The 72089-nt window shown below is 30.7% G+C and overlaps 4 protein-coding genes and 2 long non-coding RNA genes across 8 annotated transcripts; 2 read left to right on the forward strand and 4 right to left on the reverse strand.

The window, feature by feature from the left end:
• Nucleotides 1–4314: 4314 nt before the first annotated feature.
• LOC130804001 (probable aquaporin PIP1-4) lies at nt 4315–8255 on the reverse strand. Its single transcript, XM_057668273.1, has 4 exons — nt 7818–8255; nt 6733–7028; nt 6440–6583; nt 4315–4682 (listed from the first exon to the last, which is right to left on the reverse strand). The coding sequence occupies exons 1-4, from the start codon at nt 8140–8142 to the stop codon at nt 4590–4592; spliced, it is 858 nt and encodes a 285-aa protein (XP_057524256.1). The 5' UTR covers nt 8143–8255; the 3' UTR covers nt 4315–4589.
• A 17163-nt stretch (nt 8256–25418) lies between these two features.
• LOC130804880 (uncharacterized) lies at nt 25419–32742 on the forward strand. Of its 2 annotated transcripts, none has more exons than XR_009040071.1 (5): nt 25419–25754; nt 28478–28776; nt 29479–29549; nt 30372–30960; nt 31112–32742. It is a non-coding gene; the product is annotated as an uncharacterized LOC130804880 (long non-coding RNA). The 2 variants fall into 2 exon arrangements; XR_009040070.1 differs by having other exon boundaries at nt 30372–30716; nt 30810–32742.
• On the reverse strand, nt 30831–35865 carry LOC130804879 (uncharacterized). Of its 2 annotated transcripts, none has more exons than XM_057669517.1 (3): nt 34437–35865; nt 33250–33523; nt 30831–30968 (listed from the first exon to the last, which is right to left on the reverse strand). In XM_057669517.1, exons 1-2 carry the CDS (start codon nt 35684–35686, stop codon nt 33280–33282), a joined length of 1494 nt encoding a protein of 497 aa, XP_057525500.1. In that variant the 5' UTR covers nt 35687–35865; the 3' UTR covers nt 30831–30968; nt 33250–33279. The 2 variants fall into 2 exon arrangements, with proteins under 2 accessions (XP_057525500.1, XP_057525499.1); XM_057669516.1 differs by lacking the exon at nt 30831–30968 and adding an exon at nt 32967–33113.
• Nucleotides 35866–44110: 8245 nt separating this feature from the next.
• Nucleotides 44111–46093, reverse strand: LOC130804881 (nematode resistance protein-like HSPRO2). Its single transcript, XM_057669518.1, has one exon. The coding sequence runs from the start codon at nt 45870–45872 to the stop codon at nt 44439–44441; it is 1434 nt and encodes a 477-aa protein (XP_057525501.1). The 5' UTR covers nt 45873–46093; the 3' UTR covers nt 44111–44438.
• Nucleotides 46094–64213: 18120 nt separating this feature from the next.
• Nucleotides 64214–66845, reverse strand: LOC130804133 (60S acidic ribosomal protein P0-like). The gene is made up of 5 exons (XM_057668470.1): nt 66287–66845; nt 66128–66196; nt 65125–65223; nt 64640–65032; nt 64214–64542 (listed from the first exon to the last, which is right to left on the reverse strand). Exons 1-5 carry the CDS (start codon nt 66542–66544, stop codon nt 64393–64395), a joined length of 969 nt encoding a protein of 322 aa, XP_057524453.1. The 5' UTR covers nt 66545–66845; the 3' UTR covers nt 64214–64392.
• A 7-nt stretch (nt 66846–66852) lies between these two features.
• LOC130804134 (uncharacterized) lies at nt 66853–69748 on the forward strand. Its single transcript, XR_009039985.1, has 2 exons — nt 66853–67259; nt 68656–69748. It is a non-coding gene; the product is annotated as an uncharacterized LOC130804134 (long non-coding RNA).
• The last annotated feature ends 2341 nt before the right edge of the window (nt 69749–72089 follow it).

Genomic DNA, 72089 nt, shown 5'->3' on the forward strand with positions numbered 1-72089 from the left:
ATTTGTTGTTATTGTTAAATAATAATAGTAATTATTATTATTATTTAATAATAATGACAAATATTTAATTTTTTTATGACCTGTAATTTATGTTAGTGACAAAAAATGCGACATAGTTTTAGTTTTGTCGCTAAGCTGGCGACAAATCACTAGCGACAAATCAGGTGACAAGTTCTTTTTTTGGCGATAAAGTTTTTACCGACAAAGCGTTTTGTCGTCTATTTTGTCACCAAATGTGTTTTGTTAAGCGACAAAAACCCTTTGTCGCCATATTGCTTTATATTTGCTGTGAAGTGAATACTTGTACTTGCTAGTTGCTATGAGTAATTAGCCTAACGGTTTTGAATCAGTTAGCTTTGATCACTTTTCGAGCCCAACATAGATTGAGCTTAAATCAACCCTATTAGCGTAAGTGCCAATTTTCTTTTGTGTGGTTCATGATTTTGATCATCTCATAGTCCATTCCACAACTTAAACATTAGTCCATTCCACGTCTTGCACATTAGAAGTGGATGATGATGGATGCGTAAGGAAGAAAAGAAAAGAGAATTTGAGGTTTGGACACTACATGAAATGATCAAAGAGATGCATGAAGGGTATTTTAAACAAGACAAGAAGGTGCATAAAAAGGGTAATTGGTATTCCTAGAACGAGGCATGAAGAGTTGGAAAGGGTTTTGAACTGATTGTTCGAGCATGTATGGTGCTCATTCAAGCTAGTCATGTGCAGGGCCATTTAAACTATTTTGTTCTGCTCGATATTCAAGGGGTAAGTCTAGCTTTTAAACTAGGATTATTTATCTGTTTTCCTTTGATTTTTATTTTTTGTTCTTCATTGTGAGGATCTTAAGCCTTTCATTTCAAACCCAATTTGATGGAACATAAATTGAGCTTAAATCAATCCATTTTAATTTAGTGATTAATTATATTCAAATATTGATTTGAGTCAATATTTATTCGTTATAACTTTAAAATTGATGTATTGGTCTTTTATTTTGTTTCGTTTTCCGCCTTGTAGATTGTCCCAATTTTGTAAATTTGATATGATTTCTTAGTAATAAATTTTCATTTACAAATAAGATTTTATTGATTTTTATATGAAAATTTTCTGTATAAACAAAAAATTATTATATATAATTTTTGGAAAAAAATATGATAAGAAAAAGTTTTTAGTCTACTGACAGTGTGACACATTGAGTCCTACTCCAATTTAACATATCCCACCCAAAACCCACTCATCTCAAAAATTATGCAACTCAAAATTCACCACACTCAAAATTAATTTATAAAAAATTTGTCTAACTTGTCTAGAAACCAACTCAACGAAAAACTTAAACTGATAATTGAAATTTCAAAATATTGTTATATACTCCAACTTAATCGATGATTTTGAAATGTCTACTAAAAGTACTAATTAAGGCAATTTGCCATCAAATAACATTTGTCTTCTTGGAAAAAAGGTAAATCTTATAGTGTTTGGGAATAAGTATTTTATTTCAAATTATGGATTTAAATTATGAAATTATAAAGAAAGAATTTAAAAATGACAAAATTTGAATAGTCATTCTCAAATTTTCAACTTTAACTACTTTAAAAATAATAGTGAAATTTTATCCAAATTTAAATTTAAAATTTGTTAATTTATCAAATACTACATTTAAGTCAATTTTAAATTTCCAAATAAAATATCGGTCCTAAATATAACATAAGAATTCTAAAATGCATGCACATGCTAGACTACCCCAGCCTTCCTCATCAGGCCCCCACACATTGTGGCCTGTGGTACTCCAGTACTTTGCTGAGCTCGTGAAAATACTTGAAGCGAAGCATCTAGAAATCAAGATTGTAGCTTGTAGCAATTATGCAACTTAACTTCCTTTTGACAATGGATTTCATTCAATTCAAAGCAATATTTATTGCTTTCTTTTTTGTAGTTGCACACGCTTTTTTTATTTTTTTTTTATTGCAAGTTAATGCGTTTGTCATATCTGAATTGAAAAAGAAGATAAAAAGAAAAAAATTATCGTGAATAATATAATTTATTGTTAATTTTTTTATTATAATACTAACTTTTAATTAACTATGAATAACACCAATTTAGGGGTTTTTCCTAAAATAATATCAATTTTAGTTTATTGACTAATTTATCATATATTTTTTATCATATAATCTTCTATAGTTTGATTTTTAGCATGTTTGGAATATTCAGATAAACATTCCTTAAGTTGGTATTATTCATAGTTAATCAAAAGTTGATATTATTGTAAGGAAATAAGTAAAAAAATTATATTATTTTTGATAGTTTTTCCAAATTAGAATGGTAGGCGAGGGAGAAAAAATTAGGATTTAGAAAAAAAAAAATATGCATCTGATACCATAATGGAATAATTTGGTTTGACATATTATTCAGAATAGAGTATATATATATATATATATATATATATATATATATATATATATATATATATATATATATATATATATATATATATATATATATATATATATATGTGTATATATATATATATGTATATATATATATTATATGTATATATATATATATATATATGTATATATATATATATATATATATATATATATATATATACATATATATATATATATATATATATATATATATATATATATATATATATATATATATATATATATATATATATATATATATATATATATATATATACTATTACAAAGAGTAACCTAATTCTAGGTACAGTAACACAATTAGTAACTACACAAATGAAAATAATATTTACAAATTTATGTGTTCTCTATTACTCCTAATATACAACTAAAAATTCTAAAACAATTAATATCATAATATATATTAAATCTAACGTGAATATGTTATGTAGGTGCATCTAATGAGTAATTAGGCTCCCAAACTTTCTGCCTCCATCACTTTCTTTTGCTTGGAGAAGCAACACAACTCGTTTGACCCCCTCATTAACTCTAAATATTTCCTTTTAAATTATTTTACAAAATAAAAAAAATCGTCATTTAAATATGTAATACTCTCTCCCTCTGTTTTTATTAGGGATGGTCATAGGGCGGGTCTGGCCAGACCTGGACCTGGACCCTTTTATTTTTTGGATCCAGACTCGGATCCGGACCCTAAGGGTCTAAAATTTTCAAACCAGGACCCGAACCCTACGGATCTGAAGGGTCTAGGATCCTTAATGAGTCTTATACAAAGCCTCTTTAATTTGTTAAATTGAACCTTTTTCGAGTCTTTTTGTATTTTTGTATCACAATCAAAAAAATACTTAGAATTCAGAACAATTATCAAGTAAATAAAAAAACAAATAATCAATGAAGCTTACTTACTTTAGTGATAGAAGAAGTATTATTTATTCATACTAATATTTTGTTCCAAGAAAAAAAAGGTGGGGTTTGACCAAAAAACAGAACAAAACCTTCTCAATGTTCAGTAGGAGACTGAATGAGCAAATTCAAAGACCGACATCATCGAAATCAAATCTGGGTTTTTCGTAGTTTGTTCTACATTTCGAAATCTGATAAAATTCTGAAAAAAAATACCTTGTTCCAATTGAGAGCGAAAATCAAATTTGGATTTTCGTAGACACAAAATCAGCTCGCATTCAAACCTTGAAGCTTTCTAAATGAAAGAACACAAAAATTAAACAGAAAGGTGGTTTTTACCTCAACTTTTCTTCTTGCAGAGGCCAGAGTTTATGGCGATTCTGAGATAGAACACAAAGCAAAGCAAAATTCCATTAGATCTCAAGTAAAATTTAGGCATCAATTCAAAGCAATAAATTTAAAAGACCTAATTCAAAATATAAAATTTAAAAGTTTAGGGTCCGGGTCTTCACCTTAGGACCCGGACCCGTCAGATTTTTTTGGATCTAGACCCGGATCCAGATCCGATGGGTCTCAAAAATTAAGATCCAGACCCTTAAAAAAGGGGCGAGTCTGAGGCGAGTCCAACAGGGTCCGGAACCCATGACCATCCCTAGTTTTTATATGTTCTCTCAAATAAAATTTATGAATTTCAGTGTCAAACTTTAACTAGATTTCTCATCAATCTATGAGAGAAAAAACATATTCATGTGAAATCTTGTTAGTTTCATCTCAATATATACTTTCTAAATATCAATTTTTTAAAATTTTAAAAACTTACAATTAAAAATATTTAATTTTAAAATTTGCATTAGAATCTGCAAAAAAATAAATAAATAAAAACATTTAAAAATAAAAAGAGTAATCCACACTCGTAAAAAGCATAAAAACAAAAAAGTAGTACATAAATAAGATAAGATAAAAATAAGAGTAGATAATAAGCCGGAATGGGAACATTACATTACATGAAAGCCAGTAAGAATTTACATTTTACAACCCCACTCCAATTGCAAGCCCATCACAAGCAAAAGTACTTACTTAATTTAATAACTTACATAATACAAAAAGATACAAACAAAGATTAAAAAAAAAAAAATAGGGTTGAAAATAGAGACACATATAAAAGTTGAAAAACAAATACTGAAAACGGGTGGATAATCCAATCAAATATTATTATTGTATCACCCATGGCCATCATTAATTTCTTCACTTGGACTTGAAGGGAATTGCCCTAATGATCACTTGGTGGTATAGTGCTGCTAGTGCTGCTCCAATGAAGGGTCCCACCCAGAATACCCACTGTGAAAATTAACATTTTTTTAATTAGTTATCTATAAATTGCACAAAATATATGTTTACGCAAAATTAAAACGAGAGTACAATATGACACATTTAAAGGTATGAAAGAAGTACATCTCATCTTTTAAATTTGCTACATCATAGTTTAGAGAACTTTTAAACGCAAAATAGCAATATAGCAAATTAGAAGACTAATAAATTATAAGGCTATATTTAACCACAAGATGGTCACAAGTGTCAAAATAAATAATAATAAGATTGCGCATATTTAACTCTATCAAAACTCAGCTGCTCATGTAAGGCTACTTGATAATATTATTATATTAACTTAATGTAAATTAAATTTCATAATCATGTTTAATTAATTAAAAGTGGGTAAACAGTTACATCAAGCAACATCACCTAACTAAAATTCCTACTTATTCCCTTTTATTTTAGTTTTGACAACTAACCCACATGGGTTATCATATTCATAGTAGTAGGAATATTGAGTAGGACAAATTTATGTCATGTTATCAATAGGGATTAGGTTGCCAACCTGTAAGTGGACCCCATTATATCTTTATAATTATGGAGTATCAACATAGTTAATTTTTTTATTTTGGATTAAAATTACAATTCAATTTAGCTCTTTTAATCAATTAAAATGTCAAAAATTAAAAATCAATCTAAAAATTATTTATCAAACATATTTTATAGTCTCAATAAACTTTGATGAGTATCACCACCTTATCTCTTTAGCTTAGAAAATCTTGAAGATTCCATATTCCTACCCTAGTTTTCCTATGATGTTCCAACACATGTCGGGTAAGGTTTACACATTTTTAAATAAAAAATGGCTTAAATCATATTCTTCCATCAATGCTTTGAAATTGAAATAATTAGGATTAGGTGGGGTCTTTAATATTAAAATAAAATATGTGGATGAAATTTTAAATTAGTAATCAAGTACTTCCTCTGTTCCATAATATCCGCTATATTTTTTATTTTTGGCAATTTCATATTACTTGCTACATTTTCGTTTTTAGTAATAAAACAATCATTTAAAGTTCTACCTACCCCTATTTTTATTCTACTCTATACTCTATAATAAAATAATATACTATACTCTATAAAGTAACCTAACAACCTATTTTTTCTTTTTCTTTTTCAATTAACAATAATAAAATATTATACTCTATAAAGTAAACAATCAACTACAGTATAGGTCAGTCACTTTTCTTAATTCTCGTACCCATACAAATGTAGCGACTAAAATAGAACCGAAGAAGTATGTTACTAAATTTAAAAGTATGATAATTTTAAAGGGACCAAAGGAAGTATAGTTTGTCACGAAACAAATTTGTACCACAGCTTTTGATAAAGGTCCGCAACTCAAAAAAGAAAAAAGTTTAATAATTTGCTTTTGCCTAATTAGCGATTATACCAAGTACAAATGGACAAACAAATTAAATTGAGCCATTAAAGCTACATTTTAGAAAAGGTTTTTTGTTATGAAATTAAAAGGTGCCAAACATCTAGATTTTAGAGTCTAACAATGGATTTGAACTTTGAAGGGAAGCCTTTAATTAGTCAAGCTCAAATTCTATTCATCTCATTCATTCCCCAGGAATTTTTTACAGAGTATACAATATATTGTAAAGCTTCAACTATTATACTACGTTTTTTGGTTCATTAACATAATATCATAAGCTAATAAAACGGTTCAATTGATCAGAGTTTATAAAATATCAACGATACTAAAGAAAGAAACTTACGTGGTCATCCCAAGAGTGAAGGCGCCTGTTGTAGATAATGGCAGTTCCAAGTGACCTAGCAGGGTTGATACCAGTGCCGGTAACAGGGATGGTGGCCAAGTGAACCAAGAAAACGGCGAACCCAATTGGCAATGGAGCCAAGATCTGTTACATTTTACCAACATTTAAACATATCATAAACACATTCACCAGGTCTAGAACCAACTCAATCAAAAGCTTAAGTTGAAGGTTAAAGTTTCGGGACATTTTCTAAAGGAACATCAAATAGGATTTTTTAAATCGCAATCACTTACAGGAACGTGAGAGTCCCTAGCGCTTCGCTTGGCGTCAGTGGCAGAGAAGACGGTGTAAACAAGGACGAAAGTGCCAACAATCTCGGCTCCAAGACCATCACCCTTGGTGTAACCGGCGTGAATGTAGTTGGCCCCGCCGCCACCAGCCTGGAAAGGTGTGGGTTGGAAGCCCTTGACTACACCAGCACCACAAATAGCACCCAAACATTGCATAATCATGTAGAAAAGTGCCCTTGTCAAGGACAATTTCCTTGCCAAGAACAATCCTAATGTCACTGCTGGGTTAATGTGTCCACCTGTTTTACATCACCATCAAAATTTATTCGATTATTATCAATATTTAGATCCATAATCAATAATGAATATCCTAGTAGTTATTATGGTTCAACTATAGCTAGTTAAGGTAAATTTAACAATTCAACAAACACAATTTTTATGGAATTGTAACTTCTAAGCTTAACTACTAGTACTAATAGTAGGTGAATTTTTTTCATTTAATTCAAGTGAAATTACTTGGTAAATATTTTTTTAAAAAGAATTTTGGGGACATTTGGCAAAATAATTTACAAATAATTTTAGCTTATTTTGAAACAAATGTATAATTAGTTGGTTTTTGATAAGTATATTATCAGTCTTATAATACAACTACTACTACGAAAAAATATGCTTAATCATTTGCTTCAAACAATTTCATTCAGACAATATTTCAAAAAAATTAATTATCAACCTTCTAATTAACTTCTACTAATTACTCTCCCAACATAATCAATCATCTAATCAATAATAACTAATCTCCCACAAACAAAAAGCTCAAAACAAACAAATCCAACAATTTGCACAACAAATTTCAACATTTCCCAAGATTTCATCTCTATTACCACCATCATTATCCAATTTATCAAGATTTAAGCAACTTCCCATCAACTTTTAAACAAACAAATCTGACAATTTCCACAACAAATTTTAACCAAATCCCAAAATTTTCACCTCAAATAGCACCATAATAATCCATCAAATCAACATTTAAGAAATTTCCCACAAACAAAAAGCTTAAAAAGATTGAAAAAAAGGGAAAAAGAAAGTACCAGAAATTCCAGCGGTACAGTAAACAAGGGCAAAGATCATTCCACCAAAAGCCCAAGCAATACCCTGAACACCAACAGTTTGACACTTATTGGAAGCACGAGAATAACCCATAACAGTCAAAATACTGATGTAAAGAAACAAGAAGGTTGCAATAAATTCTGCAATTCCTGCTCTGTAAAATGACCATGATGTTAATTCACCAGGTTCAAACAATGGTGCTGGTGGTGGTTCCTTGTAATCTCTGTCTTGTGCTACTGTTCCTAACCCTTGTTTCTCTGAGTATTTGTTAGCTCCAAGTCTAACATCTTCTTCCCTTCCCTCCATTTTGAAGCTGCTTTTTCAGGTTTTTTCTAGGGTTTTTTTGGCTTGATTTGGGAGAGAATGAATGAAGGAATGAATGAGCGAGTGAGTGAATGAAGGTGAAGGATAAGGATTGGAGGTTTTTATAAAGAAAGAACTGTGGGTTGTAAATGTTTCAAGTGGGAGCCATTTCGGGTGATTATTAATCCTCTCATTTTTTATTTTTTTTTTTAGGTTGTATTTGTGAATATTTATTTTATTGAAAACTCATTTTCAAATTTTTTTATTTTCAACCATTTTAGTAACAATAGTGAATTTAAGTCAAATTCAAATTTCAATTTTTATTATTTGTCAAACACTAAATTTAAGTCAAATTTATATTTTCAAATAAAATCATCATTTCCAAATATAGCATTAATAAATTTGGTTTGTTATACTACAAAAATAGTAAGTATTTTTACTTAAAAAGTTCAAGTACAACCGCTATAAAATAATTATTATTATTAGAATGATTATCGAGTTTGTATAAGACTTTTTCTTTAGTTTGAGTATTGGACTTTATATTTGTCGTTGTTAATGTTGCTACAATTTTCATTTTAATTCTCTTAAAAAAAATTTTTTGCTATTATTCACATTTTTTAAAAAATTTAAAATTTTAATTATTATATTTAACTCAATTTTTCATTATATCAATATTTTTCAATTGCTACATTGCTCATATATACATGAGATCTTCTGAAAAAAAAAATGTACCAACCTCAATAGATTAAAAGAATATGTTTCCATTTTAGGCATTTTCAATGCGAAGGTAAATTTTTTAACTTAAATTTATTATCAATTTATATTTTTTTTAATTTGTGTCAAAAAAATAAAAAACTTAAAACAAAGTAAAAAAAATAGTATATTTTTTTGCATTATCTATAGACCGACTATTAATATGCTTAATTTTAATTAGGGGGTGAATTATTACTAAGATGATAAGAATGGAATTAAAAAAATAAATGATAATTTAGAGCTTAATAAAAAAATGGGATTATGTGAGATTGAAAATGACAGAATAGGGTGTTTCTTAATGTATCTTAGCTGGGCAAATAAGGACCATACAAAAAAAATAGACGTTGGGTTTTTTGGTTTTATCAACTGAGCGATGAATAAATGGAGATATGTGGTCATTTGTATAGGTGTCCACCGCCCAGCTTAAATCATGGAGTAGTATTGACTGGTTGAACTTTTTTTTTCGACAAAAGACTGCTTAATTCTTGGTGTATAATTACGCATATAATTAAATAAAATAACATATTAAATTGAGTAAAAAATTAAATATAGTATATATAATACAATGATAGAAGTAGTTGGTTAAAGTTTTTGTCGGATTTAATTGGTTTAAAATATCTAATGATAAATTAATTGTTCAAGTTAATTATTTTATTCAAATGTCATAGTCATATGTGGTAAAAATTTTATTATTCATTAAACCATTATTGATTATTTATTAGAAAAAAAGATCATAAAAAACCCACAATAATAAAAATGTTTATTAATTACTTTTTTGTATAAGATAGTTACTTGTGTTTTTGGCTCAATCGTGACCATAGATTTTTTTATTTTATATTGATATATTGGAAGTGAAAATTTTATTTTGAGTCTATAATAATTATTATTTTTTTGAATGGAAGGGTGGGCTAGATTTTATTATTATACTTAGATATAATTATAAATTATTGTAAGGCATTCAGAATATTTATTTAGTAGTAATTAATAAAATAAATTTATAGTAAATATGTGAAATAGATCCTTCTGGAGTAAAACATTAGCAAATCTTCAAGATTATGCAAAAAGATAAAGAAGGGATGGGGGGGGTCACGTTCACAAAATGCCATGATTGTAAAACTGTAAACCTATCTAAAGTTAGATGTGTTCAAACTTCAAAGGTATATGATTGATTGTAATTGAATTCGATATTCATTTAATTTTAAAAGTAAATTCAAAATTATGTAATAATTAATATGAATATAAAATTTAATTTTAAATTGATTTAAAATACTTAATTTAAAATTAACATGATGATTTGAATAAATGTTTTTAACAAAGGCTAAGAATTTTGTTCAACATTGGCATTTTGACAATTTTCCTCATTCCCTTGATGTGGTTCATTAATGAGCCAAAGCATATCTAGAATGTCCTAGTGAGATTATATTAGTTTTGTTAATTAATAATCATTTGTTTTAAATTTTATTTTAATATATGGTAAGATTATAGACCATTTATTAGAAGTAAATAAAATATTTTATATTTTTCACTGATCTATTTCAGTTGTAGAGACGGGATACGTTTATGAATTTGGTCGAGTATTGTGAATTTGTAATATACTTAGGTCATACTTCATATTTTCTTTTATTTTGTATTTTATTTAATTTTTTGCGTCACTTATTAGGGAATATGAGTTTGCATGATTTTTTTTGTTTGTTTGATACATGTTTATTGCAGACTCTCATGTCCTTTTATTAATAATGATATTTTTCCTAACAATATAATATTATCGTTAGCAATCTCAAGAAGTAAAGAGAGTACTCTCGTTTTGCTCTACTTTATGCTCGACCTTGTATCATTTCTATTTAAACAATTTATTTTCTTTCTGTTTCAATATTTGCTCTATGCGTTAGGATAAAACATGAGCCAGTCGATCCCGTTTAGAAAAAAGTAAGTTAAATTTGTCCATAATCATCTCAAACTGATTTTTGAATTTGCTCATCAATATAATTTAGGTTTCAAGTCATTGCTTTTAATCAGAATTTCACTATATTCAATTTTTGTACATTGAATGATTTTATTCTCGTCTAATCTATATAAGTTATGCATACGTATGTTTTTCAATCCTAAATTTATTTGGTTTCAACAATGACTCAAATCACACACAACTCAATTGACTTAACAATTTATAATTTAAATTGAAAATTAAAAGAGAATTGAATCTTGTCTCAGTTTGAAACATGTACTATTTATTTCATATAAGATTTTACGTACAATAATTCTTGTCGCTCATTTTTAATCTATAAGCATCTCATTCTCTTAGTGTCAAGAGACCAACTCAACCAAAAGCTTAAGTTGATGGTTGAGGCCCCAGGATATCTTATATACTCTAATACGCCCCCTCACACGAGAGCCTATTAGGCTAGAAGTGTGGATGCGCATATGGCGCTAAATATTTCACTTTAAATGAGGGGTGGTTGAGATTCGAACCCGTAACCTCTTGTTACGTTGACTTCTAATACCATATCAAGAGACCAACTCAACAAAAAACTTAAGCTAATAATTAAATCCCAAGATATATTATATACTCTAACACTTAGCATACTCTATAACCGAAAAAAAAACAGATGGCAAATGACAATGAGATAGAAGCCAAGGAAGTCAGCCATTGTATGTGACTCTAGACTTCCACTACTTTTTCTGGATAAACGTGGCCAACCAAGACATCATTAGAGATTATTGAGCCGAATTTCATGAAATCGCTGCACCTTTGTCATTATGAGACAAAACCAGCTTATTCTATCTAGCTAATTACAACTATTCCTACTAATCTCTTGTTTAATTAGTTAATCAACATAATCAATGTTATGTACTTGATGTATCTTTTTGGTATATGCATGTTCTATATGAAGTAAATCATTATCTTCTTTTGGTATATGTGTATAAATCATTGATTTGTTCGAGTAATTAATTATATATAGGTTAAAGGTTGTTATATATATATATATATATATATATATATATATATATATATATATATATATATGTCATTTGAGAACTCTGAATTGATCAAATATTTAAAATTTTTTTCTTTTCGTAGTTTTGATAAAGTTGGAGTATGATTCTCACTGCCCATAAAAAATTTAATTTTCCTTTCCTTTTATCTGTAGCTCGACAATTAAAACACGTATCAAAGATCTATATAACTAACTCTAACCCTAAACCTGACCAAATAATAACTCAAGAAAAAGTTTTAGGGTGAGGTTCAAACCAGTATGAATGGATGGCTAAACCCACTGACTACTTTAATGAATTATAAAAGTAAAGAAATGATCGAGTCTGAACCATTAGTTCAGAGTGTTGGTTGAGTCAGTATGAGTTTAAATTTTGTCAAACCACTTATTTTAAGGGGAATATTTAGTGGATATGTTGCATTGATCTACAATTCTCGCCTCTTAGGAGGCATGATACAATAGATGATAAAATCACTAGCTTTAAGATTTTAATAAATATATTTTAATGTTTTTTGTTTAGTTGATTATTTTTAAATTTTGTGGTAGATTAAGAAATCTCTACAGACAAGAAAAAAAGAGAATCAATCATTCATATAGCTGGTGAAAATTAAATTTCTTTTATAATATTGTAAGTAGAGATGTTCAAAACAAGCCTAATGACTCGATATTCACTCGACCTTGTAACCAAACCTAATTTGACCTGACTTAAAAATGAATTTACAATTATTTTAAAACAAATTTAGACACAATGATTTTGAACCAACCCGAAAACACCTGACTCAAAATCAACATAATGACTAAAGTGAACACATCTAATTGTAAGAGAAAGCCCTCAACTACTAAACTAACTTAAAATTGATGTAGTTGGTCATATGTCACGAAAGTATAAATTTAAATTTACAAAAATTCACAACCATAATAAGCAAACCTTTTTTTTATTTTGAAAATTAATAAGCAAACCTTTGAAGTATGTGGTTAATTTATTAATACAAAGAATATGAACGGAACCTTATTTTGTCTTCAAGTGTATGTTTTTCTCAAATTAAATATTTGTATTCTACTACTAGTGGCTACTATCTACTTTTGTACTTGCTCCGTTTTATTATTCTCGTTATATTTGACTCTTTACACGATTCAATGTGTTATTTTGTTCATTTATACGTTGAATTATATACATTTAAAAATTATAAAAAGTTAATATTATCAATGTATGCGATTAGACGATTCAAACAAGATCACACATAACTATATTTTTACTTACACATTAACCGCGATATATAAAATAAGCTTAAACGATGAGTAGTTTCTATAATCAAAATGTAGCAAGTATTTCATAACTGAGGAAGTAATTTATTGATAATTATACTCATATTAATTAAATTAATGTTTTTTTTTTCAGTTTGGAAAAGTCCGTCAGTTGCCTCGTTGATTAGGTCTTTAGGAGTATCAAAATTTAGTGCTTAAAATTATGTTGTGAATAATTGTCTTTCTGGTTTATTTTGGCAACTTTTCTTTCTGTTGGGTGTGAGGGTATAGTTGTTTAAAATATATTTTATTTATCAGTTTTTATTTTATGTTGTAATTATATTTAAATTGTCCTTAATTTAAATATGAATTAACAATTATGTAAAATTCAACATGAAGACAAAACTCAATTTAAACCGACTTTAAACACCTGATCACTGACTCAATGACCCGTATGAGCACCTCTGATAATGAGTGTTAGTTTACGCTATAGTCCATATAGTATTGCTCCACATAATCCATACAAGCAGAAAAAAATTAAACATAATTTTTCATAGAAATATAAAATTTAAAATATATCTAAATGAAATCTTGTTATATTTTGAGCAACAAAAATATTTGCCTTCCGTGAGTGACAAAAAAAAAAGATGCAAGCACTGTCAATCTATTATCGTCGCTCAAAGTATGGGCGTTATTTTTATAGTGTCTCCCAAAACGACGACAATGTATGCCACATTATGAAAATGGCGCCCCAACCTTATTTTGGGCCACATTTTATATGTATGACGCCCAAAATAACACTCTGTTTCATACTTAGACGCCTATATTAGACAATTTTGACATCCAAAATTGTTGTCCTTGTAGTCTTAGTTATAAAAAAATTAACTTTGCCGCTAAAACAACCACTATTACACGATTTTAAAATTTTCATTAGATACATGTTATATTAAGAAAAAGAAGACGATGTCGTCTCCTCCCATCCTAGACAAAAAGCACCATGCATTCAATTGTATTTAATAGAACATATATGAAAATTGTACTCCCTTCGTTTTTTTTATTTTTTATTTTGGATTTTTCACATATATTAAGGAAGATAGAATTTTTGGGTTACAGTGGGTATTATTTTGATTAAATAGTAGTGTGAAGTAATGATTGTAGTGAAAGTATGAGAGAGAAAATAATTATAAATAAAAGAAAAGGGGGTTTTAAGGGGTAAAAGTGGGATAAAAACTTTCTAAAAGTAAAAAGTATTCTAAAGTGGAAGAACTTTTGAAGCTACCCGTTATAGTAATGTGGAAGATCAAAAAAGAACGGAGGGAGTATGTGATTACTCTATATATAGTATACATGAAAGGAAAAACTATGTTTATAAGATAGTTAGTTCAACTTTATTTATTTTTTTTTGGTTTATATTAAGTTCATCATATCATAAAAATCCTTAAAAACTCTAATTTTTTATACAATTTGCAAATATAAAAAATAGGTTTATAATTGTCTAACAATACATTATACATATGTGATGCTATGTTTTTTTTGTTAAACACTCAATGAAATTACTTTAGGAAAGAAATCGTAGGACAGCCTAGAGTGGACGAATTGCTTAAATGGTTTTCGGAGAATAGTAGAGTTTTGTTGGTTGTTAGTTTTTTTAATTGATTTGATTGACTAATTGAAAATATTAACTGTTTTGTCAATTTTTATTTTGACTATATAAACTCAATTATTTAGAGAGATATTTGGTAACATTAGATAAATATTATTAAAAATTTATTAGAGGAAAAAGGGCCAACAAGTTTAGTCAAAACAAGCTTAGATAAACATTTTTTTTTTGCCTTAAAAGACAACTTTTCGGCTTGACTATTAAGTTATTTACCAAATGATTTTTTTAGCCTTTTAACAAAATAAAAAGTAAAAATCCAATAAAAAATCGGTTACTAATTAAACACCCCATTGACATAATTATAATAAAATATAAAGATGATGCTAATCTAGATAAGGATCTCTGATAAAAAAAACAAGGTCATGTATGCAATTTTCCAAGTTTGATGTAAGAATTAATTTTTTGTTTTATAGTATAAGTCTCATTATAATATAATTTGTGTTAATAATAATATATAAATTAACTTTGTGGGCTGTGCTAATTAGCAATGATTGATTAGTTAATGAAAACATTAGTAGCATAATTTAATACTTTTTATTATAGATAAATATAATTAATTATATAATAATTTTCATATAATAAACTATTAATAAATGTGAATAATGGTAGTAAGTGCGTGGTCGGCGATGAAGACAACAACTCAAGATTACTCATTAGAAATACTATTATTTGTTAATACTTTTCATGTTAGCTCATGTACGCTGGAGCGGCCCCATTTTCTTATAATGACCATAAACCGCCCCTTAATTTTAAGCCACTTCTTTTGGTACACATTTTTTTCTAGGTTTTTTAAACTCGTGGAAAACTATTTGAACTTTTGTTTCTCCAAGAGACCCAAGTGAGTAAAGACTACTCATATACTCATATTTCTCTTTAATCTTTCCATTTTCTTGTTTCTACTTATTGCAAGTAATTTTGGATAGAAAAACATGCTTCCGGTTTATTTAAGTTATGATTTTAGTTATACGAATTTTTTTTTTCATAGGCTAGAGAGTACAAAGTAGAGAATCTCTATAGGCAAGAGGTAGAGGGAATTAATCCTTTTTGTAGATTGTGCGATGTGAGAATTAAACCCCTATTACAAGGGTCAACTAATCAAGGTTGAAAGGAAAACTTCTAATCATTAGACTAACTCATGATTCTCCATTAGACTAAAAATCCTATCAATATTAAATTGTGTAGTAAATAAAATAAAAAATAATAACCAAATTAGTTGAGCATTAGGGATGGATCATGAACATTTTTATACAAAGGGTAGCCACTGAATTTAAAATATTAATCGTACAAAGAAAATAAAATCAAGCATGATCACTTAAATTTTTGAAAAATTGAACAAAATTTAAAAATTAGTCAAAACAATTCGGATAGGATTAAGTACACATCCTTTTTTTTTTTTGAAAAATTATCCTGAATAATACGAATTTTCACTGATTTTCCTACGATAATACGAACTTTCAATTAATCATGAATAATACGAACTTTGATACATATTTCCCGCTGGCATACTGATCTGTGCACTTTATACTATACTTTTATGCTCCCTTCCCTTGCATTTTTATGGCATTTCGAAGTGTGATTTCGCATTTTCCATGTGGTTTTACGCTTGGTTGGAGTTTTGTGTGTCTTTGATTATTTCAGGCCATTTTACTCCACTCTTGTATTGGAAGCGAATCACTCCTGAGCATTAGAATGTGTGCTTCGAGATTTGGCAGAGTTCGAGACCGCATTACGACACTTTTGTGAGCTCACGGGGCCATTCGGACATGCTTTTAGTCCCGTTGGGTTTCGTTTGTACTTTTACCGCGTTCTCATGAAGAAAAATAAGCACAAGATGATAGGCCCGGGCGGGTATTTTCATACCCGGGTGATTTTAAGCAAGAAATAAGAACGTAAGCATCCAAGCCCAGGACCCGGTCGGGTCAAGCTTAGACCCGGCCGGGTTTGTCTAAAATTACTTGATGGAATGTTCAACCCACGGACCCGGTCGGGTCTTGCTCAAACCCGGTCGGGTCTTGCTCAAACTCGGTCGGGTCCTGTGATTTCTGCTCTCTGGAAAACCCTCAGCACACGGACCTGGTCCGGTCTTCAGAAACCTGGTCCGGTCTTCCAGAAACCTGGTCCGGTCCTGCTCTAATAACCGTTTTTCCGCACGGTTTTTATTAAATGATGAGGAATGTAACCGTAGACAGGAGGTTAACAATTTTTCTCAGTTTTCTTTAGACATTTTTAATTCTTCACTTTGGGGAAAAACCTTTGTAACTTCATTTACTTTTGTTCGTCATTTGGTATTCGAATTCAAGTACTATTTCTTTATCCCTTTTCTTGTTATTATTTTTAATCATGTTTTCTTTAATGAATTTTTATTTTGTTGCAATTAATATGTGTGAGTAGTTTCTTAATCTAGGGTTAGATGGAACCCTAGCCATGATTTTGATGATGAATTATTGAGTTCCAATCCCTTTTTGTTATGCATAATCCTTGTTCATGCTTGATCTCTTATGCTAGTTAACTTACGTTTTTCAATGGAAACTTTGGAAATTGTGGTTAACAATTCATTCAATCGCTAACGAAAGTTAGGGTTGAGTGAATTGCCTTTTAGATCAAGGACTTGATAATCTTCATGAAAATAGATAGATTTGATTGTTGGATCTTATAGAATACTATGCTTAATGTCATTACTATGCTTGATTCCACGAAAATAGGTTTGATAGTATGGTAGTGAAGCTAATAGTCTTCGAAAGGAGTTATTAGTATTTATAATGGTGTATTCGTCCCATTGAACTTGGTTATGATCGTTGTAGGGGTAGTAGGATCTCATTGTCATCACATCATGCTAGTGGGGAAGTTTATCCCTAGATGTTTTAATATCATTAAATTACCTTTCTAATTTAATTGCTTGTATTCTAGTCATTTAGTTAGTTTAGGTACATATTCTCTGAAATTGTGTGTTACTAAGCATCAATTGGTAGCCGGAAAATAATCATTTACTACGTTGTTCCCTGTGGATTGGACCCTAACTATCGCTGTACTAGTTGCATATTAGGATTTGTTTGATAGTACATAAACGACCTATCACATACCATTTTACTTGTTACCGGTATACTTACTCATTCCTTTTAAAATTTTTTTTTTGGTTGATAAAACTAAGTAAAGCAAAAAAATTTTGCTGGGTCAGGATGCACTCCGCGTGCCGCGGAGATCTACGCGAGCCGCGGATTAGGGTCTTTCTGCCTTTAAATTTTTTCTTCACTATTTTTCTTAATACTTATTTGCTACGGTCATTCAATAACTGCAGCAAATAATGCTTATATTTTATTTATTTATTTTTTTTTAGTTTAATATGCATTTATTTGCTGCGGGCCATAGCATAACCGCAAAATTAATTGTGCTACTGAGTATTTGCTGCGGTCAAACCTTAAAACCGCAGCAATTAATTGTTTTTTTTCTAATTCTTTTTCCTATTTATTGCTGCGTATATACAAAAACTGCAGCAAATGATACGCAGCAAATACGTTTTTTTTCATTAGTGTATTTGAGTCCTCTCTATCTCCTTTTTTGTTTGTGTTCTTTGGGCTATGGTGGTAGCTAGCCACAGGACTGACATATTATTCATTAGGTTGGCCAATGCGTGATGATGGAGAAGTTTTTAACTCAACCCGTGAAGGTGTTAAGGTGACCTTTAAATCTTGTTGGATACCTGCATTTCAATAAAATATGGACCACAAAGGTTTCAAATAATATCATGCTTAATAATTTCCCAATTTTTTTTAAAAAAAGAATTAAAGCCATTGATTCCTTGGCCATTATTGTATGAACTGTTAACATGGCTTGGTTAATTTACAAAACCTTTTTTGACTACTTGTAATTTAGCATGAACACAATGTTTACATAAAGGAATTCCTTTTGCAATTGATGTTCTAGATTGAGATGATGACGAAGGAGAATACATGTTAAATATCAAATTACTTTAGAGATTAAAATGAAAATGGAAAAAAAATTTTAGATGTTGGAAGAAGTAATTAAATTGGAAGAGCAAAGTGAGCAAAGAGGCTGCTGAAAAAAAACTGTCTAAATACCCATTAAAATAAGGAAAAATTACCCTGAATAATACGAACTTTCACTGATTTTCCTAAAATAATACGAACTTTCAATCAACCATGAATAATACGAACTTTGATAAATATTTGCCGCTAGAATAACGAAGAAATGGGGAATTTACCGTTTCTCCAAGTAAAGAACCGGTCAGGTATGCTAGCGGGAAATATGTATCAAAATTCGTATTATTCATGGTTAATTGAAAGTTCGTATTATTGTAGGAAAATCAGTGAAAGTTCATATTATTCAGGGTAATTTTTTCTTTTTTTTGTAAGAAAAATAGTTCTTTCGAATTACATATCAAGATTTATAGATTATCATTCAATATTTTTCGATCAAAGTGAAGTATAGATAAAATCAAAATTAATGTAGCTTATTCTTACATGCATGATAGATAAGAAAGAAAGTAGTTTGGTGAAAGAATAAATACAAATTATCAAATAAGATAATTTTATAGTGAGACCATTTCATATTGAGACGATTTCATACAAAGACTTGTTAAAGATTAAGTAACTGCTTATATACAATGTTGAGGTGATTAGCCCACAAGGTTGTGATACGGCCCAAGTTTTGGTCACACAAGACCACATGGGCCTATTTGAAATGGGCCAAGGGTCATTATCTGAAAAGCTTCGTGAATGGACATGGAGTTTAGTTAACTCATCCTTTGTCCCAATAACATTGTAATATAAGTTACTCTTATGAGATCCTGTCTCTCAGTGAGATGATTTTATAACAAGTAGCGCATATGTTAATAATTTGTAATAGTTGGGCTATTAACTTATACTTGAAGCACGTCTCACAAAAAGACCATCTCATACAAGAATTTGTACTAATAGTTTTTCCATAAAAACTTTTACATATAAAATATAAATGAATAAATTATAAATTCTCGTATTGGAAACTTGAAATTTGAACTTAAGTGTGTGAAAATTAAATTGATAAATTTATTTTAGACCAATATTCCATTTTTAATTTAAGAGTAGAAACTTTTAATTTAATATAAATAAGTTAGGGAAATTTCACATATCAGCATCAAACTTTTATGAAATGCCAGTGGTAGCACTTTTATAAGATTTTTCCACCTGGTAGCATCCATTTTATTCTAATTGCCGTAGCATTTTCGTTAAATTCTGTCAATTTCCATTTAATTAACCATTTTCACGTTTCCACCTTTATTAAATGTTGATTGTTCTCTTTATAATTTGCTCTAAACCATTTTTATGATCCAAATGTTTAATTCACCATTTTGACGTTTAATTCACCATTTAATTTATCAACGTTCTCAAATGTTTAGGGCAAATTATAAAGACAAGAACCAACACTTAATAAAGGTAGAAACGTCAAAAAAGTGAACTAAAGGGAAATTGACAAGAATTTAACGAAAAATGCCACGGAAGTTGGATAAGGCATAAATTGGATGCTACCATGTGGAAAAATCTTACAAAAGTGTTACCAATGACATTTCATGAAAATTCGATGTTACTATGTAGAATTTTCTATTAAATTTTCTTTGTTTAGCATACCATTGGCTATGTCGTAACATGCGACATGTTAGCATATTGTACTATAATGGACTAATTTAAATTTCACAGATTGTTATATGAGTTGGTTTGATCAAAAGACGTGCCTTACATATAATTTAAATCATTCATCTTATATACTCTCTCTATCCAGTTTAGTTTGATACAAGAAAAAGTTGATATTTTTTAATAAAAAGGTGAATAATAGTAATAAATGAAGAGAGATAATAAATTGAATGAATAAAATTAAAAGAGAATTAAAATGTGTGAATGAGATTAAAAAATAATGAATTATTGTCAAAAATATAAATAATGCAAACTATAATAGCAGGAGGAAATATATTACCATGATATAAAATGTGAGAAAGAGTTTCTCACACCAACAACAATAGCTTTTCAGATTTAAAATTAGTCTAAAAGCATTCTGTTGATAATTCTTTACCAAAGCAAAGAGTAAAACACACACTCAAATTCTAGGTTGGTTGAGTGGTTTTCTTTTATCCATGATTTGAACTTGACGAAGGAAGGAATTACTATCCTTCTCTTCCATCTTTACACTTTCTTCAATTTCCTTTCTCTCTCATTCGAATTCGCATTTTCTCATCTTCCAGTATTCTCACCGATTCACGAAATTGTTTCACTGATCTTGTTAAAATAATGTTGAAAAATTTAGAATTTTAAAAATATTAAACATAAAAAAATCTAAACTAAAGAATTAAAAAATAAAAATATATCTTATAGTAGAAGTATTTAGAAAAAAGTAATTAAATAAAATATCTAAGATAATAGCAAGCTTGTAACCAAATTGATCACTATAAATATCCATTAATGTAATCAATTTTTTGGTAATGAAAAAGATAGTCATTTTACATATTTGCTCACTTTCCTCTCCAAATAAATCAATACGCTACTTTTCTGTCTAAATTTTCCCATATTTGGTATCAAGAGCAAATTAACCAAGACCTCCAAACACCCTAAATACATTAACCAATTTTTCATACTCTACAATAAAATAAACCTCTAACCAAAAAAAAAAAAAAAAAAACTCAACCCTTAATTATCCCCAAGTTAATTGGATTCTCACATTTAAAGGAGAAAAATATGAACAATGAGCCATACACACGAGGTCAATATTTATCTCCCAAGATTTATGGGAATTAGTACAATAAGGTTATGACCAATCACCCTAACATGACACGAAAGAGTTATCATCTTGGGATGAAACAAAAATAAAACAAAATAAACAAAATAGGATAATACAAGGGCTCCGAAGAGAGATAATCCTTTTTAAACTCCAATCTCCATGAAGAGAATTTGATAATTTACTAATAGCAGAAAATGAAACAATACATTCATTCTTTGACCGAGTCACTAATATAGTTTATCAAATAAGATCAAATTGTGGTAAAATAAAATATGAAGATGTGATTCGAAAAATATTAAGGAGTCTCTCACAAAAATATAACATTATTGCCACGACAATAGAAGAGGTTAACAAAAAAAATTTATATATCCTAATTGATGGGATGACTACTTGCACATGAAGATATATTAAAAAGATTTAACGAAAAAGCACTAGAACAAACTTTTCAAGCTAAATTAAAATTTTATCATATTGAAAATAAAATGGTTATGGCAAAAATTATGAAAAAGGAGAAACATCATATAATCGTGGCAGGGGGAGAGGAAATTTTAAAAATTAAGGGAGTCGAGTAAATAATCAAACTAGCCCTTATTGTAAATTATATAAGAAAACTAACCTTGAAAAAAGATTGTTGGTATCGACAAAAGGAAGAAGCAAACTATTCCGAAAATAATAATTCCGGAGAACAAATATTTTACACTGGATTAAATGCACATGAAAAAGTAAATGATGTATGGTATATCGATACTGGTTGTTCAAATCACATGACAGGCGATAAAAACTATTTTGTCATTCTTGACGAAAATGTTAAAACACACATCACACTCGGCGACGGTAAAAAAGAAAATGTCGCCGGAAAAGGGACAATTAGCTGTTAAAACAAAAAATGGTTCATCAAAATTAATTCATGATTGTTTTTATATTCCCGGACTTGTACAAAATCTATTAAGTGTAGGCCAACTAATTAAAAAAAGGCTATATGGTTAAATTTGAGAACAACAAATGTCAAATTTATGAAAAAAAGAAGGGTCAGATAATAACAACTGTCAAAATGGCTCCCAACAAAATATTCCCATTAAAAATGCCATTTCAAGAAAAATTGGCTTTAACCTTAATAAATGATAAATCTACCTTATGGCAGTTAAGATTCGGGCATCTAAATTTTAACAGTCTAAAACTATTAAAACAAAAAGAAATGGTAATTGGTCTACCTACGATAAAAAATGAAAGAAAAATTTGCGAGGGCTGTATATATGACAAGATGCACAAATTGTCATTTCTTACCGCATCTTGGAGGGCCAAGGCTCCTCTAAAGCTTGTTCATGTAGATATTTGGGGTCTTACCAAGAATTCATCTCTTGGCAGAAAAAGATATTTTCTATTATTTGTAGATGAGTACTCCTGCATGATGTGGGTATATTTCGTGGAGATTTCTCACTTCATTTAATTCAAAGCCCTCACAGAAAATCAAAGTGAGCATTCTCTCAAGATTCTTAGAACGTATTGTGGCGGAGAATTTACAAGCAAAGAATTCAACAACTTTTTTAAGAAGAATGAAATTAAAAGAGAACTTACAACAAGACGCAAACCTCAACAAAATGTTGTTGCGAAAAGGAAAAACCGCACTATAACAGAGATGGCCCGCAGCATGATGCAGGGTAAACATCTACCCAAAAGATACTGAGCCGAAGCTATTCACACGCAGTATATATCCTCAACAGATCTCCCACAAAATCAGTTAAGGATTTAACACCATGTGAAGCTTGGCACAAGAGAAAGCCAAGAGTAGAGCACCTCAAAGTGTTCGGGTGCATAGCTTATGCCCATATCCAGAAGGAGAATCGGGAAAAGCTCGATGAGAAGGGAGAAAAATGCATATTCATTGGATACAGTCACGAAACAAAAGGATATTGCCTCTACAAGCCCGAATCCAAAGAATTAATCATTTCAAGAGACGTAATTTTCAACGAAGCAGCTGAATGGACATGGGAAGAAAAAGAAATTGAAGCTCGTGAAGAAGACGAAGCAGACCAACCAACAAACCCATCATTTCTGAGTCCAAGCACACCTGAAAGTATAAGATCATCCCCAAGCTCAGGAAGCTAAACATCACGTTCAACTCCTCAACATCAAGAAGCCCGAAGATCAACACAGGATCGACAACCGCCAACATGACTAGAAAATTACCATTATGACCAAGTAATGATGGCACTCTTCTCTAGTGAGCCACAAACATTTCAAGAAGCAGCACTATAAGAAACATGGATCGAGGTAATGAACGAAGAAATTAAATTGATCGAGAAGAATCACACATGGGAACTTATAAACAAGCCACAAGACAAGGAAGTTATCGGACTCATGTGAGTCTACAAGGTGAAGCATAACGATGATGACTCCATCAACAAGTACAAAGCAAGGCTCTTAGCAAAGGAATATGCGCAACAACCAGGAATCGACTTCAACGAAACATATGCACCAGTTGTCCGCATGGAGACAATTAGAACAGTTCTGGCACTAGCAGCACAACATGAGCCACCAGTCTTTCAGCTCGATGTCAAATCAGCATTTCTAAATGGAAAACTCGGAGGAGAAGTGTACGTCGAGCAACCGCAGGGATACTTCATCAAAGGACAAAAAGACAAAATATACCGCCTTCGGAAAGCACTCTACGGACTCAAACAAGCACCTCGAGTGTAGAATAGCAATATCGATAATTATATTCTCCAGCATGGTTTCATCAAGAGTCTGAGTGAACTTTCACTATACATCAAGACGAAAGGTAACAATTTTCTCATTTTATGCATGTACGTGAATGATCTAATCTATATAGGCACACATCCAACAATGATCGAAGAATTAAAAAAGGCTATGATGAAGGAGTACGAGATGACAGGGCTTGGTACAATGAAATACTTTCTTGGCATACAAATCAAACAAAGCCCAGGAAGAATATTTTTATCATAAGAGAAGTATGCAGAAGACCTTTTCAAGAAATTCAACATGAGTGAGGGCAAACCGATGGCCACACCAATAGCAATCAATGACAAGTTACCAAAGTACGATGGTAAACCAAAAATTCGAAGGAGCAATGTATCGAACCTTGGTCGGTTCTCTCATTTATCTCACACATACAAGACCAGATATAGTCAGCGATGTCAGCATCGTATCCAGGTTCATGAGTGAACCGAGCAAGGATCATCTAATAGCAGCAAAGAGGATTCTCAGATACATTAAGGGCACGAAGAGTTATGGGATCATGTACGAGACTGAAAAAGATTTCAAGCTCACAGGATTCACCGATAGCGATTGGGCTGGAAGCGTGGATGATTGAAAAAGCACAAGCGAGTACGTATTTCAGCTTAGAAACAAGGTGGTCTCATAGTCATCAAAAAGCAAGCAACAATAGCTTTATTATCAGCAAAAGCATAGTACATTGCAGCAACAAGTGTAACATGTGAAGCAATCTGGCTTAGAAGGATATTGATCGATCTACAACATAAGTAAGAAACACCAACTACAATGTTCTGGGATAACATGTCAACAATAACAATGAAGAAGAATCCAATGTTTCATAGCAGATCAAAACACATTGAGATACGACATCACTACATTCGTGAGTTGGTAGACAAGAAAGAGATCGAACTACAGTTTTGCAAGATGGGGGAGTAGCTCGCAGACATTTTCACAAAACCCATATCAACTGATAAATTTATCGAGTTTAGAAAACAACTCAGAGTTTAAGATTTTTTAGATTAAGGATAGTGTTAAAATAGTAAATTTTGTAATTAAAAAAATAAAATATCTAAGATATTATAGCAAGTTTATAACCAATTGATATAATCAATTTTTGAACAATAAAAAAATAATCATTTTACATATTTACTGCCTTCCTCTCCAAATAGATCAGCATAATACTTTTCTATCTAATTTTTCCTACAATCTCCATCACTATACCTTAATCTTCGGCATATTTCCAGTTTTTTCTACTACAACTTGTAATGGCGGTGATGAGAAGTTCGTCTGCGAGTCGGCGAATGCTCCAACGATTCCGTCTGCTCGTTCTCTATGAATCCGTGAATATTAAATTATTGCTCGGATTTTGCATTTTGTGTACCTTGGTTAGTTGATTTTGCTCCTTTTTGGAGCCTCTACTTCATTGCGATGGCAGCAGCATTACAATTTTGCGTATCAATCTGATTTCACAGGTTATATAGTTTCGCTAATTTAATTACCTTTCGTTTTTTTGTAATTGATTTTGCTGCATATTTAGTATGAATTGCATTATGTTAGAGTTTTGTTGCTTTATGTGTATAATTGGAAATTTTAGTTGAAGTTATGGTTGCGGAATGTATGGATTTTGAATCAAGTTTGGCAAAGTGCCAACGTGTATGGAAATGTGTTCTTCTACTGTTTCCTCTGTTCTTCCCTTTGACTCTTCGATGCCACTGTAGGATCTTCCCTTTATGTGTATAATATGGAAATGTTTGTTTTGCAATGTTAGGTAGTTATAAAGTTGTCACTTGACCTTTGAGTTTATTTTCTGTGAATTGAGGAAGATTTTTTAGGAATCATAATTCTGAATTTAATCAGAATTTGCTCAAACCGATGTTAGATATGCGAAAGAAACTCGTGTTGGGTTTATAATGCAAAAATTACTTCGTCCCATAAAAATCACGATGATGCAGTTAAATGCCAAATTTTGGCCGAAACCATGACATATCCATTGAACTAACCTTAAACGTGACTTTTTTATCACCCTTATGAGTTATGATACACATTGAAGAAGTAGTAGATCGGAATACCATTATGACTTGATAGATACAAATACAATAGATGCATCAGGCGACCTTATATTTTGCATTATGGTACTTTGTCATGGATTTATGGAGTTGTAGACAAAATTAGTGGGTTCAGTGAAGTTGAGGTTGGAGACTTTTGCACCAATAATGAGTTTGGAGGAAGCTTAGAAGTTAGAAGGACAACAAAGTGACAAACAATGCAAAAGCTATATTTTCAAGAGAGGAGTCAGTGTCACATGAACGAAAATAAGTCAATATAAAACATCTTATGTAAACTGTTAGAAACTGAGGTATAACAATGGCCAAGAAGATAATTTACAGTGTCGCAGCAGGAGACCTCTGACCTGAAAGTTACAGCCAAATGTAGATGGTAATCATCACCAACCGATTTGCTCGTTGAGGTGTACCACAACAGTATGCAAAGTTACCACTAAACTTTGATGTGTGGATAATGCACATGTTAGCCTGAAAAGTTGAAAAGGAAGAGGAAGAAAGTGAATATTGAATCTTTTCTCATCAGTCATCACAAGATTGGAAAGGTTTTCCTTCATATAAGGAGCACACATTTTAATTCTCACCCATATAGTAACCCACTCATCAAAGTGGTTGTAACTTCCGCCAAAAATCATGGGGTTATAAACTCCCACTAAATAATTAGAAATGAATAAGAATTGTTTTTTAGTCATCCAACAATACCCCACAAATGGTTACAAAAAGATAATAGAGACAAAAATACTGGGTAAGACAAGGAAACCTACTTTAGCGTCTAGATCTTTTGATATGAACTTACACATAAGTGAAATTAAGCAACAACTTACATACCAATAAGTGAAATTTCTCTTGAACTCACTAGAGTTTGGTTGAGACCCCCACAACGTATACCTACCTTAATTGCATACAAAACTCTGGGAGTTTTATCTAGCACTTTTAAGGCAGTGCATCTTTTTTTATTTCAGTTCTCAAAGGTGCTCTAGGAAAACAAACCTATGTTCCATAGAAGACAACCAAACCTTAACACTTACATAGGTAGAGTCTATCAAGTGTTTCTCATTAACACCACGATATGGCATATAGGCTATGGAACTATTTAGAGCACAAAGCTCAATTTGATCACTATGAATCCATCAAATGATTTTCGATAGCACCACGATGAAGGCAATGGATTTATACAAACATGACTGCGCGCCATTAGAATATAAGTATAGTGCATGACAAGAATTGTATGGTTTTTCTTACCAAAAAATTGATTTCCATCACATGATCTCAAATCATTAGTTATAGTCCATTGGAAGCAGAAAGCTCTCTCATTTTATAGGATTGTGGTGGGATTCATTGGGACTGACGAGTATACGTACTCAACCATTGCCGTTATGATATTATGAAATGATTTCTGCAGAGCATACTGAGTTGGGGTGGGACTCATTGGGATTGACGAGTATACTTATTCAACCATTGCCGTTATGATATTATGAAATGATGCAGAGCATACTGGCTTTTCATTATATATTTCTGTTCTTTACTGAGTGTACATAGATGTGCCCGGAAATAATTTGAGTTCACAGTTCAGGTTTAAGCTTGTACTTCGTACTACGTTTTCCTCGATGCCATAATCTTTAACTGCAGTGATATCGTCACTTGTAGGTTGGATTTGGATTATGTAATACGTCTCTTAGTTACAATGTCCGAACATTGCACCTCATATCTCTTTGCCTAGCATCTCCAGCATTAGAGGATCAGAGAATAAATTTTTAGGAGAAAAGTCAGCATAGTTGCACTGTGCCTTACACGGTTGCACTTCTTATGTGCCTCATGGTTTCAGCTTGCTTCAGCTTCTCCAAGGCGCTCTCCAGTGTGCCTTTTGAAACTAAATTATCCTTCTAGTTAAGTAAATAATTTGCCATTTCAGAATTTAAGTTTCGTTAGCGCTGGTTTAGTTGTTTCAGATTGTATTTTTAGTGCCGGGCTGAATTTATTAAGTGCCAATTTTATGGCAATATATGTTGCTCAAATAATGAAGTTTTAATAGCTTTTGCCTTTTGATACCAAATTATTGTTGAATGAATATTTTTCATACGTTCAAATTGGTGATGCCAAGTAATCCTCTATTTGATTGATGTTTGTTTTTGCAGGAAGGGATACTGGACTCTGTACACATTGTATAAAGTTAGCCCAATCCTCCTTCAGAATCTCTTATTCGTCACTTAGAGCATGTTGTACTGACAAACTCAAAAAATGGCTGAAAGTTTTGAATGAAATTCAACATCAATGAAGAGGATCAGGACAATTTAACTAATAGATTTACAAAATTCAAGGATTTGAAGACATATATGGTCTTCTCTATTGATGATATCATATTCCCCTGTTCTCCTGTCGAGCTGGCTTTTAGTGTAGGGTTTGTGCCAAACATGCACTGGCCAGATTAATCAGTGTAAGTCTCTTGTTATTTTCCCTTTTAATTTGTGCCTAGTGTTGAGCTTAGTTGTCGTATGTGTGTGCAATGCTTATTAAAAGTGAGGTTCTGCTATACTGTGCTAAGGTGTAGCCTGTTTGTAAGGTGACCAATACAAATATACTTTTTATCTTGATAGCGTGTCATGTTGTTCAGCTGTCCTCACTTCCTCTACCCTATCATACTCTACAAGACATTATGATTCTTTCACTAGCGCAAGGCTAACACCTGACATTTAGATTACCAGTGTGGTGTACTGGTGTTTGTAAATGCTATATTCTGTGTTAAGTTGATCTTTAACTGATATTCAAATGTACTTGTAAATGATATCGTAGCGGCCACCGATAGAAAAACGAGACTATGCAGAGTTTTGCATTTGGCGGAGAGGCAACAAGGAAAGCTATGTTTATAGAGTTTGGTGGTCTGTTTAGTGGATGGGCACTCATAGTATGCTCTATCCAAGGCAGGTGTTTTCCATAATTAATATATGGCAATGTAAACAAATGAGTTTTCAGCATCCCTTCGAGAATATGTAGCTCGAAGCAGTTGCTTATTTTAGCTTCTTCACTGTAACTAGGCCACTTTTTTATTATCCCTGTAGTACAGCTGTTAACCTACTTAGTATAATTGATCACTTGCTGAGATCATTGTTATCACTTGCTATAAAAATCTTTTTTTCAGGAATTGTGAAGATATTGCTTTGTTGTTTCTTCTTGCAAACGTAACTGCTGAGCCTTCAAATTGGGTGAAAGGTGAACAATCTTTCTTGTAGTGTACACGAACCGGTGTTTTTCTTCTTCAACTAGATTGCTCGATGTTAATTATTATTTTAGTTGATCTTGTTAGTGTTCATTCTTGTGTGCTCAATGAACGTGTTTTTGACTCAAGTCCTGTGTCAAATTTTAAGACCACTGCTAGAAATATTAACCTCTAAATTTTCTGCATTTCATCAGTAGGGAAAACCTTGACTCTTTCATGTAATTTATACACATCACTTAGAATGAATAAGTACGTTTTAAAAGATATTTTTTATCATTAAAAGTTTAATTATTGAGGAAGACTTGTATGAGATAGATCTATGGTGTTTTGTGGGTGTCTTTTTATGGGAAATGTGCTGATATTTACATGTTTCCATAATATGGGTTGGCAACTTTTAACAGTTATGGGGGAACATTTTATTGAACATGGATTGTTTTGTGTCATCTTATTCTATTTCATATTGCTATCGTGTTCTAGGTAAGGTTAGAAGCTTATATTGGTCATTTCATGTTCCGAAAATCCCTATTCTTTATGGAACACTCCAGAGACGCCAAAGCAAATTTTGATTTACCTTTTTTCATTAACTGGAGAAAAATAAGGCTACAAAGAGTGGCTATAATAAACTTGGATTGTGAGATAAACATTTTTTGTGTTCTGAAGAGGCTCTTACTTTTAAGCACGATTGCACATGTACATTTTTCTTTAGGGACGGTTCAAAAATTCTGCTATACATCTTTGTTAGCTCTGAAATTGACAAAATGTTCAATTCTACAGATAAACGTCTTAATACTTGTGTGTGATGTCAATTATTGCAGGTATAGATTGACTGGAAGAGTCAAATGTATCGCATCATATTGATTGTTGAGTGGGAGCATCTAGAATGAATAAATAAGAAATTGATTGATTTGTGCATGGTATTTGCACTCTGAAATTGGATGGGGCACCATTTCTTATGCTAAGAATTTGGACTATGCTTCCATTTTCCAATAGACTGTTTAACATTAACTTTGAGACCGATGAAAACAACTCAACTGTCAAAAGACCATATATGGAAGTTGCGTTGCTTTTTCCGAAGAATAAAGAAGTCTAATGCGAGTGATCATGACCAACATTATTTGGGATGTATTAACCCTATTACCTTTAAGCTGAAGTTCACTCAGGTATGAGTAATCTTTTGCAATATGTTCACTCGGGAAATAGTATCAATTTCATGCCTGTATTTAGTGCATAAAAAATCTTAATTTGATTAACAGGCTTCAATTTCTGAAGCTGCGTACCAGTAGCATGGAATAAGAATGATAACATTCTGATTTCTTACAGTCTTGCTCCAGTGTTTGCTTGTCAAATAACGTCTTCTACAACTATTGTGCTATTGCAACCGATTTACTGATGTTTCAAGCAGCGGTTCCTCCCTGTTTCATAGAAAATAACTAATATTATAAATTTTCAGTTTGACGCCTTGAATTCAGAATTTCAAGCTTCGGTTCCTCACTGTAGTTTTGTTGTCTGTTACTTTTGCGTCGAAAGTTTAAGATTTTTAATGCCCTTATTGCAGGCAAGATATTTGAGACCGGTTCTACTGGAATAAGTAACTTGGGAGGTCACAGCAATTTGAATGCCTTATCAGGTTCGTTCCTGAGTTTGTGAAAATGTCTTTGGTTTCAACTTCCATGTAAGTTATTGATCGCTGATACATATGGTTTTCGTAATTTTTAGCTTATCTTTACACCTTTTAATTTTGATCTGCATAGTTGACTCTGTCACTTTTTTTTAAGGTTGATCCCATAATCTCGTACTATATCTGGATTCTTAATCACGCTTAAAAAAGAAAATCTGAAATAGTGTAGGGTTCTTGATATCAAAAAGATCAGTTGTTCAATTCTTGCACTTGTGATCCCCACCACCTAAACCATATCAATGTACTACTTTCTTTGGCGGGTGAAATTTTTGGAAGCCATTTTCGGTAACTGAGTCAGCAGTTCATCTTTTCTTAAAATTTCCAGAAAGTGTATGAAAATGGAATCACTAGATCTATAGAAGATTCAGACTTCTGTCTGGAGGATCTCTCTTGCCAACTAATCTGATGTGCTCCTGTAGGGTCATAGTGCCATAAAAATATCTATAGGAGAAAATTGAGTTATATTTTCTCTAGATTAAGTCTATGTGACGCAGCAGAGTTATGCTTTCTTGTCGTACTTTTTTATAATTTTTGTCGTTGAATGTATTGTCTAATCTTAGCCAATTTCTTATCCAGTAACTATGGTTGTTATGTATTATGCTTAGAAGGGGCCCTTATGAGTTGAACAAAATTTATCATGTGTGAAACATAAACTAGTGAAACATAAGCTTACACTTTAGTTCTAGATAAGGTGGCTTGAGAATAATCATAAAGGTCGGATATTAAAGGTGGCCACTTAATAAGGACAAATAAAAGTGCATCGTCGTCTTATTATCAATTATCGTTGCTTTGTGAAAAAAAAAATTCTTGAATTTTGAAGATCTTAGTAGATAATTATGTAGATATTCTTTAATAATAGTAAAACTCAAAACCAAAGAACAATTTGAGGACTGGGGTAGGTAGGCCATGTAGTCTTGCCAACTTGGAGAAGGAAGTTCTATCATTTACACTTCTCAGCCTGCTGTGAGGCTGCACCTATGTGCTGTTAATTGATGATAATGGAAGATGTGGTCCTGTGAACTAACCAAATTATTGAACGGAAAGTGATTGACAGCATGAGTGTCCTTCCCATATCTCGGGTTCAAGGACCGGATTTCCTCTGATGCAAGGCATATAATTGTTGAAGTGCAGAAGATCAAAATTTTGCAGGTGGACATAAGGATGGGTGAATGGGTGCTTGGTTGTTGAAGGCGAGATATAAGATGCAATAGAAGGAAATGTTCAATTTTGATTGGTTAAGCCGTAAGCTTTTTGTTTTGTTTTCTTTTTAGAACACTCCAATTTAGGGCTTTTTTTTTAAGGTATCCTGCCTATTTATTAACTAAGCTAGTTGACATCTGCTAATCAATACTTAAGTAAGTCGTGCACGAGTTGCATACTATTGTTATTGGTTGTTTGATGTAACATTTTTACAACTGAACTGAAGTTTGTAAGGATATGAGTGTGACTCTAAAAGTCTTCAATTTAAAGTCAGTCTTTGAGGTATTTTCCAGTGATGCCAGCTTTAATCCAGTCAATAATATAAGGCTTAGTCCTGCTAATATTGGTTTGTTTAGAAATGGACTTGTTTTGACACCATGATAATGCATGCTCACATTTTGCAACATTTATAGTTTGTTAAATTCTGAGTAGTCTCCAGAACATTATACATACGTATGCACAAATACAACAAAAACGTTAAAATTCGTTATCTAAAAATTATGAACAAAAACAATCTCGCAAGTTTGGCCAATTAATTGGAAAACTGCACTGCACTGCAATACTTTACTTGCAACTATACAATTACATATTACTCATCAACATACAGAGCTACCAAAGGCAAGATCACAAAGCCACACTACCCAGGAGCCATCAAAACGATATCCAACGGCTCCTGCATCTGAAAAACCTTAAAGATCAGCAATGGTACACATCAATATGCCATTATTATGTTAACCTGATAATTTATCTAATCTTTGATGGTGAAATTCAAACCAAGAACAAATCAAGAGTGATATTCACAGAGCCGAGCTTACAATTTTCTTCAAGTAGCTCGTTTTCCGTCGTTAGCTCTTGCCAGCAGTGGAATCGAGAGGGTAACATGTATCTTCAGCACCCGTGCTCCATAAGAAACTTGCGTAATTCGATGCATGAAAGGAGTTATCTGGCTCGGCTGCCATAGCCTGTTGAAATCTCTCTTCAGCCTCCCAAAAATTTTTTCTTACCACCCATAAGAAATTCGCGTACTGGGTCATCACCTCCCCATCAGTTGGATCTAACTGTATTGCGCGCTTGAAGCACTCCTCTGCCCTGAATTACAGAAGAGAAAAGTACTTAATACAACAATTGCAAAAAAGATCACTTGATTTTACTAGTCTATTGCCATTGGCATAGCAATGCCAGTAATTGCCATTAACTTATTGCATCAAGGAAATGAAGGGCTGCACATTAGTAGTGAACCAAACCAAATTACACCCCAAAAATCCAAAGCAAAGCATAAAACCAAATTCGCTTAATCGTAATCAACATTATTCAACTAAATATCAAGTATTTAACCAAAAGTCCAATATACCAAATTCTTTGAAGCTATAAGTATCGAAACTAAATCAAATTTAATAGTTAAAGTAAATAATAGTTGATACAAGTTCAAAGTTAAAGTATTAGGCTTTTCTTCTGCTTTCTTTGCCTTATTAAGATGCCATTCACCAATCCGAATAGTATAGTTTTGTAAGAACACGGTCCGTTTGGTTAGTGGTACTAAATGGTGGTAATTAGAATAATTTATATTGTAAAATTTAATTAAAAGTTCTATGACATTGGAATACTTGATCACAAAAAAATTTTTTTGTTTAATGCATTGGGAATAAATTTTATGAGGAAAATGAGAGGATTGAAGTTGCACAAGTATGACCATCAAGGTAGCCAAGAGATTTTTCAACCCAAATTACAGTAGTTTTTTATTTCCATTACCCCGTTTATTATGGTCTACCAAACGGACCGTTATTAATCTGGTGGAAAGACTTAATTACCTATTAAGACAAGACTGTCAAGAAGATGATCATCGTGAAATACGTCTAATAATCTCCTATGCTTGGTTTCATTTTAAAAACTAATAGAAGGGTTGAGGCCTCAGTATATACTCTGACATTAACTACGAAAGCTTTTTGGTCAATGTGTAACGAATAGAATAAGCACAAACTTAAAAAAAGCCCATAAATTTTACCTGTCATAATCCTTGAAAACAAGGCTGAGAAACAGAGCATAATTAGACAGCAAAAGAGTGTTATTTGGCTCTTGAAATAAACCCATTTGATAGAGAAAATCAGTTCTATAATACTCTTCATAATCATCCCCTTCGATCTCAACTTTCACTGGAGAAACAAATTCAATTCTCTTCTCCGTCAACTTATCATCAACATGTTTAACAAGATTACCATTATAATCTACGAATCTAAGCCCTTCAATCTTATCAAAACCTCCTTGTTCTATATGATTAGCTTCTTCCACCATTGAATTCCACATACCCATCTCATTTTCCTCCATTTTTTCCGATATTTCTTTTGTGGGGACTAATTTCCCTAATTCTAAACACCCACCTCCCCAATTCCTCGAATTTTGTCCCAAATTTTCATGTTCTTCCCTTGATTTTTCAAGGGTTTGTGCAAATGGTTGCAATGTTTCAAGTGAATAGGTAGCAAAATCAGAGGTAAGTACCATAACTTGTAACATTAAACTAGGGGTTTTAGCAAAAACTTCTCTAAACAACCAAATAAAAGATGAAGTCATTTCCCTTTGAAATTTACTAACAATCCCATCATCTAATTCTTCATCTAAAACAATTCCCCTGCTTTTCAAAGCTTGGCTTTGAATTTCTCTAACAATATACAAAGTTGAACAATATAAACTATTTATGGGTGATTGATTATTTTTCATATGTTCTTCAAGATCCCCAATTTCTCGTTCTTCTTCCAATCTCAGAAATTTCTGCTTCATTTTGATCATTCTAAGCGAAACAGGTAATTCAATACTACTTGCTCTTCTAGCAATACAATCACGAATCATTTCATCTCTAGCGGACCAATCAGGGGGTTCAGGCTTGATGCCAAGGAAAGAAGGTTCTAGAACATCTACCTGAGAATCATACTGCCTAAACGACGTCGTAGTAGTCATGTTTCGGCGAAAACTAGGCGAATTGCGCTTATGGGTATTTTGTTTTCGGGTGAAATCTTCAATTGGGTGATTATGGGGGAAATCATGGCCATCGAAACTTGCACTACAACATCCACGCATGTTTTGATCCAATGATTTTGATCGATGAATCTTAGGGCCTGGATACACAGGGTACGATGATGATGATTTTGATCGATGAAGAGGAAGTTTCTTGAAGGTGAATAGGGAAGATGAAGAAGCATTGTGAGGAGATGGAGGAGGAGAAAGGGAAGGAGGTATAGCTTGAGCAACATTTACCCTCATTTTAATGGAGGATGAAGAGCTTTTTGAGGAATATGGAGGAAAAATAAGCTTTTTGAGGAGTATTTTAGGTATTTTTTCAATGGAAAGGATTGGTAGCAAGATTTTGGTCAAAGGGAAACTTAAGATATGAAAAAAGGGGTTGATATTTGATAAGGTTTGTGAATTAGTTGGTGAAATTTAGTACATAAATGATGATAGAGACTTCGGGGTTCATATTTAGTCATCAATTTAAATTAAGAATTTATTTACTAAATTAATAAAAACTTGATTTTCTCATCAACCCTACAAATGTCTCATTTTTCTATAGAGAGTGCTTTTTGAATCATATATATTTTAGATTCATAAAATTTAACATTAATTTTTATCTATTAATTTGCATTTTCGTTAAATTTATGCTAAATGAGTGGACATTTGTATTCTAATAAAGGGATATTTATAGTCTTAAGCGATATGTTTAAGGATCTAAAAAAGGTAATATAATGTCATTTTAGATAATATTTTACTTTTTTTTAAAAAAATAATTCTTTAAAATAGAACAGCGTAAAACTTAAACACAATTTAAAATCGAAATGTTAAGATAGTAAAAAACAAAAAGCACCATATATAATTATTTACCTTGAGAATACTCAATAATTTGAAAATTTTGAAAAATTTGGATAGTAAAAAGAGAGGGGGATAAGAAGAGAATACTCAATGAATTTGGGAATAAGATTAAAAAATAGAATGTGAAATCAATGTTAAAAGAATACAACAAGTAAAGCAAACAAATATAAATGAAAATGATGTGTTAAGAAAGTAAAACATACTTCTGGCATTGAAAAATTTACTTCAATGACCTAATGGTTGAAGTTTAAAGATTTATTATATATTGTAGGGAAATTTGCAAAGAAACACCTTTTAAAACCACTTTTTTGTAAAGAAACACCTTTTATAATTTTTTTTGTAAAAAAACACCTTTTAAGAGACTTTTTTTTAAAAAAAACACCTTAAATCAGTTTCCGGTGACTTTAGTCAACTTTCCGGCATTGACTATGCCAGTCAACGCCGGAAAGTTGACCAAAGTCACCGGAAATTGATTTAAGGTGTTTTTTTTTAAAAAAAGTCTCTTAGGTGTTTTTTTACAAAAAAAAATTATAAAAGGTGTTTCTTTACAAAAAAGGGTTTTAAAAGGTGTTTCTTTGCAAATTCCCTAATAATTATTATTATTAATTTTTTTTTAAATTTTTTTAAAAATTTTTTTTTATATAATAATAAAAATAAATTTTTTTTAAAAAAAATAATATTAATAATAAAAATAAAAATAAAAATAAAAACAAAAATTTTAAAAAAAGTTAAAAAAAATTTTAAAAAATTAATAATAATAATAATAATAATAAATATTATTATTCTTATTTTTTTAAAAAAAAAAATTTTTTTAATTTAATTTTTATTTTTAATTTTATTATTATTATTTTTTTTTTTAATTATTATTATTGTTATTTTATATTTTTTTATACTTTTTATTTTTTTTATTATTATTAAATTTTTTAAATTTTTTTTAACTTTTTTTAAATTTTTGTTTTTATTTTTATTTTATTTTTATTATTAATATTATTTTTTTAAAAAAAATTTATTTTTATTATTATATAAAAAAAATAAAAAAAAATTTTAAAAAAATTAATAATAATAATAATAAGGGAAATTTGCAAAGAAACACCTTTTAAAACCTTTTTTTGTAAAAAAACACCTTTTATAATTTTTTTTGTAAAAAAACACCTTTTAAAAGACTTTTTTTTAAAAAAAAAAACACCTTAAATCAGTTTCCGGTGACTTTTGTCAACTTTCCGGCGTTGACTGGCATAGTCAACGCCGGAAAGTTGACAAAAGTCACCGGAAACTGATTTAAGGTGTCTTTTTTTAAAAAAAGTCTCTTAAAAGGTGTTTTTTTACAAAAAAAATTATAAAAGGTGTTTCTTTGCAAAAAAGGGGTTTTAAAAGGTGTTTTTTTGCAAATTTCCCTATATTGTAATATATATTATATTACGCTCTTTTACACAAAATTTTTTTTTTCTAGAATGGTGGATGTTACATTTGAACTCCTCATATACAGTGTTAAATATTTCACTTGAGATGAGGAGTGGATGAGATTTGAACTTATGATCATTCTATCATATTTACTTATAATATCATGTCAAGAAAACAACTCAATGAAAAGCTTTAATTGATGGTTAATGCCTCATTAGCTTAAGTTATATACTTATACATATTTGGATTAGGGCCCAAACATAACTCTAATCCTCCACCATTAGTCCGGGAAGATCTCCCTAAAATCTTTTAAAGGATTGAACATTAAATAAACAGTTGCAAAGGAGGGTTGCTACAATACCTCGTTCACTCTAAAGATATGACTAATAAGTACTTTCACTGACAAGAGAAATAGGTTTCTTCAAAGAGAGTAAAAATTATTCTTTATATTTAATGTTCCATTGAGCAGCCAACGGGAAGCCTCCATGCTCAAAGATGTAGCTAATTTTACATGCAAAGCTATAGGAACCCACATAAAAAATGATAATGGTAAGACTAAAAGGACAAAAGAAAAATATTCTTGAGTACCATCAAAAAGTCGGAACTCCAAGTCAATGATGAGATATAAATACTCTTTTATTCTTCACCTTTAAGTTTACTGGCTTCAACCGGAGAGAATTAAATGTTCTTCATCATCATTTAGGTCAACTTATTGCTACCAATCACTAGGAATTAAAAACTTTGTTTATTCTTGTAAGACAAAAAGAATTTACTAATTTTAGGTAAATTTTCCCTAAGCTAATGACACAGTGCACTTAAGAGTGGGCTTGGTAGGTATAAACTCATAATCTCACTAACTTGAGGGTCAAAGTTGGTCCTAAACACACATTTGAGTCCTCTAAACGCTTGTTATCTATAGAGAGTTGGTCATTGGAGTGCTCTTATTGCAAGAAAGAATAGTTAACAAAGGCAAGTCTCTCAACCAACAAACTCTTTCAAACAACAATCTAGATTTAATCAAGCTTAGTGTTAATTAATTGTGTCGAGTCCTTAACACTTAACAGGATTACTTTTGAACACCTTTGGGCTTTGGGTACTCTTAATGCTTTGTTACAGATCAGGTCACTGGAATGGTCTTAGTGAAAGAAAGGTTAGACATAAAAGACAAGTCCCTCAACCATCAAATTTTCTCAAACAAACAATCTTAGTACCAACCGAGTTTAGTGTCTTAATTGTATCTGGTCCTTCATAGATACTCTATCAATGTCAACCAAACCATTATGGAATAGACAACAGTTTTGGCAGTGATGCAAGGAAATTGCATTAGACTCGATAGTTTTGGGCTAAAAGTTCAAATACATTTAGGAGCCTGAAGATTTTTATATCTCTTGGAATATTAAAGTCCATATTAAATACATGACAGGCCCATGTATTGTAAAGGGTAATATGCAGATATAAAATATATAACTCTGTATTGTGAATAGGCCCATATAACTTTGTACTTGTGAAATAGGCTTACTCCACACTTAATATCGATTACCAAATATGATGTTAAAGTATGAAGTGAGTTTGTGATAGAATTTAGAAAAATAAATATGAGCGATCCAAACAAAGAAGAAAAGAGGTAACTCACTTATAAGTTCAAAAAAGGTTCCATATTAAAACCAATTAATAGTAATAGCAAGAGTTACTCCTCACGTATATATAAAGTGGCATATGCATTTTTCTTTTTCTAATGTGGGACAACTCATATGTGGATAAGTAAATGAGCACTTTAACAGTTTGGAAACAAAGTGTAAACTAAGAAAGTCTTTAACGATCTGAAATATCATTTTAAGCCCAGCTTATTGAAAGAAGATTGTGGATTCTGTTTTCAAATTGCAATTAGTATAATATGATAACACATGTCTATACAAGGAGTCCAAATTAAAAAAAATTAGCATTTTGTTATTTAGTGTGGATGTTTTGATTAGTTTAATTGGACTATTTAGCTCAATGTATGATTGTCTCACGGTGAGACGGTCTTCAATAAAAATTTGTGCATCAAACTATGTCAATTGTGAATTATGGGTTAACCTTGTGGTTGAGGAGGAATAGTTATTTCTTCCCTTGCGAGTAATGATTCTCTATTACACATCAAATCGTTTTTATGCAACTTTTATTGAACCGATAATACAATCAATTGCTATTTTTGAATGCCAACTAACTTACTTCTCAACATTACTATAAAGGCTATTATTTATGAGAATCATATGTTAGCTTAGTGGTTAAAGCATTTTTCTTTCAACTTCATAACAAGAGATCAATTCTCACTACCTATTTAAATGATTATTTCTCCTTGAATCCTCTCTGGTAGAGAATTCTTCAACCTTACGCCAATATCTTTCAAACAGCAAAAAATCGTCATCTTTAACAATAGATATCATTTAAGTGAAACAACTGTCCCAAGCAGCCAATATTAAAACATAAAAATTTAGCAATGTAAACAACTAATATGGACATACTTTAGCCTTTACAAATGATGAAATGCAATAGATTGTTTCAAAGACTTTTCAAGAAATTAGAATAGACGATCTATAAACATGATGATGGTTACCACTAAGGCACTATAAAAGAAGAGTTGGAATGAAAATAACAACCCCAAATTTATTGGTATTTGGTACTACTCACCTTCACCTACACCACAAAAGACTAGTTGATAAGAAGCAACATCAATCCAAGACGTGGAACCCTAATATTTTTTACAAGACTTGGTTGTGATTTTGAACATATACTTTACTTGTTATCAAATTGGATCCTTCCAATCAGCATGATCCAAATATAACGACCAAGACAAGTCCTATGATAAGTACTTCATCTATTTCCTTTACTCCAAATCCATCTTTATATTTTATATACTTTCTTCATATCACTATAAACGTCTTGTTTTTTATCAGCTTATTTTATCATAAATGTTTATCCACTACTTTGAAAAATGTTTGTGGTTTATATTTATTTGAACCTCACAAATTAAATTTCTCAACTTTAATTTTTATTCGCCAGAGAATCATGAGTTAGTCTAGTGGTTGAAGACTTTCTATTTTATTTGCGTGATCACCTATGTAGGCTATAAGAAGAATTAATCATTTCTGTTTTGTCTCTTGCTTGTAGAGATTCTCTAACTTACCCCGAATAAAAGAATTTATATCCGTCAAATTACATTTCCTAAAACTTATACGAAGTAACAATGAGGTAAAATCTACAATACATAGCCATATAGGGCGTTACCTAAATGAAACTCTCCTATCTATTTTATTTTGTATAAATACATTATACTAATGAAAGAAACAATATGTGACACGTGTCAACACAATAATAATAAATTCTCTAGCTTTTCTCTTCTCTAATTAAGTCATATTTATTAGCCTATAATAAAATATCATATGAATATTTGTTAGCCTATAATATAAAACTTCTATATATATATAAATGATTTGACTGATTAACAAAAAGTTACTTCATCTCTAAAACTTTTCCACATTACTATAATGGACAATTTCAATTTATTTACCGATGTAAAAATACTTGTCATTTTAAAAAAGTTTATTTTAACTAAATGTCCTTATATGGTTTACAAAATCATAAATTTAACCATAATTAATTCTTTGAAAAGTCCTAATCTTATTTGATGTTGAATTTATAAATAAGCGTTTTAATTTTTTTTAAGAAAGTTTTTGAAACTTTCCTCTTCTCTTCATCTCTCCTTTTAACTTTTCTACCTTTCTTATCATTTTACTAATTCTTTTTCCATTATTATAATCAAATTTTATTTATTTATTTCACATTCTTAAAATTCACATTTTTGTCTTCATATAATTTGGAGTTCAAATTTGTGGCTTAAAAAGTCATTATTGTTTAAAATGTGGGATGAAAAAGAAATTTGAGAATCATTCAGTGTTATTTACTATCATACTTTGTATAATTATAAATTTCATTACAACACAAAATTCTCTCTTTCGAACTTTGTCTTCACTTAACCTTATTGACAAACATTAAGAGAGGAAGGGAGTATAAAAATATACCCTTATTATTTAATTTTTTACCTTAGTATTTAAACTATGAAGATACACATTAAAATTTAGTTATTACGCCCATAATAACTTAATTATAATATAATATATGATATATCATAAGTAAATTTTTATTCAAATAATATTATTGTGTTTTGAATCTCAATAGTTTGTTTCTTTTAGCATAAAAAACACATTTTTTGTTTTAAGAAATTGTTTGTATTTGCGCAATTTCCATAGATTATTATTATTAGATAAGACTTGAAATGGAAATAAAGTCACCTAAATTATGTGATGAAATTAGGTGCATTGAATAATAGTGTGGTTTGTGGGGGGTGTACCAAACAGTACATTTCATGATTTCAATAAATTATTATTTAATTTTTGGAAATTGGGAGGATTCATTTATGTGTCTGCCTATATTTAGCATTATTCATGGCGTCTATTAAGAGCGTACCCCTATGCACATTTCTTTCTCATTTTTTTATTTATTCTAGAAACTCACCCACTTATACTGTTATTAGTGTTATACATGCTGATTTATTCTCATTATTTTATTTTATTTTTATTTCAACTATTTAAGTGTATGTTTGAACTAACTCAACTATTATTTTGCATTATATGTTACATAATTATATTTATACAGGTATTAATTAACTGGTTTATAATCAAAAGTCTTTTTTTTTTTTGAGTTAATCAAAAGACGTAAGTTATGGCCTAAGTAAGTGTCATATGTGCCTGGATTCATATCTATCAACTGTAATGTAGAAATTAAAAAACGAAATTAATATAAGGGGAAATTCCACGTGATAATTCTGAGTTCTGACTTTTCTGTAAATATTTTTAAAATTCGGGTAGTGATCTTAAACTTTCAATTTTTTTATGTGGAAGATAAAATGTTAAGTTTTTGGTTAAATTAAGTACTTATTTCGACTGGATATTGACATGTATGGTCAATCATTGTGATCACGGCGTTTTTTTTTTTTTGATTAAATATCGTTATGTTGGATAACAACAGCGTAAGATTAACGAAAAAATTTCCTTTTTGTCTACCATGTGGAAAAGTTGGAAAGGTAAGGTTACTATGTGGGTTAAAAAAAATATTTGCCTACCACGTGAAAAGTCAAAAGTTTAGAGTTTACCACATTGAATTTTCCTTAATATAAATCTATTATTGTATATATGAAATATTAATTAATCACTTCAAAAAAAAGTTTGAAATATTAATATGATTAATAATAATACATATTAATGACTACTATCATTTAAAATAAACATTAAATCTCTTACAATATACTCTCTTCATATGATATTAAAGATTTTTTTTCACTCATATGTTCTCTTTTCAATAAAAATTTTTAATTACAAAGTACTAAATAAAAAATCCATATTCTATGTAGTTGGCATTATCTCAAATCACTAGTTTTTATATTACATCTAAATTAAAAAAAAAATAATTAAATATGTAAAATAGTATTTACTCTTCAACTAAGTCAAAGATTTAATTTTCGTATTACATATGTTTCATATTTTAATAACTAAGAGGACAAAGATCAAGCGAAAATATAATATCTCTTTGAAAATCTTATTTACTCTCTCAGTAAGATAAACACAATTATTAAATATTCCTAATGATTATTGTTGTACCGACAATATTCATTTCAAAAATTTTTTCCTTTCGTTTGAAACGTTTCACGTTTAGGTTCAACTTGAAACGTTGTATAAAGAAATGTCTTGGAAATTGGATAATGCTTGCATTTTGGTGTTCAATTTAAGACTTCATTTTCATTTTTTTGACTAAAAATGTTATGAATCCAGCAAAATGTTGAACATTTCATTAATATTCTAATATTGTTGCGTAGCACACGATTCAACAGTCAATTGTCTAATGTCTATGTTCATTGACATATTGCGTGAATTATCCATTCAACATATTATGATTTATCATATCTTTTAAATTTATAATTGCTCCTTATATTTTTATTTTTTCTAGGTGTTGATAAAAAAATATAAATATTAATTCATGTCTTATTTCAAATTTTTACTATATAAGACTTGTTATTTTTATAAGATTATTTTTAAATTAAAAAAAAATTATAATAAGATTGGATAGATCAATTAATTTAATTTAAATCATAAATTCACTTGCAAGTCTAATGAGAAACAAATATATTTGATTGTACTTTGCAAATTAAACATTGGCATTATCTAATATAATTATACCACTAAAAAAACGAATAAAAAACGACAATAAATACGAATTAAAAGATATTTATTTTTTCAAAAAAATAAAACAAAAATTACAAGATATTTTTAAAACAGACATTAAAATGGAATCAATAGTATCAATAGTATGAATCTCATTCAAAAATACAACAAAAAAAAATCATGTTATACTCATTTGATAGAAGGATCTTTTTTTACTAGTAGAAGATTACAAGTAAATTTAATCCAAAAAATTACTTATTTACACAAAGCAATAAGAGTATTCCATTAATCAATAATCATATCACATGCTGTAATTAATTGAAGTATATCCCATGTCTCACCGTCAACACCACCACCCAACTTTCCGCCCCACGTTCTCCCCAACTCCCTTGTCGGATCCCCATTCCACACCTTTATTCTCGTCCAGCCCAATCCCAATCCCAATCCCAATCCCAATCCCAGGCCCAGGCCCAGGCCCGATTTCAAGCACATCACTGTTTACCAGATTGAATTATAGCCGTTTGATCATGCTCCCAAGAATCACCAATAAAAGTTTTCGCACCATCTAAGCTGGGATAATACGTAGGTTCCAAAAAGATCTGACTCAACAAATCAGACGGTTCAGAACCACCCACGACAGCAAAATTAGCCTTAGCTTCTAAACTTCCCATCATGATCATCAACAACTGCTTAAAATTAAAATAAAACCCTTTCACAGCAGATTCCACCCCTTGGAAAGCTTGTAACAGATGAATCTTCTCGAAGCTTCTTTTCTCTCTATACAACTCCATTGCAGACTCTTGAATTATCGGACCTCCCATTGGATCCACTTCAACGCCTAGAATTTCTGGAACTTTATGCCTTAGATCTTTGCTTAATTTCGTAATCTCAATTAATCCTTTTGATCTGAAACAAAATGTTTCAGAATCCGACGTCGTTCTCATCCTCAATTGTGTTTTCAAATGCAAGAAATCATCAACATCCATAAGTAGATGAAGATTCTCAATTTCTTCTAGAAGCTTCCAGTTTCTTTCCAATATCCAACAATCATCTGCTGCTTTAGCGAATTCTTCTTTGCTGATTCTATCTCCAATTCTGGTTAACAATTGTTTTGATGAAAATACCCATGATTCGAAAACCTGATGAATTGTAAATAAAATTTGATTTTCGGGATTTTGGATATAATCCAACGCGCTCTTTTTAAGCGCGTGGAGATCAGACGGATGACAAACGGCGTCGTAATCCAAATTGGGCTTTCCGTCTAAGTTGGGCTCGCCCAGGCCCAAAGTATACGGACACCTTCTCATGGAAGATTCAATAGAATAAAATATTCTAGAAGAAATTTCTTCCGATGTATGCCACGTGGCAAGTCGTGGTAAGAGACTAAATTCACTGGTACGGCACACCACGGTAGTACCGTGTGCCCCATTTGCAAGCTTCCAAACTTCCGCTGAACTTCCTGTTTGTGGAATCACCTCACCGAACGATGAACTCAAATCAACGATCGGAGATGCGCCACGTGTATCATCATCTTCACACAAAAGTGAGATTATCTCCACTTGATTTCTCGTTAATGATTCTAATCTCCGGTTCCATTCTCGCCGGTTCACGTACGGTCTAGCATCGGATAATACGAGTGAAATAAACCGGAAAGTGATTTCTAAAGCTTGTAAAGCCGGTTTAATTATTGACTCGTTTTCCCAACAAGGAAATTCTTTAGAACTCCATAGTTGACGAAGTTGAGGTAGTTTAAGGTATGTCTCGTAAGCTATACATGACGGTTCCGATGCCGGAGATAATTCTCCGGCGAAAATTGGTACAGGTGAAATTGAAGGAATTGACTTATTGCGTGAGATTATGGGGGATTTTCTGGATAGATTTGGGGTTGATTGAACCATCTTTGTCTTGCAATCGAAATCGACCATCTTTTAGTGCAAATTTGAGTTTTGAAATTTTTAGAGAGAAGAGAGGAGAGAGGGTTTTGGATAAGAAATTTTTTGAGGGTTTGTTTTGTGTTGGGTGGGAGTTATGGAGTAGAGAAAACGTGTTTATATAGGGGATGAGTAGGAAGGAGTTGTTTTTAATATAGGCGTGTGGAAAGAAAGACGAATTCGTGTAGTAAAGAAGGGAAATACAATTAGAGGGAAAAAGTTGTGGCAAGATTTTAGTGATATAAATATTCAAAATCTAAATTTTTTGGATGTTGTACATTTTGATTTTGTAAAAAGTATATGACGTTTTGTTTTGATTTTTGTCTCTCCTATTTGGTAATATATGATATATAATATATAATTGAAGGTTTAAAATAAAAAATAAATAAAAAATTAACTTAGAAATTAGACGATGAAAATAGATTGTAGGAGTCGGCTTTTAGTGGTCTTGTTCCTAATTTTTTATGAGATTTGGATTAAATCCGACATAATAAATAGAAAGATTTGAAAATCAAATAAATAACTCAATTGGTAATACTCATAACTGCATAAAGCAACAACACAACCAACAACCACTGGACCACCGTTAGCCACAAGATGCCACTAACATCAAAGCTCCTACTTTTTTTGTTAATAAATACATTTAGATAAAAATTTGAAGGAAAAACAAACAACCACTAGACCATCGGTAGCCACTAGAAAATTATTGATAGAATCTATGATTCATAGAAAAAGCATTTTTTACGGAAGAAAAGTTTTTCTTTGGAAGTAAAAAATTAATTTATGATTACGAAAAATGAGAAAGTAGAAGTCATTTATTTATTCAACACTTAAAAGTATGAGTAATTTTTTAATTGATACTGTTTTGCGCCATTTTTTTGTAACAATTGACCTCTTTGACCAACCTTCAAAACTAGTCCTGGCGGCCCCATGTGGATTGACAGGCTTCGCTATTGATTTTGAAGCATTATAAATTATTAAAGAACTTCAAAACCAAAAGAAATGTATAATAAGATTCTATTTTACAATATAAACAATATTACGATTATTGGCATGTTAGACATAGAAGTTAAAGTAGTTTGTGGTTCAAAAAATTACCAAATTATTTCATAATTATAATTACCTTGGGTTGAACCAAACAAGATATAATATAGTTGACTTCATGTTTTTATTATATTATTAACTAAATTATATTGTATGCGCCTTAGAGGAAGCATCCGAGGAAGATGGGCATCGACCCAGCAGTCGTGAGCCTTATCTAAAATAATAATAGTCATCGTAGCATTGGATAGAATTGAAGGAATGTTGATCGTTAGACGTTGAGACTTGGACCATGGTCATAATTAATCATAAACTCAAGCAGTCGTATTGCAAATATTCCTGTCAAATTACGCATATTTTAGTTTATTTACATTATTTACACTCCCTTTTTTATTTCCAAAGAAAAATTAACAAATTTACGATTAAATTTTGATTACGATTTTTCATCAATTTATAAGAAAAACTTATTCTTGTGCGATCTTGTTAGATTCATTTTAATATATACTTTCTAAATATCAATTTTTTAGAATTTTTAAAAACTCACAATTTAAATTATTTAATTTTAATGTTTACATTGAAATCTGCGAAAAAAGTGAATGTGATGGACGTTTGAAAATAAAGGGAATAGTATTTTATGTCAAAATTAATCAGCTTAATTAAAAATTTATTATGATAAGTGATGTTATAGCTTGGTTTTTATGTTAAATCATGCTTTCTAGTAGACAATTTTTTTTGTGGCACGATCTCTTTATGAAACACTTTTTGTAAATGGTTGAATAGTCCAACTAACATAATTATGAACATATGAACTTTTTGTTTTGAGGTTGTGTCGGTGAAAGACGGTCTCTTATAAAAGTAGTTCTCTTAGCCTGTGAATTAGTTGATTTAGAAGTATGCCTATAATACATATAATAACGGATCTTGAATAATTCGTGTGGTGATAAAATTTAAGAAATGAGTTTTTTAAAAAAAATTAAAAAAGTAAAAGCTTAACCCACTTAACATTACAAGGAGATTTCTACTAAAACCGACTAGTAATCATACGAGTTACTACATAAGTTTATAATGTGATGAACAATATTATTTTTTTGAACAAAGACAACTCACATATGTGAATTTTAATGTGATTAATATAAAAGCAAAATTTAAATATTAGGGGGTCATGTACAAAAATTAAATATTATGAATAAATTTAAAGTCTAAAAGCGGCCTAACTAGCTGTCATAGTGATGATTCGCTACTAAATACATTTTTTTATATCTAGTACATGATGCTATATATTCTATCTACAATGATAAAATAAATCAATTTTGTTTTTGTAACTTAAACTTATAATCTTGTTTTAAAAAACTTCAAACCTTTCAACCACAAATTCAACTCGATAACTACTGTTATTATTTTTATTATAATGTTTCGGTCGGTCTTTTGAAAGACAGTTTTTCTGAGAGACGTTTTTCAGGCCCAACTAACAAAACTAAATGCATATTTTTACTCTACATTATTTTTACAGATCGACTCAATTAGAAATAGTCTTTCAAAAATTCGTCTCTCACGAGAATTTGTAATAACATTTAGCTTGAGCTATATTATAAGTGGTGGGCTATATATTATAGAGTTACATGGTCATGGAACAATTTGGTGTCAAAAGCCAATAAGATAATGACATGTATGATGTTGTCCTTCATCTATTGGTTAGGATTGCAGATAATGTGACAGTTTTTGTGAACCTTTATTCCACTCAATTTTCCTATTCTTTATTTTTATTTATTTTATTATATTTTTATTTTTAGATATGTTCTTAATATATTTACTTTTTATATTTTCTCCCTTATTTATAAATGGACACTATTTTAATCTATTATATAATTTTTTAATCTCCATACTAAAAATAAATAGAGCAAAATAATTTGTGAGCGACAATATGGGTTGGGTGTTATTAGTTGAATAAGTTGATGTTAGAAGTGATGTAGTGGATAATCCTCGGATACTTGCAGCATGGGTTTGAACGGTTCCATTTGTCGGCACATTTTGAGTACTTTTTCGACCAAGTTTATCAATTTCCTCAAAATTTGGGTAGTCCATAATTAATACTTTATTCGTTTGAAATTAGTTCTTTGAAAAACAACATTATTTATTTTATCACTTTTAATTTGTGATTAGTATTTAAGTTATAGGTTAACATACAGTCAAATAAGATTTTGTTTGATTTGTCTCATTGTAAAGAAAAATTGAATTAATGCATTAGACTGCGTGAAAAAACAAGTGTTGCAAGTGAATTGAAATGGAGAAAGTAGTTAAGTTGATAGTTAAAAGAATCATAAAGTATATTAAAATTTTCTCATAATAAGTATTGTAAGTAGAATTTGTAATCTACGTATGTGCTTCTCATATATGGTGTTAAAAATTTTGCATAAAATGAGAGAATGATGTTAAAATTACAGGGTGAGAATTGACTTTACTGTCACGTTCGTTTCAATAAGACGTTATAAAAACCAACTCAAAAAAAAATTTAAACTAATAGTTATTGAAGCCCTATGATATACTAACTTATAATAACTTTTATTTTATATTTACTTGTTATTCCTTTCTTCATACAAAAACTGTTACTAACATCGCTATTTTATAATTTATTTGGAAATCTCATTATTTTTCACTTAATGTTATGTAAATATAGTCAATGCTAAAATATACTTCACTATTAACAATTTAATGATGTTGTTCACATATGAAATTTATATCTTCTAATGCCCCACTATTTATTTAAAAATATCAGGATAAACCAATCTAAAAAATTTAAATGTGTGAAGACCTAAATCTTTTGGTTTTTCTTATCGATGGTAATAGAGGCTAACTAAATGTAAAGAAAATTTTACCTATTTTATTATGTATTATTTTTCGTTTGTTTTTAATAAGTCTCTAATAAAAGAGTGTAGCTAATTAATAAAAACAAAGAGCCTAGACTCTAGAGGTAGTAATATTATCCCAAAAGACATTTAATTATGACGATATTCAAACATAATATTTTATAGAAACTAGAAAATAAAGTTTATGAATTCTTGAATAAAACAGTTGACTCACCGTGAGATACGTCTTATATATGAATTAAAAGCCCAATAAATATAAATTAGTAGAGCATATGGATTTCTTATTTGCACTCGTATCAACGAGAGACGGTCTATCACAAGAGTAACTCATTAAAATTACGTAATACTATTTATTAAATTATTAATTTTCTCGGAACATTATTATTCTATTCATTTTGTAACTTTTAGTATATGAATTGTGATTGTTGCCTTAAATTTCAAATTAAGTCCTAAAATATTTATTGTGAGTAGCTATTTCTCCTAAATCCAAAAGTATCCTTATCCCCTGAGCTTTTCATCGATAATGCTCCTATCTTATTGATAATCAATTAAAATAAAAATTATTCTCGTAGTAGGTGTACTAAAGATATACTAGTATCTACTTCCTTTTTTAATATATTAATTCTTTTAAATTAACATTTTAATTTGTTCTAGATTAAAGGGCATCAAATTAGTCACCAACATCAACTCGTTCGTTCGACCATGCAAGAAAAAGGACTTTCTTCTTTTTGTATATTCTCTTGCAAGCGAGTTCACATTTTTAGTCTTGCATTCTCTATTTTTATAATATTTTATTAAAATTATTGTTAGAGTATATAACATATCCTGGGGCCTCAACCATTAGTTTAAGCTTTTGGTTGAGTTGGTTCCTTGACATGGTATCAGAAGCCAACGTGAGAGGTCACGGGTTCGAATCTCAAACACCCCTCATTTAAAGTGGAATATTTAGCGCTTATGCGCATCCACACTTTTAGCCCAATGGAGTCTCGTGTGAGGGGGCGTGTTAGAGTATATAACATATCTTGGGGCCTCAACCATCAGCTTAAGCTTTTGGTTGAGTTGGTTCCATTGACATGGTATCAGAGCCAATGTGACAAAAGGTCACGGGTTCGAATTTCAACCACCCCTCATTTAAAGTAAAATATTTAGTGCCAGCTATGAGGAGGGCCTGTGTTGCATCCACACTTCTAGCCCAAAGGGCTCTTGTGTGAAGGGGCGTGTTAGAGTATATAACATATCCTGAGGCCTCAACCATTACCTTAAGCTTTTGGTTGAATTGGTTCCTTGATAATTATAATTTACATGTTAGATTGCAAGAAAGAGAGGGCTAAATGACTATCAAATTCGAGCACTTCACGTGAGAAAAGTTATTCTTAATTAATTGACACGAAAACAAATTATCTTTGATGATCTCTTACTGTTAATGTAATTTGTTTAGTAATTTACTAGATTAGTACCGTGTAAATGAGATAATAATATTTTTTTAAAATACTTGTGAAAATTAAAAAGATATATATACTAATTTATTAGCACTATATAAATTAGTACATTAATTACTTTTAATTTTAATGATCTTCCAACATGTTCCTTAATTAATTTCTATAATTGTTATTTATTTTACCATTATATTAAAAAATATATATATATAATACATTATAAAATAGGGTAATGATGTTAATTTACAACCCTTAGGCTGTATATAACAATTATCAAATTCTTTATTTTAATAATTTAACTTTTCAAGAGAATCTAATCTAGAAATTGAAAAATAATTAATATTATATATATTTTTTTTAACTTTTCAAGAAATAATAAATGGAGTAATAAAATAATAATGTAAAATTGAATTCTTATAATTGTCTTATTATAAATTTAAATTTTAAAAATCCATATAAATTTATTTATAGCGAGACTTATCCTAATTCTTATATGTAAAAGGTTATCAAGGGTATATAGACAATAGATATTCCATTTTAAATATTTTAAAATAAAGAATAAATTCCATAATGAAAATGGACTCTCTATCTGACTTCTTATATGCTGAAGGTCATAGGGCTTATTCCACGTTTAACACATTAAAAAAGAATCTACTTAAAAAATACAAATTAAAAAAGAATATTTTCCTTAATTAAAATTTACCATTGCTATTTATCACTCCATTATATTTGAATAATAATTATTAAGAAGGAGGATGAACTTTTTTTTATATATAGTAACTACGTAAAAAAAGAGTATATACTCCAATCCGTTAATGCTATTAATCCAATAAGTATAAAGTGAATAGTAGAAATTTTTAAATTGTGTGAATAAGATTAATAGGATTAAGTGATAGGGAAGAAAAAAAAAGAATGTGTTTTTTTATTTTGAAGGTAAATATTTATCCTAGTGGGATGAAGAGGAAAAATATTCAGTCCTTTATCTCATACTATTATGCGATCACTATGTCTTTTGAGTTTCATCATATGACTCAAATATGAGAGCTTTTTTAGTTATATGGAGCAAACCCAAAAGGAAAAAGAGAGTATTTTTTATCCTACAACTCTCATATCAAATTCACTTCTATTTATATTTATTTGCATATTAGTTTGACATTTATTTCTTCTTGATATAGTTACTCTCAATCAAATATGCTCTAAAAAGTAAAATAAAATAAAAGTGCATGAGTAATAAGAATAATAAAAATGGTAAAACTACTAGCAAATTTATTGCTAGAAAGACATTAATAAATAATTTGCAAATCCAACAATTAGGTTGCCTTTATACAAAGACTATTTGGAGGGCCCTTGAAATAATTTATTTAATTGCAGCTCATTGTAAATTTCAGATTTAAATGCATTTTAATATTATGAACTTTGGCACAACCTTAATTAGTTAACATAACACGAATTAAATACTGTACCACTATAAGTATAAACACGACAACACGAGATTATCCAAATCTTTGACTATTTGCAGTAGATATCCCTTCACCTACTTGAATATATGTTTTTTTTTTTTTGCTTAGGGCACAATTCTTGCATCAAGAGAAAACTAATAGACTAGAGAAAATGAAAACCATTCATTTTTGTAAATAGAAATATTGTATCACTCATTTGGAAGAAATCTATTAAATCATACCGTACTGATGGTTGTTGGAGAATTTAAGATAATGTGATTTTACGCCGTTTAATTAAATATTTTGTTGATATTAAATTGTGTAATATATTATATTATTATAATATAAAATCATATTAGTTAAGTTGGTTTGTCACAATCTAGAGGTGAGTGCTCATTCATTTTTACTTTATCCTATGTCTAATAAAATTTAGATAATTTTTAAATTTCGTTTCAACTACATTATTCAGTCAATTCTATTTGATAGTTATCAAATTATCATTTTTAGGGTCGAATATGATCATATTCAGTATGTGATCGATAATATATACTTTTTGTACATCTCTAAAATAACTTTTAGTTCGCTGCTAGCTAAAAATACTACTAAAATTTTAATGGTAATTGATAAGGAATTTTAATATATGTAACAGTCAATTTAAATAAAAATCAAATCTAATTACAGTTAAAATATATACCTATTTTAAACGGGATTTGAGTTTTATTGTGGATGTTCTCTTCTCTTCCCTCTCGAAAGAATAGATTTAACTAGAATTGGTTATAAAGTCAAATTGCCAAAATGTAATGTTTCAAAGACATGATAATTTACCCTAATCTAGGTCAATGCGACTATGTATGCGACTCCCAAAAACTAACGATAAAAAAATTACGTACAACACGGCACACGCACAACGGGCGCACAATTAATAAGACTTTCTGCCTTTCCCAACCATTTTCATTTAGCTTCCAGAAACCAAAATAGAAGTACTAAAATTAAATAGGTTGGCAAGAGCAATGCTAAATTTTTCATTTCCTTTAGACTTCGTAATTAATGTTACTTTATCTAATGTTGCTTTAAAAATGTTTAAAATAAATTTAATTCAATATTAATTAAATCCGACTAAAAAAATTAATTTATAATAAAAATATTAGAATTAATAAACGTAAATTTATTTTACTTTAATCCAAAACACTTAATTTGAAATCAAACATCTTATCATTTTAAATGGAGGGGCCATCTTTTCAAACCTTTTGCCAGTTAATCACGCCTAAATACAAATCTTTAAAATCCGAAATTGACCTTATCCATTTTGGTCATGTATAATTTATGACATTTTAAGTGTTTGATGGATGAAAGTAACAAACAGTCATGATTTTGGTGGTAATAACTAATTCGTTACTTGTTACATGTGATTGGAACTGATTCAACGCATAATAAAATACATATCTGGACCTATTTATATGTATTTGGATTGAACACATATTTAAACATATTTAAACTAATTGTTTTTACTACGTTGTTTTACATTATTAAGGTCTAAAATGGTATATAGGTTGTTTCAGATTTAAATAGATCTAAATAAATTTCAAATAAATCTAAAATGGGTCTAAAATGGAGCAAGAAGACAATTATGGTTATGTATTACGTTGAATTTGAGTCAAGTTTAGGTTTAGGACGAGCCTATACTCTGTAACAAGTTTTGGATTGTTCTCAATCTGAAAACGTTAGATTCAATCCTGAGTTTAGACTCACACTCATTGGGTCTCATAATTATGAACTCAAAACCTAAAATTAGGATTGGGTTCGCTAGAATTTTGAGCTCATAAAGATAAATTATATACTTTATCTCGTCTCTTTAAAAGATATCCCTTTGGATAAAAAATTTAAATATTTGAATACAATAATATGTACTCCTCTTACGAGGGGTTAATAGGTATATGCAAAGGGAGAGTTGAGATTAATAATTATATGTAAAAGGCGTCATAGATGAGATTTGAACTTATAGCATTACATCTCACATTGACTTTGTTACTATATCAAGTGATCATCTCAATCATAAGTTTAAACATATCCTTATATCGCCAAAATATCTTATATAATCTATCTTAGGATGAAGGCTATAGCAATGGTGAGGGCAAATATCAAAGAACTAACTTAACTAAAAGTTTTAATTGATCGCTGTGTTTCCGGAATATATTATTCATTTTTTGATGCTCCTCCCACGAAAAGTTTTTAGGCTAGAAGTGCGAATGCAGCACATGTTATCCTCATACATGATGCTAAATATTTTGCTTGGAATGAGGGGTGTATGAGTATCATATATGTAACTCTTATGTCACATTGACTTTTAATACCATATCAAGAAATCAATTAATCAAAAATTTAAATTGATAATAAAGATAGCATAATATATTATATACTTTATGAGAAGACTTTTGAAATTAGAAAAGCAATAACACAAAGAAACATTTAGAATTCGTCTTATTTTCCTATAGTATACAATTTATTTTAGAGCTATATTTTTTTTTCTGTTGGATTATTAATTTTATTAGAGTTATGGAGCTTAGTTTATGAGTTTGATTCTTTAATTTTCATGTGTAATATTTAATTTTAAATTATGAAATACAATAACGGAGTGAAATAATATCTTTATTTTGAAATATTTATGACTAATTATGACATTGATATATCAAATGGATAAATGTCAATATCACTTATAATAAATATAATAAAACGTATAAAGTATAAATTATTTTCTCTTTTCATAAATATAATAGAACGTATAAAGTATAAATTATTTTCTCTTTTCATAAATATAATAGAACGTATAAAGTATAAATTATTTTCTCTTTTCATTAATTAGAAATTGGTATAAGTCAAAAGAAGCTCACACTTAAATCGTCGATTATTTGATCAGAAAAAAAGTGGCAATTATAGCACTCGCACGGAGTATAATAGGAGTAAATTTTAGGTGTTATCAAGCTATTCATCCTTGTTGGACTGCCAAGTGGCAAGGGGCATGAGTCATCACGTGCTCCCTTAAAAGAGTGATGATATTGATTACTCCCTCAGTCCCTTGTCCTGCCTTTAGCAGCATTTTTTTTATTTTGTATTAACTTTTTTAATTTAAATTATTTTTTTATATAATTTAATTTTTTTAAATTCAACTGTATATTAAATTTTTTAATTTTATTTATATCATTTAATCTTTTTCATCATTTAAATCCAATATTTATTTTTTAATAATGAATTTCACTTTTTATGGTAAATCAAAAAGATAAAAGAATATAGATTATTATCAATTTTTTAGACAATAAATTCGGTAATTATTTTAAATTTAATAGAAAATAACTTTTATAATAAGTAAATATATTAATAGTTAATAAATGCTCTAAATGGAGTTTTCATATAGTTATCAATTTTCTATAAATTAGAATAATCATACAATTATTTATACGTATGATTGGACTTAACAGTTGTCTCAACATAGGTAGGCAGAAATGGCGGTAAAATACAGCTAGTAAAATTAGGCCACGTGGAGTTACCGTTGAACCTAATGGTAAGATTGGCTTCCACGCCTAGTGATGGGGCGAGGGGAACAGATGTAAAGGATTGTAGTCTATCTAACTCAAGAAAGCGGCCGTACTAATTACTCTTGTTATCCACATAATTTGTGCTGAGGTGGCACTTTCTTTTTCCTTCTAGATTTTCTTTTTGTTTTTTTGGTGAGAATTTGGTTTGCATATAAATTAAAAGTAGAATGCTTGAAGTAGACTTTAACCAATTCTAGTACTACAGCAATCCTATCAACAATTGAAAAATTGAGTATGACTATTCACAATCCAAAACTAACTTGAATATAAAAAATAAATTAAATTCTCATCAAGATATATACATATATAAAAGAATTAAAGTTAACTTAATTCGAGATATCATATTTAAAATTTATTCAAATACTTAAATGAACACCTGATCTATTTGTACTATTCTATACCACTATTAGAATGCAACCAAAATTCTAAGGTCTATGTTTTATGAGTTAATGAGAATTTTGTATATGTATGAAGGGAAGAAAAAAATGATTTTTTTTAGATGGTGATTATTGAACTTTTTATTAGAAGAGGAAAAAAAAATCATTAAGCACTAAGCCAATTTATAACTTTTTAGGCTTTAATTATTGAATTACTATCTATCTTGCGTTCTTTATATTTACAATATATTGTGGGGCTACTTAAAAAAATATATTTGAAAAATAATCATTGATTAGTGTTTATTGAATAATTTTTAAATTATTTAAAATCAGTTGAAACAATAGTTTGATTTATTTGACTATAAGGGAAAACTATTATAAATTGATAAATTAAGCTATCGATGATTAAATGTTTTCATCATAAAGCTATATTTTTATAAATAAAAAGATGGTATTTACTAAATATAGTCTTATTAAAAAATTCATTATTTCTTTTGAAATTTGTTACAATCTATAAATCATAGAAGTACTTTTATCTTATTTGTTCTTGTAAATTTAATAGAACATTAAAACACGTTTATGTACACGCTAACTATCTCAAAACTTATTCGATTATATTATACTTCTATCAATTAATTAATGAATAGTTTAATAATCAAACTCGAATCTCATGCCGTTATAAGTTATCATTTATCATATCAATATATTTTGTACATTTTATTTCTGCATAATTTTTTTTGTCAATATTCAAAAAATTTAATATGGCTTTTGACATGAGAATCATCGCCCCTAAGATAACTTTTGAAGGTATGGAAAAATAGTGAAATTCTCTGATGAAAAACCTTGAACCATTTTTTCATGAAAACAATTTTTTTTTTTTTTGTAAAGCTTGGTATTTGGACTATAAATATTCAAATTTTCAATTAGAATATAATATGTTACATCTTACAAACACACACCTAATTTTGTAACAAAAAATACTTTACAATTATATTGTTTAGTCATAATATTTATTATAATAAAACTTTGATTTATCCAAAATATAACTTTAATTTTAGTGTTTTGGCTCACCTACTTAGCTCGTGATTGTTCATAAAAGTTACAATACAAACAACCTTACCGAAATTTCATCTACACAAAAGGCCAAAGAGAAAAGGGAGCAAATGAAGTATACAAAATTCTAACCTTATCCATGTGGACAACTACTTTAGAATTTGCTCAAGTATGGTACTCTTATGTTTTCGAGAATTCGTTTATAACCTAGATAAATTATTTGTTAAATTAATGTTATAGGCTTAATAGATTATGATTTAACTAAAATAGTGAGACGATCAAAAAAAGTTAAAACGATTTATTTAAGTAGCCAACTAAACCAACTAGTACAAAGGAATAAAAGTTAACTTAAAATTCAAATCAAGTTTATTATGATCTGAAAACTAAGAAATATATAATTGTCAATATAGTTTATGATTGAACATCTTGTAATACCCTCTCGCTTTTTACCGTGTAATTTATTTCAATAAAATAAGAAAGTAAGGGAGGCAATCATGCATGCATTTAGCCACTTTTGGGAGGCATGACCTAATCTTTGGTTACAACGGTAATTGAGGATATCACGTCAAGAATGTTCAAATCCATGATGTTTAGTTAGTGATTGGTTTGCATAATGTGCAACACATTAATTACCTATTCCCTCTTTGAATAATCTAAAGTTGTACATGCCAGCTGATTGCTACTAATATTCTGTGTTTCTAGACCATTGAACAATTCTTAGATTAATTAATGTTTGACTTCTGCCATGGTCAAATGGTGAGGCATTTTTGTATAAACAATCTATTTTTAGAAGCAATCATCGTATATTTATATATCTTTGAGTTGATGTTATGCTTAACGAAAAATGTAATGAAAATTATTAAGTCGATGGAAATTATAAAAGAAAAATTTAATTAGAGTATATTGATTTTTTTAGGGGTATATATTTTATATAAAAGGATATATATAGTTGTGTTTTTTAACATAATGCTGATATTATCAACCAAAAACATGTGTATTCATTTTTAAGAAAATATATATGTTGGTCTGAAGTTCCACTTATTGAAAAAGTCAATAATGAAACGCATACCCTTATGACTCAAAGTTTTTCACCAATTTAAGTAGTTTTCATGCGATCCTATTACTTATGTGAGGTAAACTATATCAAGCATTGTATGTGTAAAAACTCAACAGTTAAGCATGCACGGTGTATACTAGTATTACATTAGATGACTACCTTGATTATTTTTAAGATACATATGTATAATTCATGGTAAAACTTCAACCACTCTTATAAAACAGACTATATGAAAAATATTACAAAATTCGTAAATTTTAATTTTTAAAATCTTTTGGAAAATAAAATACTCATTCTATCTAAACTTGTTTGAGATGACATAATCACGGTAATGTGATTGGTGGGTCTTAAGCTGGCCTTGAAAAACGCGGTTAAGCATGTGATGAGTTTCGGCGCATCACCACAAATAAGTAAGTTTGATTGAACATGATTTGGGGTCTTTTCTTCGATAGGGATGGATAGAGTAGTATAAGGTCTTATCCACAACTGCCCAATATTGGGAACTTGTATTATTCTATTATCTATACATGGTGCTAAATTGGACATATGCCATGTTGTCCAACATTTATTTTATTTCGTCACATGGACTTGTTAATCTTATGGAATATCATAGTTTATAATATGTATTTTTGGTTTTGATTGTCTCTTTCAATACATTTTCCATTTCATCATTTACGGTTATGCATGAGGTGGCTTTTATCTAGCGTAAAATTTAAGGGAGTCGGATGTAATAATTTTGAGGAATCAACTCAATTAGAATTTTAAGCTGATGGTTGAAGTCCTATAATATATTATGTACTCTAACACATTCCTTCACACGAAAGTCTATTGAGACTAGAAGTGTGGATACACATAGGTGTTGGATATTCCACTTTAAATAAGAGGTGGTTGAAATTCGAACCTGTAACCTCTTGTCAAGCTGGCTTCATATATCATGTCAAGGAACCAACTCAACCAAAAACTTAAATTAATGGTTGAGGCCCCAGAATATATATATATATATATATACATATATATATATATATATATATATATATATATATATATATATATATATATATATATATATATATATATATATATATTCTAATTGTTAGAGTATATAAATATATCTTGGGGCTTCAACCATTAACTTAAGCTTTTGGTTGAATTGGTTCCTTGACATGATACATGAAGCCACCGTGACAAGAGGTCACGGGTTCGAAGCTCAACCACCGCTCATTTGAAAATAGAATTTTTAGCGCAGATTTGAAGAGGATCCATGTTGCGTCCACACTTCTAGCTCAAAGGGCGCTACAGAGAGAGAGCATATTTTAGTATATAACATATCATGGGGTCTTAACCATTCGCTTAAGTTTTTTGGTTGAGTTGAATCCTTAACAAAATATACACAACCTTGTTAATGAGTTATTTAACTTTAGTTCAGTATAATCTGAAATCAAAGTATAAATCTCTGACCTCATCAAAATAATAGACATGTCTCTTTCGATATTATATATCCAATTAAATTCATGTAATTTCAATAAGATTTGTATAATTGGTTTAATTTTTGAACTTAATTCAACAAGCCAAAGCCAACTAGCCGTTGAAGTGCCCAATGGTGCACACTTATGACTTGTCCACATCGTACAAAGAGAAGAGTGTATATCACTTTATAAACATGATGGATAACTCTCACTATTATTAATTGTTTTTTTTATAGTGAACCTCCGTTGGCGTTATATGTGGATCAATCCTTCTCTTCCTTGTGTGGATTATTCAAATCAGTTTCTTAAAACAAAAAAAATTCACAATTGAGATGACCTTATTGGCCTAATCTACACTTTTCTCTGTTAGACTTACCCAATGTATTTAAAATGATCACTTATAATCTCAATACGACTAATTATAAACTTTAAGAGATTACTTATTATGATATTAAAGTAGTTGCTTATAATCTTATAGAATTATATTTTAATTTAGGGCTATCAAGAAAGCACAATGAATGAATAGTGGAGTAGCACATAGTGGAGCCGTAGCATTAAGAATATGGTGAAGAATATTCATTGTATTTGAAGCTTTCTATGCATTTCAACTTCGTTTTCAAGCAAATCAGTGGCCTCCAAATGTCTCCAAAATATAAGAATTAAATTAAGATAGGAAAAATAGTGGAAAATCTCAAAATAAAAGTTTAAATTCTCATAATTATACTAGTTCAAACATATAACCACACATATATATATATATATATATATATATATATATATATATATATATATATATATATATATATATATAAAACATATTAAAGAATCAATATAGTTAAAAAGTAAATTTTATAATTAATTTTGATCAGTTTATTTGAATTTGTTATATTTATGATTAAAAGACTTTTTAAATAGAAAATCACAATGTAGCAAGCTCTAAGAATGAAGAAATGTTTACTTGTATAGTTGTATCCCTTAGAAGTTATTATGTACTCTCTGACTCATTTCACATAACGTAAAATTTTGTTAAATACTTATTTAGATTGGAAAAATATATTAAGAAATATTGTCTTCGCCTCATTAAAATTATAAATTTTTTTTTCAAAAGCTCTCACATAAATTTACGTAATATTTTAGTTTTAACGGTACACAAAATGTTTAGATGTCACATTATTGTCATTACCGAATAGATCTTAGGGTAAACTTTTCTAGGGGCACTTATTCACAATCTCATCAACTAGTCAAAGTTATAGATAACCTCTACGAGGTTCATATTTAAGATTGAACGCAACTAAGTGAGGTGATAAACCTAACTCCTTGAGAGGCGGATATCTAAATACACACTCACAAGTTGCATTAATCAACCAAAACTATGGATAACTTTATGGGTGATAACTGATATAGACCAATTAAAATACTTTTTAGAAAACTAAGTAGTCAGTTACTCTTCTGAGAAACCATCTCTCAAAGAGATAAACACAAAATTAAAAATTCACATTCTTATTTTTTTTTAATTTGTTATTAATTGGGCTCGAACTCAAAACAAAAGCCCACATTTTTATTTCCTCTTTAATTTGTTATTAATTGACTACTCATAAAATAAAGTGCATCTTCTTTTTCTAGGGAGTCCATTTGCGAAGAACTTCACAGTTAAGCATACTTGTTGGAGAGCAATTTTAGGATTAGTGACCTCCTGGGAAGTTTTTTTTGAGTGCGCATAAATAAGGCCAAAGTGCGCTGGAAAGACTTGTGTTGATTTGTAGGGCTAGTCTACAGTTTCCATGAGTAGTCACCAATGGTTCGTTGGGCCGGAGTGTTACTGAGATCGTCTCTCACAATAATTTGTGTAAAATATTTATTATTTTTAATTTGTTACCAATATGTTTTTTTAGTACTAAACTCAAAGCGATTTAATCTTGCGGCCAAATCGTTGGGCCAATTGCCAAAAACATCATGTCAGCGAGTCAAACACACTTTGTTATGGTTGACGCTTAGGTTTCTCATCAATGAAAGGTCAACCTTTTGAATAAAGATGATTAAGATTTCAAATCTTAGTAGAATCTTGGTGGGCTATATTCTACAATCTATAGGATGATTTGAAAATCTAATGTCAATCCAAAAACAATTACAAGTATAGAAATACTTATTTTTATAATGATTATAAATACATAAATTATTGGTTTGGAGGATTTCACCGAGAGGCGCTGCTTATACATAGGTTATATACCTTAACTAATACATAGTATGAGAATATAGAATCTTTATTTTAAATTGTCTCATTAAAAAACGATTTCTCACAAGAATAGTTATAATAAATTAAAAAAAAATTAGAAAAAATAGTAATAAACTGCTAATCTTCATCCTTATCTTAGTCTTATATATTATTAAGATATTTTCCTTACTTTTTCATCATAATATGTCTTTTCATTTTATCACCGGTATACAAACTTTTAAGATTAGATAAGTGGGCTAAGAACATATAAGCCTAACAAAATTATTACGTTCCGTTTGGTTATGGTACTAAATGGTGGTAATGGTAATGATTTATGGTATAAAATTTCATCAAAAGTTCCATATCATTCCCATGGTAATGAAACTTTGATCACAAAAAAAAGTTTTGTTTACAAATTTTCATTACCATCTAATACCACATCTTCCAATGGTAATGCATTGGAATGAATTTTATGAAGAAAATGAGATGATCGAAGTTAAACAACTATAGCCATCAAGGTAACCAAGATATTTTTCAACTAAAACTACACTAGTTTTTCATTCTCATTACCATCATTTATTACTACCTACCAAACGGGCCGCTAGTATATACAATACCGTCACAAGAAGTATGCCAAATCCCCTCAACCACTTGATTTAAATCTATGACTTGAGAGTCAGAAGAGAAATCCTTGCGAATTGAATGAACCTATATAGACAATATTTAATGTGTTGCTTTGACACTTTTATTTTTCTTTATATTTTTGTGGAACGAAAACTAAAATTAGTGCTTTGTAATGTGATGTATGTATTGATTTCAAAGAGACAGACAAAAAACAATACTTACGTTTAAACTCTTATTCCATCTCAATGCTTTAATGGCCTGTTTATTTGACTTATTAAGAGATGTTTTCACCAAAAATTACATTTTTATAATAGTTCTCACTATTTAATATCGATTACCAAATGAAATATTCGTATTTTTATATGTTGTATTTTTCATAATAATTTGGATCTTATTTCACATTGCTTTCTATCAATATCAAAAACTTCATATACAGATTATACAGTTACAAAAGCCATTCCAAAGTGAAATGTGGATCTCCATTTAACGGCCTGTTATGCATCTTTTAGTAATGTTTAAGCAACAATATAAGCAATCAGCAATGAGGCCCGAAAATACATAAAAAAAGGACACCAACATAATCATAATCATCAATTTAGTATTTCATTTGAAAATAAAGGACACCAATAGTTGCATCAATTCTTCGATACAAAACTTACTAAACAAACAACCAATATTCCGAATGTAACAAGAGCCCTCACTTCAAAGGTAGCTTGTTAAACAGAAAAAAGGCAGGCTCGAAAGACAAATTCTTTATTAAAACTGTCTTATCGTGAGACGAGTTAATATGAACTGACCCAAAAGTTAAGAGTATTGATTGTCTTTTCAGTTTTATTAATTTTGTCTCTAAAATTACATTAGTTTAATTTTTTGGACTACTTAGACCCATCTCCCAGTGACACGTTCTCATACAAGACTTGCGAGCCCAAAAAGCCAGCGGGCGACTAGCCCAGAGTAAACATTAATTTAAGTCTGAAGTGCCAACCTTCGTTCCGCACCTTAATTACTTAGGTTGTTCCGGGAACTACTATCTTTTTCGGGAGCAATAGACGTCAAAACTCGTGAATTCCTGACACAGCTTTTTGATTTGTCAAATATTCAAATGAATTCAAAATCGGGAAGAAGTTTTTCGGGAGAGTGACTCAAATTCTGAGGACAGCTAATTATGCAATGGGATGTCTGAAGCATAATCAGTATAAAAATATTGAACATGATTTCATCCAACTAAATGTAACTAGAATAGGAATCTGAAACAAAGCTTGAAAGCTTGAAGTCTGAAAGATGTCATCATCATGTAACATAGAGCCTCAAAAAGAGGTATCCTAATAAGTCTTGATAAATAATAATGGTAAATCTTAATCAAAGAGACTGAAACCCATATCATCATCTGATTCCTCAGCAGGCTCGTCCTTCTTCTCTTCAACAGGAGCAGCTGCAGCACCACCAGAACCACCACTAGCAGCACCGGCAGCTGGAGCAGCCGCAACAGCAAACTTGCTAGGATCCTGCATCACCACAAGACCAAACAGAAGGGGGGTCAAAAACCATGTAGAAATATACATGTCAACACACATTTTTCTCTATATACAAACAAATGCATACCTTGAGGTACTCCTTGACCTTCTCGGCCTGAGGGAAGTCATAGTCGGTAGCGACAGCAACAGCAAGAACATTCTTGTATCCGTTGAGGAACATGTGAAGAGCAGCAGCAAGAGTCGGGTAAGAGATGGAAAGGGCAAGAGCAGTGGCCATTGAAACACCAGTAGCGAACTTCTCAAGAAGATCATCCTCAGTGAGGTCAAGTACTTCAGGGCTAAAGACAGACCCATCATCGTATACCGACTCAATGTTGAGACCATATGAGAAGGGCCTGATTCCAAGCTTAGCCAGCAGAGCAGCCTCAGAGGAACCCACCTTGTCACCCTTTTTGATAAGCTCTACAGGAGTGATAATTTCGACAGTACCCTTGTTAATCTTGGTGGGGATGTTGAGCACCTGAAGGGGCATAAAAAATGTTAAGCAATAAGAAGACGCACAGAAGAGACCAATGTACCATACAAATCAGACTTCAGATCAGAGGTGCAAACCTGGAAGAAAGATGTCTGGGAGGGGTCAAGACCAGTGTTACCAGGTGGGACGACGACATCAATTGGTGCAATCAAACCAACACGGGCAGGAGCTCCGACCTATTCAAAATGTACAGGTGAGACGATGACATCAATTGGTGCAATCAAAATAATCTAAGAAAGAACTTTGGCACATGAGATTACAAGCTACTAAATGTAACAGTGTAACAGCATAACATCGACATCAACAAAATCAAGACCGTGTTTGGTAAGTTCAAAACTTAGCAAGTAGAGGGAAAGCTGTCTGATCTCAATATATCCAAGACATGAAAAGAACGAGTCTTCCATAGTATCCCTAGTTCCATAATCGCATATCTACAAGAGATGTTTCCTTTGTTTGGTAAAGTCAAACAGCTTAAATCACCATTCATCACCCTTAAGACCTAAGAATTACTAGGCTTCTACAAAGACCCATTATTTCAAACATAAAGCACTATTCCCCTTGTCCCTGAACATTAGCATTTTTGGTGAAACTGAACATATAAAAAAGTGAGACTAAAATATAAATAAAGCATAAGCTAATAAGCTAACTGCAAGCATTCAGAAGGGATGAAAGATCCTCATTTACTTCCTAAATTATAGAGATTTAAGGATGTAATAGTGTTTGTTTAACTAAGTTCAATATCAGACCCACCTATCAGCAAAGCCATTAAGTCTATTTCACATATAGACCATAATTTCACATAGCCTATGCAGAAAAATTAACTACACAACACACATTTGTGCAAGTATTAATCAAGATCACCTAAACAAAAATGTTAAAATTGAAATACCAAATTTGAAAATAGCCATTCAAATCTTCACAAAAATCACCAGCAACAGATTTCAACAAGCATATACCAATCAATAGAAATGGAAAATCCAATATTCTATAATCAATTAACTCCAATTCATTCAAAATAATGGAAAAAAATTAAATAATAAGAGTAACATTTTTACCACTAATCAAAGCAAAAAAACATACCTTGTATTTAGAAATCTCCTCCCTAACTTCCTTCAAATCACCCTTAGTAAAGATCAACCCAACATTTCCCTAAACATCAAAAGATAACCATAACTCATCAATCAAAAATCCCAAAAAAGCAATCAAATTAAATTAAAAACAGAAGAAAACATAACATACCACCAACAACTGCTCAAGTTTACGCAAATTCTCATTGCCAGTTCTCTCGGCATGAAGTCTAATAGATCTCTTCATCATAGTATTCTTTCCCATTAGAACAATCGAATCACCTCTTAAACCCTTTCTAATAGCCTGTAACTGATTCGAACCCACATTATCGGCTGAAGCAACCAAAACCTGACTATACTCATCCAAAAGTTGGCATAACTTTGCATCATATGCCAATTTCTTATCAGCTTTCGATGGTTTCACTGCCATTGTTGAAGATTGAAAAGATCAAATTCCTGAGAAAATCGATAAATTATGGATTTCGATTTAGTACAAGAACAAAATTGAGGGCCAAGACGAAAGCTCCGAGAAATGCTTTGTCAAGGCGGACGGCGACGGAGCTGTCACTTTAACCTCCGGGATTAATTTAGGTTTAAGGAAAGGAAATCTACCGGTAGTAAACCCTAGTTTGTGGTTTTGTTGCTTGGAAGATGTATATTGAGAAGGTTTTTATAGGTTGGAATTTTTTGAGGAGAGACAGTGAGATTTGCCCTAGATCGGACGGTTTTAGGATGATGATGGATTTGATCTGATGGTTGTAAAGTGGTGGGCTTATTGCTGGATTTTTGATTGGGCTTTTTTGGGCTTATGATTGGGCTTATTGTTGGGTTGATTTAGTGGATGGGGCTGATTCGGCCTTCAAGAAATTCCAACTTCCATTTTTAACTGCTAAAACTGTTGTTCCCTCTTTCATTTCCATTTTCCACGCTTCCACAAATCAATTCTTTCTTCCCTAATTCTCACAATCTTCTGCTCTTTCTTTTCAATGGCTGCTGCTAGTATTTCATCATATAGAGATCGAATATCAGAATTCCGATCGTATAATGAAACCTAGAAGGAAATCGGAGGAATCTCAGCTATCAATTTAATCGGGATTCTTCCATTTACGGTAATAAAGTGCCGGAGCAAATGTCATCATCGGAAGGTAAATTTGAATTCAATAAGAAGGCATTCCAAATTGATTTAGGTCTCCATGAGGCTAATCGGAAAATCGTCCACCCTCATCATGTATATTCTCTTGAACGACCTAATTTTTCGTTCTATACCCCAATTTAAATCCTTTTTTAGATTCGATAGAATTTGTTTATTGTAGTAATGGCTGGTTTTTAGTGAAGAAGTTGTGGAATTTGATTGTTTGTTCTTGAGAAATGCAAGATTTTCGTCTTAAGTGTTTCTAGGGCATTATTGTTGATATTGTAATGGAATTTATGGGATAATGTATATTTGGCATTGCGATTATGGAGGAGATTAGGTACTCAATTAGCAAATTAGTATAGAGTATCTGATTGCTACTTCCTTTGTGTGAAAAATAGACAGATATGCTTCTAAAACCGTGTTTTTTTAATCAAAAAACCAAATGCGAAAACAGGTCACATCCTTGTTGCTGCTGAGACCTCTCATAATTTGGTTATTGGTCTTTAAGGTCCAAAACCATGGAGTTTGTGGGAACCATTGTATGTTATGATGTGGTGATGATTGAGCCTAGAGCAACTCATCATCATGATATTGGAAAGGGAATATCAGAAATGGTGTCAGAAGTAAGTCATGCTAAAATTAGTAAAGAATCAGAATAAATTAAAGGGATTGTATGCAATCTAAGGTTTGTACTGACAGTCGAAAAGCGGAGTTTAGCAATAATGCATATTGGCTCTCTTTTAAACACTCTTGAATGAGTTGAATCTTCGCCTTCTTTCCTCTCTTTCTTTCTTTCTTTCTTCTGATCTTCTCTTCTCTTTTTCAGTCTACAAATCATCAACATCAGCTTAATCAAACCATCAACCCCTGAACTTACATACTTTCATATATAGATATCTTGTATGGTGGGTTGGTTATATTGAGCACAAAGAAAAGGGGAGCTTCAGGCCAGTTTTTGGATCCTTATACTATACTTCTATATAGAAAATTAGTAGTTTTGTTGAAGGCTGACTTGTGTTTATTCTCAATGGGTTTAAAGATCTATAGTTCTTTGATTTCAAATTATAGAGGACTATAGTAAAATGTCCGCTCAATCACATGCACTTCTTATTTATGTATAGTTGCCAATGATGTTTACTTTCAAATTCCAATCATGAACATCTTTTTATCACAAGGATAAGATTGCGTTGTGACTTGTGTGTACATCTGATATGTAACCTCTCATAATTTGCTTAGGTTTCTAATGAGTTCAAATCCCCAGCCCTATATATGTGTATGTTCATTCCTGATTCTGCATTCATCCTAGTTGATTATTATCGATTAGCTGTGCTAGTTTTGTGTATTGCTTTAGAGGAATTCTGTAATGGTAAAGATTAACTAGTTGTAACTGGATCTTGCTATGGCAGGCAGAAGATGGGTACTGAGAATTATCATCAAACAACATGAAAATGTTTATGCTGCTGCAGGTTCCTCTTCAGCAAGACAATTACTCACTAAATCGTGCCACGGCTCTATAGAATGTAGAATCTACAATCTCAAAAAAAGTGGGAGCTTATGCATCTCGGTAAAATGGTGGCACATCAGGGGGAGCTATTAGGTAATTGGTCTCTTGACTGTAATAATAACCTTATTGCAAACCATAACTTGAAATATCTAGCACACTAGGGTCTAAAGGTTCAAACTTTATCCCTAACACCCAAAAACAATGGTAGAAGTGTTCTATGCAATAAAACAAGCACTTCAATAAACTAGCAATGAAAAGCAATGAGAAATAATGCAATAAACAAAAAACACAAAATTTACGAGGTTCACCCAATGTGGGCTACGTCCTCGGTGGTGGTTAGCTTGCTTGTATTATGTGAAGAACTAATGGAGTTCTCAAGAACTCATACAATGGAGAATATTACACTTGGAGAAGAAGAGTAGAGAAAAGAAGAGTTTGTGTTTAGCTTAGGGTTAGAATCAACATGGGAATGTGTGTAGGGACTTCTATTTATACATGTGTACATATGGAAGTAAATGAGGAAAGGGCCTAGCCCTAATGATTAGCCGCAGTATTTATCAAAGAAATAGTGGCATGCTGCTTCTCGCTCGACCCGGTCGAGCCAAATCAGGGGAGGTCGAGCGGCTTTGCATCTTGGTCGAGCAGCAGTCCAGAAAGCTACTGACTTGGTCGAGCCACATGATTCGATCAAGCAGATTGTCATCATGGTCGAGCAGCCCATCAAACCACCTCTCTCATCATCATACACACACATATGCACATACATACACCATCAACCTCTTCACACTCCATTTGGTGCACTCAAAGTCACACCAAACTCCAACATAACTATCCATTTGTTCCTATAGGTTTGTTGATCCAGAAGAAGGGAATTCTTTGTACATTTTTTTATAAATGCCAACCTTCTGGTATATGTAAGGATGTATATATAATTGTGTCATATAAACAAAAATAAATGATTGAATAATGATATTTGAACGAGGAAGCTAGAGCGGGATCCCATGTTGCCATCATATCGGACCTATGTAAACCATAAAATGTAATTTATCTTGAATTTCTCATTAAAAAACTGCAAAAGTGTTGAAAATCTTGAGCATAACATGTCATGGCCCCTCCATTTTTTTGTGTTCGTATAATTATTATAAATAATTTCGAGGACTCTCATAGGTAAAATTCAAGTTAGTGTAAGTCATCCTCACGTCATGGTAGCTTTATTTCTCACCAGATTCTGCGAAGATGGTGTCCAAAAGTTTGGGAAAAGAAAAATATACTACAAAAACAAATAAATAAATTGTTTTGCCACTGAGACTTCTATATCTAATTGTTTCTTAAATCGAAAAATCTGTTACTTCCTTCTGACTGGTAGGAAATAAGTTGCTTTCTTTGACAATTTTGTGGGCATGTAAACTTGATTTGATAACACGAACATCACATCATTTAATCAAATCTGTAATCTGATGTGCCTAAAATGTTAATGTGCACCACGAGACGAAATGCTTTATCATGTTTCCTCTATATCATGTCTGCTATGTAATGCAAATGTCTTCAGTGGCAGTGCTACCAAACTTTGTTGGAATGATTACGAGTGGAATTTGATGCTCATATCTTTGTCAAATACTCTCTGTTGAAAATAGCCTCAAGGACAAGTAGTTTGAAAATAAAGAAATATGAGTAAAAATGATAAAAAAAAGTATATTTTATAAGATAGTGGAAAAAATGTGTAAATGATATGAAAATTTTATTAAATTTATGGATGGGAATAAAAGAATTAATATGGGTCGTGATAAAAAATAAATATAATGTAAATTCAATTAAACAGACTTAAAAGGAAAATAAAGTTAATTCTTTGGGACGGAGGAGTGATATATGAATTGAAAAGTTGTTGCGCTGTTGCCTGTTGGTGGTTAAGAGGAATAGAAATTGAGAAAGGAGATGAAAATCATGAATATCAATTTGGGTATTTTTACTGCTGCTTTTTCTTAGATTATAGATTTATGAAATAGACTATTGATTATTATATAAGCAATGAGTGCTAATTTTCTGTCCTTGCTTGCCATATGAAATTGGATACTAAGCACTCCTATGTTGTTAGTGGAGTATTACTCTTCAAGCATGGAAGAATGTACTCGATTTACCCTCTAACATTGAACAGTGAGGACTAATTCTGTTTGAAAGTCTCTTTTGTCCCTAGAGATTGTTACAACAGGCGTTTTTATGTGATGGATTTTTGGTTCATTCATTTATTTAGCTGATCTCAATCTTTTAGGAGTAAGGCTTTTGCATTGTGCTGTAGCTCTTGAAAGTTAATACCATTATTAATGCTCATAGAGATAGTTGGCTATGTCCTATAGGCTAAGCATTGCAATTAAAAGCTGTCATTTTACCCAACAAAGCTTGGCACAAAACACTCAATACGCGCAGGTTATTCCGAGAATGGTGCTCTTACTGGTGTTCGTGAGAGCCACTGGACGCGAGCATTTCTCTCGTGTCCCGCCTCCCAAATTCACCATCTGTCTACTTCTATTAGATGCATGCCTGCATCTGTAGTAATGGTGATAAAATTTGACACAGCCCATTGGCTAGGGTGAGCATCCCAGAATTAGGGCTAGGTCAGGACTGTAGGCTGATCAGCTCTTGCTTGAAGGGAGGGGGCCGTGCACACTAGGTGTACAGACCTCGTCTCACGAGCGCGTCATCTTCGCATTGGTAGGAGCAGTATGGCTACATTTGGACAACTGTATACTTAGAAGTCCACAAAAAATCTGCAGAAATGTGTAATAGTATTCAAGTTAACTTTGCCCAGAAGCTGATTTTGTTCCTGTAAACAGTGTGAGCTTTGTCATGACTGATGAGACGCGGGTAAATATAGATCTGAAACACCCAGTTTCAATTATCTTCGACACAAACGTTCACCCTTTTTGATCGTGTCTCTGATTATAATTACTCTACAGATACCACTTTTTAAGTACAGTTCTGACCTGGTTTCTTCGTTACCTTCTTCATTATTGCAACACTAATAAACACATATTGGGCCAGTCGTCGGACGAAAGTTCATAAAGGTTAGTGAATGCTGTAGTATAACAGATTGACTGTTAGTGCTGATAACTGTTATAACTGTATACTGTTTAGATTACAATATCATTCTATAAGTGCATGGGAAAAAAGCCAAAGGAAGTGGAAAAGAAATTGAAATAAAAAGAAGTCAAAATTGAAAGATAACTTTTGGCTGAATGTCGAGTTTCTCTTTTGTAAATCCAACCATATTTTAGCACTTGACTAGACAATGGCTGAACACATTTTATGCACTAAACAGACATTATAGTCATCAATGAATGA

The sequence above is a fragment of the Amaranthus tricolor genome, chromosome 17 (assembly GCF_026212465.1).
Source record: "Amaranthus tricolor cultivar Red isolate AtriRed21 chromosome 17, ASM2621246v1, whole genome shotgun sequence".
In the NCBI taxonomy this organism is placed as follows: Eukaryota; Viridiplantae; Streptophyta; class Magnoliopsida; order Caryophyllales; family Amaranthaceae; genus Amaranthus; species Amaranthus tricolor.

Coding starts and splice junctions, on each gene's coding strand:
- LOC130804001 (XM_057668273.1), bottom strand. CDS start 8,142: ATGGAGGGAAGGGAAGAAGATGTTAGACTTGGAGCTAACAAATACTCA. Junction 6,584..6,732: donor CTAGGGACTCTCACGTTCCT/GTAAGTGATTGC, acceptor AAAATGTAACAG/ATCTTGGCTCCATTGCCAAT. Junction 4,683..6,439: donor TTCACTCTTGGGATGACCAC/GTAAGTTTCTTT, acceptor TAATTTTCACAG/TGGGTATTCTGGGTGGGACC.
- LOC130804879 (XM_057669517.1), bottom strand. CDS start 35,686: ATGAGGGTAAATGTTGCTCAAGCTATACCTCCTTCCCTTTCTCCTCCT. Junction 33,524..34,436: donor GTTTTCAAGGATTATGACAG/GTAAAATTTATG, acceptor TCTGTAATTCAG/GGCAGAGGAGTGCTTCAAGC.
- LOC130804881 (XM_057669518.1), bottom strand. CDS start 45,872: ATGGTCGATTTCGATTGCAAGACAAAGATGGTTCAATCAACCCCAAAT.
- LOC130804133 (XM_057668470.1), bottom strand. CDS start 66,544: ATGGCAGTGAAACCATCGAAAGCTGATAAGAAATTGGCATATGATGCA. Junction 66,197..66,286: donor AACTTGAGCAGTTGTTGGTG/GTATGTTATGTT, acceptor TTTGATGTTTAG/GGAAATGTTGGGTTGATCTT. Junction 65,033..65,124: donor CCCAGACATCTTTCTTCCAG/GTTTGCACCTCT, acceptor ATGCCCCTTCAG/GTGCTCAACATCCCCACCAA.